The sequence below is a fragment of the Bidens hawaiensis genome, unplaced genomic scaffold, assembly GCF_021521415.1.
Source record: "Bidens hawaiensis isolate Kalapana, Puna unplaced genomic scaffold, B.hawaiensis_p1.1 tig00046822_1, whole genome shotgun sequence".
Lineage (NCBI taxonomy): Eukaryota > Viridiplantae > Streptophyta > Magnoliopsida > Asterales > Asteraceae > Bidens > Bidens hawaiensis.
Window position 1 is genome coordinate 67,387 of NW_027498361.1, and position 58,182 is coordinate 125,568.

The 58,182-nt window shown below is 36.8% G+C and overlaps 3 pseudogenes; 2 read left to right on the forward strand and 1 right to left on the reverse strand.

Annotated features, from left to right (window-relative positions):
- Positions 1–768: 768 nt before the first annotated feature.
- LOC143596644 (protein TIFY 6B-like) lies at positions 769–24,833 on the reverse strand (annotated as a pseudogene).
- Positions 24,834–25,866: 1,033 nt separating this feature from the next.
- Positions 25,867–29,931, forward strand: LOC143596647 (beta-caryophyllene synthase-like; annotated as a pseudogene).
- A 9,750-nt stretch (positions 29,932–39,681) lies between these two features.
- Positions 39,682–40,200, forward strand: LOC143596648 (auxin-responsive protein SAUR76 pseudogene; annotated as a pseudogene).
- The last annotated feature ends 17,982 nt before the right edge of the window (positions 40,201–58,182 follow it).

Sequence of the window (58,182 nt, forward strand, 5' to 3'; positions counted from 1 at the left end):
TAGGGAAAAACGTTACAGCACACTGCAAATCATTCGCTAAACGACTGACAGATAAAATATTGCTAGTAAATGATGGAACATGTAAAACATTCTTAATTCGTATTCCGCTGGGTAGAATGCATGACCCTCTTCCTTCCACTGGAATGGATGAACCATTGGGTATAGTAACGGGCAACTCACATGTGTTTTTCAGATCATTATTGAACCAATCAAGCCTATGAATTATATGATCAGTAGCACCCGAATCCAGAACCCATTTGCTACTAGTGTCGAATTTACCTTGTATCTTGGCGATGGGTGGGACTTCAGTTTTAACTGAAGCTTCTTTAGTAGCAAATATTCCAAGAAATTGTTGATATTGTTTGTTATTCAAACCAGGAATAGGACTATTCTTGGCTTCATTGTGATACATATTGCCACAGTAGTTTTGTTTTTTTTTTCTTTTTTTTTTCAACAAAGTAGAATAAACAATTTATTTTTTTCTACTTTGATTTCTGGCACAACCAACAAACATCAGTCTTCAATAATTGTGATTCGTATTCTCCCCCAAAGAATTCAACTTTAGTAGGCTTTTAAAAGAAAAAACTTCACTTCACAATCGACAATTATTTTGCTTGTCAATTCCCGTTTGCATGTCCGGGCCAAATCAGATCTGGGTTTTCTTGGAAAAGAACAGCGTCGGTGGTATAGCAAGGCGGCTGGTATATTTTGAATAGGGTTTTCCGACAACAAAACGGTGGTTGTATATCTCGGTAACAAAAAGAGAGCTTATCTATGCGCAGCTGCAAATCTTGAAGCAACCGGTTGTACGACGCCCGGAGCTCTGGCGGCGGAGGCGAGTTTAGGGTTTAGATCGGTTTGAGCAATGGAATACCTGCTCTGATGCCATAAATAATTTGTAATCTTATTTCATGATTATCTCAAATGTAATCACCAAAGGTATATATGTGAATGCAAAACAATAAATAAGGAAAATATATTAAATTATTAGGATTCGTCTTTGTTCTTGTACTTTTCTTTTATTTCTTTTGTAAAAGTATTGTAATTTATAGCTTTCTTTTATTATTGTATTGTATTTAGAGTTTATACAAGTGTGCTAGTTTTTTATTTTTTGACGAACAGTTCCTTCATGCTGCATGCATGCCTTCTTGTTCTACAATAAGAACCGAGAACAACGATTTTATAATTAAATAAAGTTGTCCTCTCAAAAAGCGTTCTTCTTCTCTTTTAAAAACCGTAACGAACGTAATCGATGTCGACCAAATTCGCATTGACTCGCCGTCACAACGATCGGGTTTTACCGACCGTATAAATGCCGTTCTAATTTTTTTTTCTTTTTTTTTATCATAAACTATGAGTGTACTGAAAGTTATACAAGTTTATTTTTTAGGTTTAGTGCCAATACAGTAATGAAACAAACCGAGTAACCGATACCGTTAACTCTGTGTCACTTTGATCATAAGTTCTTTGTGTGCCGATATTGCTTTGGGCGCTAATAGATTTATATTTTGGATTTAGTGTTGTTGCCGTTATGAACTTAACTGACACTGAGAAATCACGGAATTGTGTCGTCGGAAGGATTAACTGACACTGAGAAATCACGGAATTGTGTCGTCGGAAGGCGCGCGGTTATATTTTTAATTTTTTTTTTAGAGTTTTTGCATATATGTATAGTGTCCATACTGTCGATTTGTTTTAAATTTTTATTATCTTATTTTTTTCATGCCGTTTTGCCCCATAAGGCACATGTTTCTTTTTTTCGTTTATGTTTATTGAGGGTTTAACTTGTTTTTTTCTCTCTTTCTTTTTTTCAAATAATATGTTAGTATTGGTTCTTTTTACTATGTTAATTTATTGTATTTGGACGTTGATGAATTTGTTTTTTCGGTTTATTCCTGGTGCCGTAACCCAATAGCCACCAAGTTCACATTGACTTACAATCATACCGTGTAGGTTTTACCAATCAACTACGCATCGTTTTAAATATGTTTTTTTATAATAATTACGCTATACTTATATGAGTACCAAACGCTTACTATTTTGGGTTCATTGTCTTTTAAAATATTAGATCATACGGAGATTTGGAGATCCTGCATCGGCAAACTACGTCTCCGGCCAACCACACGTGTCTTTATAATATTTTACATCATCACCACGTTGTTGCCACGCTTTCCATCACTCACCAATTTCCTGCGACAAGTGTAAAAACCTACAAACACTATAACAGCAGACTTAGACGCTGTTTGTCTCACCATCTCATTTCTCTTTCGGCTGCCTAGCTACTATATATCACCCAATACAAACCCTTAGTATGACCAAAATCCGTTTTTCCGGCGAACTCTTGAACAAGATGAAGTATCAAGTAAGTGAGGCGTCTTTCATAATTTCATTATTTTTGTTTCTAAAGTAGTCAATATGCTGTCAAGTATTATTAATCAGAAAAATAATAATCTTTCTTTTTTTTTAATTGTTTTCACATATTAATACTTCAAATTTATACTTATATAAAACGGTTATGTACGTTTTAATTATAAAATTTATTGCAATTTACATTTTTTTTTAAATTTTAGAATTAGAATAAAATACCCAATCAATATAACTTATTACAAAAAAAAAAAACACTTAAAAAATGGGGCATTTACATATATTCCCTTCCTAAGTTTTTTTATTACATAATTCAACCCTTAAAAATTAATTACATATTTTCCCTTTCCTAAACCACATATATTGCATATATCCCCTACCTAAGTTTCTTTATTACATATATCACATTCTTAAAAACATCAATAGCACATCTCCTCAATTTCAACCAAAACCGAGTTGGTGTTACAAATATATCAAACGCTAATAAATCCAACTAGTTTTGCACGGCGTTGTAGTGATGTGTGTGCATTCGGTTGGTATTAGTTGCAACGACATGCGTTGGTATCGGTTAGGTTTGTTGAGATATCAACACTAAATTCAAAAAAATATTCTGCTAGTGGCAATACCCACGCCACATTGGCCGTTGCGGCGTGGTTCAGACCCCTAAACTCTCACAAAACTATGCATTGAGTATGTAAGGAAAATATGCAGAATCTAAAATTAGAGAAAAGCTTTTGTATTCGTGAAACAAAGGGTACTAACAAGAACAATATAGTACTAGCCCTATTTATACATAAAATTAAACCCATATGCTAAATAAACTAAGTATATGTACTCGTGGTTTCAAGCAACAAACTCTTAACGATTACTTGTTCCCAAGTCCACACGTTTGCATCCCATAACTCGGTCAAACTAGTCCTGTTCTGCTTTCCCATGTGACTCGTGACCAAATAACGTGTTGACCCGTAAACGAATACCGTAACCGACTCGAATCGTCTAGACTTTTTTTGGACAGCCGACCTTCACCTCGGTCATGTCCAATTTCCATAGTCTTCTTGGTTCAACCCGAATCAAGTTCACCACAGTTGTAGCATCTCACATTGTATCCTGCTAGTACCGTTCATTAACATCTTGACTCTTCACAGTTGTAGCATCTCACATTGTATCCCGCTAGTACCGTTCATTAACATCTTGACTCTTCACAGATCGACAACCTCTTCACTTCACCATCCACATCCAAAGCCACTCCAACGCCATAATGTTTTGACCTGCAACTAAATACAAACTTCCATACCCTAATGTGAACGAGGTATCTGTAAAATAATAAAGAACATTGATTATTTTCATCCCATCAATCAAGCATAGTGCAGCAGCCTACATGGATCTTTGGAAGTTTTGGCCGATGGTTGGTTTTTTACTCGTTGGCTATTTTGGGATTGTAAATAGAAGAAGGGTAGAAAGGTAATTTGTTATTGAAAGGGAAATATGTAATTAATTTTTTGGGTTGAGGAAATATGTAATTTGGTGGTGTCAAGAAGAGGAAATATGTAAGAATCCATTAAAAAATAGAATTAATGACAAACTTAAATGGGTCAACCCCCAAGGTGGACCGAGCACGACCCATTTAGCTAAACGGTTCATATGTGCAACTCAAACCTGCTAATTCCAAATCCAAACCCACAATTTTCATTTTAGGTTCTTGTTATGCTAATTCCAAATCCAAACCCCCAATTTTCACTTTAGGTTCTTGTTATGTTTTCATGTCGTGTTGGAAAATCACACCCTGATTGTGGCTTAAATAACTTCATAGTTTTCTTGAATCCGGCATCCTAATATGAAAGTCTTTGGGTGTGAAAGTACAGTATGCTAAAAAAATCTAAGTTTTAGTTCTTAATATTTTTATGCATTTATATATTTATAATTTATAATTGTAACTAAATGCCAAAATGATATTTAAAGGAGTAACTTCACTTTAATTGAATTGATATTTATCAATTAAATGTAAAAAACTAATACTTAGTTGAAAAATAAAAGTTCTAATAACGATTTTTAAAGCTATCACGTTCATTTTTTTTCAATAAATATATTGACGATTGTATTTGACAAATCATATTATATTTTATTTAAATGGTGTAAAAGATCGGTTTATTTTCAAATACATAGTCTTTTATTGGTTAGATCATCACTACATTAAATATGACATTATTTTTGGTTAACTAACCATGCTTCATAACACTTTACTTTAAAGAGAAAGTACGTTGTAGGGCTTGTTTTAATAGCAATTAATGAAATTGTGAATAAATAAATAAAATTTGCACTTGCTACCAATTAGTAGGTTAACTTTTAAAGGTGATAAGTTTAATAATTTAATAACAACAATAATAAAGTTCAAATTTTTGTTTATCATATTCTAACTAGTACTTTTTCTAACAATAATAAACTTCACTTTAATTGAATTGATATTTATCAATTAAATGTAAAAAACTAATACTTAGTTGAAAAATAAAAGTTCTAATAACGATTTTTAAAGCTATCACGTCAAAGTTCATTTTTTTTCAATAAATATATTGACGATTGTATTTGACAAATCATATTATATTTTATTTAAATGGTGTAAAAGATCGGTTTATTTTCAAATACATAGTCTTTTATTGGTCAGATCATCACTACATTAAATATGACATTATTTTTGGTTAACTAACCATGCTTCATAACACTTTACTTTAAAGAGAAAGTACGTTGTAGGGCTTGTTTTAATAGCAATTAATGAAATTGTGAATAAATAAATAAAATTTGCACTTACTACCAATTAGTAGGTTAACTTTTAAAGGTGATAAGTTTAATAATTTAATAACAACAATAATAAAGTTCAAATTTTTGTTTATCATATTCTAACTAGTACTTTTTCTGTCCGGCAGACGCGAATATCAATGTGCGAATGAAACGGTTATATTAATTCAGTAACATGAATGATTATTATACTTACTAAAATCCCATAAAGACGTCTTGGCAAAAAAATAACTATATATCATACAATCGAAAGTGGTTCGGTACACTACAAAGAAAGTAGATTACAAGTTTTTATGAGAACAAAACATTTTAAAAAAATAATAACCTGCTAACCGTGTGTCACCGGTTGATTGGATCTTCATGTACATCAACCAAAACCTGCAAGAAAGTAGATTAACATTTTATTTAAAATAATAAAAACTTGCAGCACCAAGTCAACCAAGTATTTTATATGGATATTAAAGAACTTTTATATTTTAATAGACATACAGTGATCATGATCATGATGTAAACTGGTCTAACCCAACCCCTTTTTAGATTTCCAATTCCTCTCTTTTTTTTTGTTTATACTTAAAGCCAAAAGTAGCACCTTGGTTTGCCAATTTGGGTGGGGGAGGGGGGGGGGGATTGTTGGGTTTCGGCCATGTTCTTCATTAACAATATTGACTTAAACGTTATATATTTTGTGTTGGTTTAGCTCACATTGCTTCATAGAAAAGCACATCGAGCCTCGAGAGTGTTGAAGAAACACTAAGTGACCCGGTACAGATTATAGATAATCTGGGGGTTAAGTAATGTTTCCCATGGATGAGGTCTAGCTGAGAAGGCTGTTCTTCAGGAGACCTGCAAAACAAACACCGTAAGCTCGTCACTGAGAAGGGGGGGTTCCTCCTTGTGACCACCCTCCGGCGTGAGAATCAGACTAGGTTGCTCTGAATATAAGTGTATATTAAGAGATTGCTAGATAACTGGATAGCAGATGATCTTACCATTCCAAGATGTTGGAGTATTTATAGCCGAAGGTAGGTTTCCAAGCAGGTACAGCCGGCTGAATAGTATTCCTGTTCTACCAACAGTGGACTATGCACAGGCCATACTGGTTGGTGGGTAGGTTACGGCCAACAGTGACAAAGTCGGCTGCACTATTCCACCAACTGTAGATTATGCACGTCCCACCTACTGTGGATTGTACGCAGGCCATACTGGTTGGTGAAAAGGTTACGGCCAATAGTAACACTATTCCACCAACTGTAGGCTGTGCATGTCCCACAGTAAGGGTTGGTGAGTAGGCAGCGGCTAATAGTGACAAACAGTACTAGAGGGTGCTCCTCCTCGCACTGTTGTCGGTGAGCTGTCACCCTGTGATTGGCTCATGGGTTGTTCTGGTCAGATCGTCTGTCCTATCCATACCTTGGTAGGTATAGTACAAGAGATCTTTCAGAATCATAGACTGGCTCATTTAGGCGGGATTGTTCCCGCCTTGCTCATTCCTTCATGTGACTACTGAAGTATCTATTGTCTTGTGCGTGTAGCCCTGCTGTCTGCGGGTAGCCTTCCCTGATGGCTTGTATCCGCAACTGCGGGAACAGGCGGGGTACTTCACCATTGGGAGGCTTTCCCTGCGTGTACAGCTTGCGTACTGCGCGTAAGGTTCTATGAGCATGGTGGGTCCTGCGGGAGCAGATGGTCTTTGCGCAGACGTCCCTGTTCTAGGTGAGTCTTGCGGGACCAACTGGGCTCTGCTGGGACCTACCTCTTCAAGTCCCCCCAGTCCAATGTTCTTCTCATGAATGTTCAATAAAGTGAGGTGAACTTTTGGACTTTAAGCAAGGGGTTTTGAAAAGGTTTTTAGTTTTAAGGTTCTCCGTAGGGATTCTTCCCGCGGATTTCCTAATGTCACTTGCAAAAATTCCCGATTTTTTTGCTTGATCTTTGGGTATGATGCGGGTAGGTATGTAACCTTCTCGCAAGTCAGGAGCGTTGAGTCTCACTTGTGTGGATTCTCCTTGAGGTTTTAGTGGTTTTGAACATAGTGATCAATTATGTTTAAACCACCAATTCCATCCTGGAGCCTCAAGACATTGTATTTCTCGACGTTCCCGCTATGCGGGGATGTTATTTCCGTTTCCACAAGCATTGCCCAAAAGATCCTTCTTGGTTTCAATTCCCTGCGGAGCGCTAGGTATGTGAAGGGTTTTGCCTTAACACTGTACCCGCGCTCGTCTTACAGTTACTTTACTTTCAAGGTACCCCTGGCGTCAATTCCCTGCGGGTGCTAGGTATGTGAAGGGTTTTGCCCTAACACTGTACCCGCATCTGCCTTATAGTTACTTTGTTGCCAGGGTTTTCTTGGCTTCAATTCCCTGCGGGTGCTAGGTATGTGAAGGGTTTTGCCCGAACACTGTACCCGCATCCGTCTTATGGTTACTTGGTTGCCAAGGTAAGGGGTATTTTCCCGCTTACTTTTGAATCTTTTTGAATTTTGAATTTTGAAATTCGAAAGGTTGGTAAGGATAAGAACAGTCCAGACATCTGAAACGTCGTGAGACGGTTTCTTCTGACTGTGTCAGGACGTGCAGGAAGTTATGGTGACGTGACAGAACATGGTCATTCCAGTCGCTTTTTCAGGCGCGTGGGCACGATTTTTCGGGCGCGTGGCCGCGAAATTACTGGCACGCGTCCTGTCAACAGCTGTTGCCAGCTTGCTTTTTGCCACGTGTCATAGTTTCATTGCACCTTCGATTTCTCTCTCCTCCGCATTAAATTCACCGCATTAATTGCGATTACTATATAAAGGGGGAGAGGGTTATTTGCAATTCACACTTTTCACTCTTCTCTTCATCTTTAAGGCGATTTCCGGCGAATACTCCTTTATTTAATCGAGCATTCTCTCGAAATCGTTCTCTTCTTCTTTCTGCAAGATGTCTTCACGTGATGCTGAAGCTGTGGCCGACGACAGGAGTACTGCTGGCGAGTGCCAGTGTGCTCTGCCCGGCGATCAGTACCGGTATGTTGTCAGGAAGTTCATGCTCGATCCCCTCGAGCCTGAGTTTCCTGAATCCCACCAGACCGTGTACGATGCCCCCAGAGGCAAGATCGGGGTTTATGCTGCATTTTTTGTCTATGGGAATCTTAGATTCCCATTGACAAAATTTGTTTACCGTGCCCTTGAGAGGCACGGTGTTCATTTGACCGAGCTGCACCCTATGGCTGTCGCCAAGATTCGCCATTTTGAGTGGGTGTGCCGGATTTTGGGCATCGAGCCCCATGTGGACCGCCTGATGACCTTCTATACCTGGAGGTGCATCCAGGGGTGGTACACCCTGACAACCCGTATCAAGGGTTTAAAGATTTGTGCGACCGAGCGCAGTCTCCGATCGTGGAAGCGGGAGTTCTTCTACATATCCGCCCGCGCCGTCCCCCTTGCCATGAAGTTTAAAAATGGCCAAGCAATTCCGAGCCTTCACGCCCCCAATTACCAGGAGGCGGAATGGTTCTCGAAGATATCCCTGGTCCAATCTCCGGTTTACCGGTTTGCGGAGTCCGGGATGGTGATGCTGGGGATGAGCCGGGTGTGGAAGGAGGCGTCTCAGGTTCCCATCCTTCTCGAATACGGTTTGAACTCTACTCCTTATGGTATGTCTTGTCTTTCTTGCTGATATGAGTTTGTCTTCTAACTGTTTCTTTTCTCTTAGAGGGGAACAATTTGGAGTCGCTCCTGTACCCGCGGGAAGCTGACGATCCTGTGCGGATGGGTACTCGTGCTCTTGATGAGAACGAGTTGCCCATCCTGGAGCAAACAGCGGATCGGTTTGTGGAGGTTTATCCGCTGGGCCACGAGATCCTGAGCCACCGGCGGCCAGGTAAGGCGTTATTCTCCCCTCCACCCCTCAGTGCTGTACCCGCTGCTGGAATTCCTTACACCCTGTCTTCTTCTGAGGAATCCGCAGATGGTCCTTCGCTAGTGCGGAAGAAGCGGGCTGCCGGCGGGAAAGGGAAGGAGAAGGCGGCCTCCACAGCCGATCCAGTGCTCCTATCTGACACTGAGTCAGATAGTGAAGAGGCGGGGGGGAAGCCCGGTGGTGAGAAGACCACTGTTCCGGAGGCTACAACTGTTACCTCTGGAGAACCAATGACAACCACGGTGACCGGCATCAAGAGACCGGCTCCATCGGGTTCGTCCCCGCCCGTCCGTACGTTCAAGCGGAAGAAACCCTGTAAGTACAACTCTCTTAGCTTTTATCTTCATAGTTTAATCTTCAAGTCTTTTTAACACTTTCCTTCTTTACGCATGTGTGGATGTTGGCGCATTCCAGGGTGAGGGGCCGAGTACAACCTCTCCGCCAATGACGGTAGGCTTGGTCAGCCTACCTGAGGCGTCGACCCAGGCGCCTGCGCCTGCTTCCGCTGGTTCAGTTGCTCATTCTGAGCCGACTGTTCCAGCCGAGATGATGTCACCGCCGGCGGTGAGTGCAATTTTTACAGCATCGTTCACCGAGCCGGCGGTTACTGTTGCTGCTGACTCTTCGGCGGCGTCCGCGACGGACACCATGCCTCCGCCATCGACTGCGGCGGAAACCATGCCGCCTCCGCCATCGGCCTCGACGGCTGGACCTTCAGGTACGCGCGGGGCTTCTCGCCGATCTTTGTCACCTTCCCATCTGCCTGACCTTTTGGATGGATTTCCCTTAGGTTCAGGTGATGGGTTCGGTGGCTATCGGCCTGTGATCGACCCTACAGGTGCGTAGGGTTCCTTTGTTCTTTATGTAATTTTTATCATCTTTTCCTAACTGCTTTGTTTCTTTTGCAGTGTCGGATTCCAATGAAGTGTATGTTCCAAGATGGAACATACGCCGAGAAACAACCCTTCGTACCCCTGTGGAGTGCGTGGATAGGGAAGCCACGCTGCTCCTCATGGTGCGTTGGGGGAAGCCATGGCTAGCTACCAGGAGGGTAGGCTAACCAATGAGCTTCGGGTTCTCCAGGCCCGGATGCAGCCACGCGTCGAGCTGCTTTGTCGTGAAAACGACAAGTTGAAAGCAGCTCGTGTTAAAGAAATATCTCAGGCGCGTGCTCTCCGGGAGGAGAACCAAAAACTGACCGCAGTATCTGCGGAGAAGGAGAAGGCCTTCAAGGCCCTCGAGGCTGAGGTTCAAGCGCGACTCGAGGCCCGCTCCAAGGCTGCCCAAGCTGTTAACGAACAGCTTCGGCTAGCTAAGGAGACTGCGAGGAACGCGACCGAGAGGGCCACCAAGGCTGAAGCTGTTGTTGAGCCTCTCCGCCTGGAGAATGAAGAACTTAAAGCTAAGTTAGAGGCTCTTCAACAGGCTCATGATGCCTTGGCTATGGAGGATGCGAAGAAGCTTCAAGAGATCCTGGACCAGAGGGGTGTGCTTGCGCAGACCGAGCGGAAGCTTAAGGGCGTTGAAGAGGCCGCTGCAAAGGATGTGCTTCTCGCCAATCTTAATAAGAACGAAGCTGAACGCGCCTGCACCCAAGCTCTGGTTGCCAAGGAATGGCTTCTTCGAGAAGCGTTGCCTCAGGTATTTTAGCTTTATGTCGTCACGCTTTCCTTTGTAGAATAGAAGTTTATACTTGTACATTTTTTGTAGGTTGTGCATCGGGTCTTTTCAGAGACATCTTACGACGATGCTATGAGCGCAGCCCTCAACGCTTCTCATGAGGATGGGGAACGGACCGGCTTCCTGCTTGGTCTAGGGTTTGCTGAGAAAGGCGTTCCGCCTTCCAACTTCCCTCTGTATAATGCGGATACCGAAACTATTTATGACCAAGCAGTGAACCATTATGCTGCCTTCCCGCATCCGGTGGTGGAGAAGGTAAATGAAATTGCTGCTGCTGATGATGGGCTTGCTGTCCTTAGAGCTTTCCTTGAACCGTCACACTCTGCTGATGGTGCGGGTCCAAGTGGGAGTGGTCCTGAAGCATGATCCAAAAGATCCCTTTCCACCACTAGCGTAGATATTTGCTCTTACTTCTTTTGTATGCGGGTATATACCCAGCAATGTTTGTAATATTCAAGTTGAAATAAAGAATGTGTTTGTCCTTTTCTTTATTTAACGCATGTTTACACTTGGCAATTTCTTTAGTACTTAGATAAGTTAACTTTTTGACATGGTAAATTATAAGTTTATTTTTTCTTCCTCTTTCATGATTGTGCGGGTAAGACCGTCACTTGCACTTAGTAGGATGGCTAAACTTACATTTATCCTGCGTGGAAGTTTTCCTTATCTTTTCCTTGAAATTTTCTAAGTGTTCAGAATAAGTTAACCCTTGAACGTGGTAGATGATAGGTTGAAGTTTTGCTTCCTTGTTTGTGATTGTGCGGGTTAGGCCGTCACTTGCACTTACAAAGATGACTAAACTTGACTTACATCTGACCTGCGTGTAGGTTTTCCTTATTATTTTTTAGTATAAGTTAACCTTTGAACGTGGTAGATGATAGGTTGAAGTTTTGCTTCCTTGTTCGTGATTGTGCGGGTAAGACCGTCACTTGCACTTACAAGGATGGCTAAACTTAACTTACATCTGACCTGCGTGTAGGTTTTCCTTAGAACTTTTTAACATTTTTAGCGTTGTGTTTATGCGGGTTTTGCCGCCTTCCACACGCAACTACTTACTTCTTCACGCATTGGTGCGGTGAATACCGGCACATGGGAAGTTCATAAGTTAAAGGCAAGGCTATCAACACATTGTGTAAGGAGAATCATTTCCATTAGAAGTGGCTCCAGGCCTTTTCTTTACAAGTTTGGAATTGATCTACATATAACATTTGCGTAATTGAGCTCCATTCCATGTTCTTGGGATAGGAGTGCCATCGAGCCTTTCAAGCCGGTATGCGCCTTTTCCCAGGACTTCTTTGATAATGTATGGCCCTTCCCAGATCGGGGCCAGCTTTCCTGAGCGCTCTTGGTTTGAAGCCTCGTTGTTACGCAGTATGTAGTCTCCTTCCTTGAAGTTGCAGAGTTTTACCCGCGTGTTGTAGTACTTTTGCATTTGTCGTTTGTAGTTCTCTTCACGCACTGCGGCTAAGTCTCTGCGTTCCTCGGTTAGCATAAGATCCAACCGTCTTTCCGCATCATTGTCTTCTGGCTGACTCAAGACCCTTGGTGAGGGTAGACCAATTTCGACCGGGACCATGGCTTCAGTGCCATAAGTGAGGCTGAACGGGGTTTCTCCCGTACTGGCCTTCTTCAGCGTTCTGTTTGCCCAGAGGACGTGCGGAAGCTCGTCCACCCAGCCGGATCTGTGCTCCGAGAGTCTTTTCTTTATGCCATCAACGATGCTTTTGTTTGCTCTTTCCACCTCACCATTACCTTGCGGGTGTGCCACTGAGGTAAAGGTGTGGGTGATTTGAAGTTCTTTTAGCCACTGTTGTAGCTTCTTGTCAGCAAAGTTGGTGCCGTTATCGCTCACCAAATTCTGTGGAAGTCCAAAACGACAAATTATAAATTCCCAAATAAATTTTTTGATATGCTTTGCGGTTGTTTGGGCTAAAGGTTTTGCTTCTATCCACTTGGTGAAGTAGTCGATGGCTACCACTAGGAACTGAACATTTCCTGCTGCTGTAGGAAATGGGCCTGTCACATCGATGGCCCACTTCTGAAATGGCCACGAAGAAGTGACTGGAACCAGTTCGTTTTTCGGGCGATGCGTGTTAGGTGCGTAAAGCTGGCAAGACCTGCATTTTCTGATGTATGCCAATGCATCCGTATGCATCCCCGGCCAAAAGTATCCCGCGTTGTTTAGCTTGGCTACAACAGCGCGGGGACCTGCGTGTACCCCACAGATGCCTTTGTGTACTTCCCTTAGGAGGTAGTCGGCATCTTGGTTGTCCACGCATCTCAAGAGTGGGCCAAGAAAGTTACGTCTGTAAAGGATGTCATTGACGAGTTGATAATTCAGTGCTTTACAGCGTAGTTTTCTTGCCTGTGTTTTTGACTCTGGTAGTATTCCTGCTGCAAGGTAATTTATTATTGGTGTCATCCACGTTTCTGTACTGGTTTGGATGACACAAATTTCCTTGTGCGGGACTGATGGTGCTTCGAGGAGTTCAATGCGGATGTCCTTTCCCAAATGGGTGAAGGCTAGTGATGCAAGCTTGCTTAACGCATCCGCAGATTTGTTTTCGCTGCGCTTGACGTGTATGACTTTACAATCACTAAAATCACGCATAAGGGTTTTTGCTTGGGCGAGGTACAGGGCCATGGTGTCGTTCACAGCCGTGTACGTCCCATTTATTTGGTTGGCCACTAGCATGGAATCCACGTGGGCTTCCAAGTTTTTCACTCCCATCTTACGCGCAATTCTCAAACCGGCCAAGAATGCTTCATATTCGGCTTCATTATTCGTACTTGGAAAATCCAACCGAATAGCGTAAGTATATTCTTGGCCTGCTGGGTTGGTTAATTTTAACCCTGCGCCTGAACCCTCGTTACTGGCTGCTCCATCAGTGTAGAGTCGCCTGACATCATTGACGTCCTGTGCTGGGGAGGGTTGAGCCTCCTCCTGGCACTCTTTCTCCCGCGAAGCGGGGACTTCTGCAATAAAATCGGCCAGGACCTGGCCTTTTATGGCTGGTCTTGGCTTGTACTTAATTGCATATTCTCCCAATTCAATTGCCCATTTGGCTAGACGTCCCGATAATTCGGGTTTGCCTAGAACGTTTGAGAGTTTGAAGTTGGTGAGAATGGTGATTGGGTGGCCCTGGAAATATCGTCTTAACCTGCGTGAAGCGTGTATAAGTGCTAAGACTAATTTTTCGAGGGTAGAGTACCGGGTTTCTACGTCTGTTAGTACACGGCTAACATAATAGATTGGCATCTGGATGCCCTTTCGTTCTACTAGCAGGACTGCCCCGGTTGCTCTATCTGTTGCGGAAAGGTATAGGATTAACTCCTCTCCCGCTTGTGGTGCTGTAAGTGTTGGGAGTTCGATCAGGCGTGACCGAATCTCCTGAAAAGCTGCTTCCGCTTCTGGTGTCCAGCGGAAGTGCGTTTTCTTCAAGCAGTTTCTCAATGTTGACACGAAAGGAAACGACTTATCCGCATGGTTTGCCAAGAAGCGATTAAGAGCGACTAGTCGTCCATTCAGTGTCTGAGCCTGTTTGATGGTGGTAGGTGATTCCATTTTAACAATGGCTTCGACCTTTTCAGGGTTCGCTCTAAAGCCATCTTTAGTAACAATGACTCCCAAGAACTTCCCTTCTTCCATCCCAAATGAACACTTGCTCGGGTTGAGCTTCATGTTTATCTTTCGGAGCGTGTTGAAAGTTTCTTCAATGTCTTTCAACATCGCCTCTGGCTCGAGGCTTTTGATGACCAAATCATCCATATAGACTTCCAAGTTTCTCCCGATTTGGGCATGAAACTCTTTGTCCATCAGTCGTTGGTACGTGGACCCTGCATTCTTAAGTCCGAATGGCATCATTTTATAACAAAATGTACCATCGGGCGTCCGAAATGCGGTTTTGTCCTGGTCATCAATGGCCATGTGGATTTGGTGGTACCCCTTATACGCATCCAAGAAGCATTTAAGGCGAAATGGTGCCAACGAATCCACTTTGAGATCAATTTCTGGTAACGGATAACAATCTTTGGGGCATGCTTTGTTCAAATCTTTGAAATCTATGCACATGCGCCATTGTTTGTCATTCTTCGGTACCATTACGGGATTTGCAACCCATGTTTGATATCTACTAACGCGTACGATGCCTGCGTCAAGGAGTTCCTTGACTTGGGTTCTACACGCGTTAGTTTGTTCAGGCCCCATTACTCTGCGCTTTTGTACGACTGGCGTAACAGCCGGATCGCACTTGAGCTTATGCTCCGCCTTACTTCGGGGTACACCAGTCATGTCAGCTGGTGCCCACGCAAAGATGTCAGCGTTTTTCTCCCGTAAGCGTTTGAGTAAGGTGCGGGTGGGATCAACGATTGTTGGTCCAATGGTAACGGCCTGGTCGGGGTATTTGCCGTTGAAGGCCCATTTTTCTGGTTCAGTGATGGTTGGTTTAGCCTTCTTCGGTTTGGGTTTAGATGAAACAGATGCAATGCGTACCTGGGGAATGCCAGAGATCATCGCTACACCCTCAGCTGTTGGCCATCCCATCATGCCGTGGACTGAAGATACCACGGCGTTGAATCTTGCCATCCCGTCTCTTCCGAATAGGATGTCGTACGTATGATGTGGCTTTTTCATCACGACAAAATCCACGTCTTCTGTGCGTGAATGATTCCCATCAGTAAGAGTAACGGGGAAAGATAGGATACCCAGGGGTGTTTCTGTACTTCCGTCAAACCCTTCCATTGAAGCGTAGACCGTTTCCAAGCGTTCTTTGTCTTCATCATCCAGCTTATCAAAGAACTGCCTGTACATCACTGTCGACGAAGCGCCGTTGTCAGCAAGAGTGCGTGAAGTGATGTAGTGCCCCAGCTGGCTTCTGATGACGATGGGGCCTTCTTTGCTGGGGCCTCCTGGCACTCGCGGGAAGCGCACCTCAGCTTCCTTCCACGCGCATGGTTCTGCCACCCGTCTTTTTCTTCCTCTGACCTTGCCATGAACCATGTTGATGCTGATATCGACGGGCTTTTGTCCGTTACCTCTGTACCGGTTGTCATTCCTTCCTCCCTTCCTGATCGATGCCACAAGATGTGCAAGCCTTCCATCCTTGACAAATGTCTCAATAATATCCTTCAAGGATGTGCACTCTTCAGTACCATGACCCTTTGTCCCGTGGAAATCACAGGATTTGCTTTGATCCGCATTAGGTTTCTGCCGGATCAATGGGGCTTTAGGCCATGGCAATTTTTCCGTGGCAAATATCTCCGTGACGCTCTTCGTGAGTGGCGTCCACCGGTGTTTTCGGTTTGAAGGGTGTGTGTTGTCCCTTCCGCCAACAAGAGGGCGAGAGCTGGATGAGGTGTCAAAGTTTACCCTTGACTGCCAAATACCTAGCCTCCTCTTTTTGTTCTGCCGGGCGATCCGGACATTGTTCTCTCTGGTCCTCTGCGTGTAGAGGTGTGTACTCTGGGGAAGATCCCTTCCCAGTTGCTTTTCCGTCTCGGCAAAGCGCTTTGCCGCCGTCATGATGGCATCCCAAGTTGATGGCATGCCATCCTTACCCGTCAATGTGCGGATAAGTTCTGGGTATTCGGCGCCTTGGATGAAGGCGGCGCGAACAAGGTCCTCACTTATGTTGCCGAGACTAAGCTTTTTGGAGTTGAAGCGAGTGATGAAGTCTAGTAAAGATTCATCCTCCTCTCTCACGCAGTTGAGGATCGTCCACTGCTCTTCAGTGTACTTCCTCTGTTGGCTGAAATGCTGGCTGAACTTGTTCTGAAAGTCCGCCCAGTCATATATGTGGTGGATCGGTAAACGATCGAACCATGCCCTGGCCGCTCCGACCAGAGTCATCTGGAACATGTAGCACCACGTGGGTTCCGTCCAGTTGCTGACGGTAGCCCCCGCAATGAACCTGTTCAAATGGTCGTCTGGGTCGGATAGACCATCATAAGTGCCAATGTTGGACATTTGTTTGGCACTTCTCGGGGCGATTGCTTCCGCAATGTCCCTTGCGAACTTTGACTTCCCTGCATTTGTAGCAGTTGGTCTAAAGGTTTTGGAAAAGTCACGCGGGTTTCTCTCCGCGATTGGTTTAAAGGCTTCCCCAAAATTCCTTTTTGGTTGGACGTCCGTTTCCTTACGCTTCCCTTTCGCTTTATGGCGAGGGTTCGCGTCGGTGTCGGACTCCAACTCGTCGTCTGAGTACTCGCAGTCACTGCTCATATTGAGGTGTTGGCGAGTACTGGCGAATTCGTCAGCCTGTTGAACTGAACGCAAGCGTTCGTCCAATTCGGCTTGGAATTCTCTTTGCCGTGCTTCGGCCCACGCCTTCACTTGATCTAGTGTTGGGCGAGGGACCTTCGTTCGTTTTTCCAGTTGGGTGTCGGAGAACCCCAATGGAATATTTACTCCACTTGCCCCGGCTTGGGTAGTCGGGGTAGTGTTCGTAAGGATTGTATAACCGCCGGTGTTCCCCCCAGTTGCTGGGGTTGTTACCAGGGTTTCTTGGTCGGTTACTGGCCTTTGAACCGGAGTAACGTTAACCATTTCTTCAGAAATTGTGAAAAAACTAAAATAGTTATAGCTTTTATGCACGGATGGCGCCAATGAAGAAACACTAAGTGACCCGGTACAGATTATAGATAATCTGGGGGTTAAGTAATGTTTCCCACGGATGAGGTCTAGCTGAGAAGGCTGTTCTTCAGGAGACCTGCAAAACAAACACCGTAAGCTCGTCACTGAGAAGGGGGGGTTCCTCCTTGTGACCACCCTCCGGCGTGAGAATCAGACTAGGTTGCTCTGAATATAAGTGTATATTAAGAGATTGCTAGATAACTGGATAGCAGATGATCTTACCATTCCAAGATGTTGGAGTATTTATAGCCGAATGTAGGTTTCCAAGCAGGTACAGCCGGCTGAATAGTATTCCTGTTCTACCAACAGTGGACTATGCACAGGCCATACTGGTTGGTGGGTAGGTTACGGCCAACAGTGACAAAGTCGGCTGCACTATTCCACCAACTGTAGATTATGCACGTCCCACCTACTGTGGATTGTACGCAGGCCATACTGGTTGGTGAAAAGGTTACGGCCAATAGTAACACTATTCCACCAACTGTAGGCTGTGCATGTCCCACAGTAAGGGTTGGTGAGTAGGCAGCGGCTAATAGTGACAAACAGTACTAGAGGGTGCTCCTCCTCGCACTGTTGTCGGTGAGCTGTCACCCTGTGATTGGCTCATGGGTTGTTCTGGTCAGATCGCCTGTCCTATCCATACCTTGGTAGGTATAGTACAAGAGATCTTTCAGAATCATAGACTGGCTCATTTAGGCGGGATTGTTCCCGCCTTGCTCATTCCTTCATGTGACTACTGAAGTATCTATTGTCTTGTGCGTGTAGCCCTGCTGTCTGCGGGTAGCCTTCCCTGATGGCTTGTATCCGCAACTGCGGGAACAGGCGGGGTACTTCACCATTGGGAGGCTTTCCCTGCGTGTACAGCTTGCGTACTGCGCGTAAGGTTCTATGAGCATGGTGGGTCCTGCGGGAGCAGATGGTCTTTGCGCAGACGTCCCTGTTCAAGGTGAGTCTTGCGGGACCAACTGGGCTCTGCTGGGACCTACCTCTTCAAGTGTGTAGTGGCCAGTCACCCACCCTTTCTGTCAAGTTTAGGCTCTCTTTCTTTAGTTTAGTTTAATTTTATTTAGGTAGTTTTTTATTTTGTTTAGTATTATTCCTTTCATTTATTTTCTTGACTAATTATTTCGTTTTTATTTGCTTTTTTCATACCGAGCCTATTTTGATCAAACCCATTTAATTTGACCTATATTTTTTACCCTCCCCTACCGAAAATTTCTAGATTCACAAGTGGTCTATTCTGGCAGCCATTAAGACTAACTACAACCAAAAAAATCTATGTTCTGATAGTTTCAAATTACATAAAATCAACAAACACTAAAAAATAATTGCTAGATTTTCAATAGCAAATTGTAAAAAAAAAATGGGGGCCTTAGCACATAATTTCTAACCTTATGAAATAAGCCAACATGTTGTACACTTGCATAAGATTTGAACTTTGAAGTCTTCATACCCATTCACTGAAAATAGTTAATTTTGACTCGTTCATGAAAATCGACAAGTTTGACATGTTTCATGTCATGAGAAGTTTGACCCATTAATTAAAAACAATAATTTTATCTCATTTATGAAAAATGGTAATTTTGACACGTTCACTTAAAATGACAGTCTTGACCCGTTGCTAATTAAAACTAATATGTTGGCTCCATTACTATAATTGAAAATTTTGACCCGTTTACTAAAATTATAATTTTTATTCGTTCACTAAAAATGGTAAACTTTACCTACCCGGTTAACATCTACACAAATTTCCTTATACGCTTCACACGCAATAAAACGAAACATATATCGAAGTTCCTAAATGAACATAAAACATCCAACTAGTTAAAAATACCACATCAGCCGCAGCTACAACATTCATGTTGCTTGGCCACCGTTGACAATTGAAACCTTGGTTACATTGTAAGGAAACGAAGATATTACTCTGTATAATCAAAATTACTATAAAAATGTTAATTTTTAATGGTAAAAGCTACAAACCCAATTAAAGAAATACATTTTCAAAATGGCACGTTTTGACTCGCCCTTATTTTGCTCAAAGCTTGTTTTGACCCGTAAGTCACCCAACCAAATCCCCCTGTTTTGCCACGCTTACATTTATCTGGTGGGTTAAATGTCTAAGGTTTAGTAATACATTTTTGTTTTTGCTTTTTTTGGTTTATTTATTTTATTAGTAAAAACAGTGGGGCCCATGAGATTGTTAATAACTCTTTTTCTTTTTTAAACTTAGGGGTATTTTGGTTATTTCAGGTGCACTTTGCATAAAAAGTAACCTCAATTTATTTTAGGGACCAATGGTGATATGTTTGTGCAATGGATCTTATATTCGAACACCACCCCCTTGATGTATGAACAACTCTATGCGGCTCGTATAGGGGCTATACGACGTATAATATAGCCCACCTTTTATTGACATACGTACGGAGGGGACATGATGGTAGCTTTTTTCAGTCTATACGAGCCATATAGATCCTATACGAGCCGTATAGGTTTCCTGGCTCGTATAGCCACCTACCACATGTGACCTATACGAGTCGTATAGGGGCTATATAACTCGTATAGACAGCATGTCAGTATGCACTCTGACAGGAGATTTATAATTATTTTCTGGTCTATATAAACCGTATGGATGGTATACGACCAGTACAGACCAGGTATCCAGATCTTCTTGCTCCAACAATGTAAGGTTTTTGTGCTGTTTTGTATGATTATACCAAGAGTTGAGTTAATACGAGTCAAAACATATACATCAATAAATGGAATTATTTTTCTAACACTATATTTTAAAAGCTTAGATAACTCATATAGGTGTCAACCAGCACAGATGGCATGACATCTAAATTCTAAAAAGTCGTTACCCCCGAAACGCTCATGTTGTTCGTAGGTGTTGGATTAATATGGAGCAAAATATTTACTTTTAAATTACATGTTTATGTTTTATAACCAACTCGATTGTTATTTTTAATATTTTTTAAATTTTAAAGTAATTCAAAAAAAACAAAAAAAACTATACGAGTCAAATAGCCGCTATACGAGTCATATAGCCCTCTACTGCTCGTATAGGGGCTATACGATAAGGGAACAAGATGTGACACTAGCCGACAAAAAATGACATAACTCCACACCTATACGACTCGTATAGCCCCTATACGAATTGTATAGGTTCTCTTGGTGCTTGAATAACCTTCCAAGTGTGTGTATAACCCAAGCCTTGTGAAAACATTTGGCCTAAAGTTATAATTTTGATCCTGTTTTGACCCGTTTTTGCCAAGCATATATTTGACTACTGGGTTAAAAGTCTAAATTACTCTTGAAGATTTATACCTTTCTTTGTGCTTCTCAAGAAACTGAGCCAAAGATGCCTTGCGCGCTTGGGAAACAGCTGAATACCACAAATTAATTGCCAACTTTCGTATATAACTTGAAACACGTTGAAGGAAAAATCTTTAAAGTAATAAAATATTACCTGATTTCATAACTTCTTCAAATGGACTAATAATTCTTGAGCTATCCACTTTGCTAACATGTAAACATGAGCCGCTGAACGTTGTAGCACCTTCATCTTTGTAAGTGGGGCCAAGAGGGTGTGAGGACACCGATATTGGGCTTGAGATGCCTAAGCAGGGCTGCAGGTAAATCGGTTGAGTCACATAACCATGTTTCCTATAGGTGTTCCTGAAACCGGCACCTAGGCTTGAACCCTAGCCTGAGGTGTGCTTGCGGTTGCGGATACACCATTTCCCACCAAGAACACAATAGGTTGAGCCTAAATAAAATAGTTAAGAAGATATAAAGACTCTAAGTCTTTTCATCAAGATTTCGTTTTTGACAATAAATATTTGATTTATATACCTTCTCAGGGGAGATATCATCATACACATTTACTATCCTACCATAAAAGATGGTTAGTTGAGCGGGAGTACAAGAAACCTTGGAATTATTATACCTTCAATAAATAATAATTAAAAAACCATCATCTCAAAATGAATAAAAGTATAAAACAACACAAAATTCATGCCAATGTTCGATGGTTCCAGCAAGAAAGAAGCCAATAGACGGAACCGCAACTTCATTTCTTCATGTCATTTTCACATGGGTGGGGTAGTTGATAAATTTGGTTGAGGTCCACCTGGACTATTAAAATTAAAAGCAGTAGTCACCTAATTGCAATACAAAATATAGCAATGCCAAATCTGAAATGAAGAACACCAACGTCTCTCAGACGGATTTTCCTTAGAAAATTTGGGTTTGTAAAGATTTAGACACGCTGAAATGTACCTTCATCAATTCTACATCATGCCATGGCCTCTTATCTGATCTAAGACATCCACCTTTATTCGGGCATGAACCCGAATTGCCAGAAAATCTGGCAAATACACAAGAAAAACTGAAACAAAGATGCAGATGGTCAACTTAATATCACACATACACAAAAACAATCAATCTGTTAACTTTTAAAAATTTATCATATCACAAAAATTATCAAAACAATCAATCTGTCAACTTTTAAAAATCTATCATATCACAAAAATTATCAGATTATTTGTTTACTTTAAAACTTTCTTTAAAACTTTCTGTTTCATGAATCAACCGAATTGGGTCAATTAGGACAAAGAAAAATATACCTTGAGCAGTGTAGCTAGAGGTGGCAAATGGGTTGGTTTGGGTCAAACGAGTCATGGGTTGAAATGGGTTTGAGTCGAAACGGGTTAGGGTCAGAATGGGTCAACTAAAAAAAGGGTTATTTTGGTTTGGGTCGGAACTAGTCAAAACGGGTTTTAGGTATTTTTTTCGTTAACGAGAATAGCGGCGGAAACATTTTAGTATTTTTAGATTTTTTATTTTTTATTTATATTTTGATTTATGATTTTTTTATTATTTATTTTGATTTTTTTTCTAAGGAGTTTCCTATTAAGAACAAAAACCCCTCAAAAAAATATTCAAAAATAATAATAAAAAAAACTATAACTCAAAATATAAATCAAAAACAAAAAAATAAAAAAAAAACTAAAATGTTTTCCTTCGTTGTCCTCGTTCCATAAAAAAAACCACCGTAAAATCAAACCGAAACCGAAAAGTCGACGGAAATGAAACAAAAAGCCAAAATTGTAACATCCTAAAATTTATAATGTTAAATAAAGAAAGTTACGTTTAGTGATTTCGCGTTATTAATTAATTAATATCGAGTAAAGAACGGATCATGGATTTAGATTAATTGAGATGGGTTAAATGAGAATGGGCCTTAGGTCCATGGGCTTTAAGGGATATAAATATCCCCTAAACCAACCTAAAACCCTAAACCCTCATTTCATTTCCATCATAATCTCTACACACTCCAAACACACACACACCATAAACGAGCAAGATCCGAGAGAGAGTAAACGTTAGTTGGTATTAGATCTTATTACACGAGATCTAGAGCGCATAAACAAGCTAACCAAGATCGAACGAGCGCTAAAGGTATGTTCTTGACCTTTAAAGTTTACGTTTTATTGAACTTTTAGCCTTTTGAATGTCCTTAAGCTTAAAGATCCAAGCTTTATAGTATATACGGGATATATATACGACCGAAAATGGTTAGGGAACGTAGTGGGTGATGTCGAACCATAACAAGGGTATTAAAATCGCCAAAATGCTTGATAAAAACCAAACCCGTAGCTGAACTGGGCAACTTCGCCTGCGAACTGGGCAACTTCGCCTGCAAACTGATAACTTCGCCTGCAAAAGCTTAACTTCGCCTTCAAAGCTTAACTTCGCCTTCAAAGTTTAACTTCGCCTACGGCCAAGTTCACCTAACTGGTAACTTCGCCTAAGGCCAAGTTCGCCTAATTGATAACTTCGCCTAAGACCAAGTTCGCCTAATTGATAACTTCGCCTACGGCCAAGTTCGCCTAACTGATAACTTCGCCTAAAGCTAAGTTCGCTTAAGGTTTAACTTCGCCTAAAGTTAAGTTCGCTTAGAAAATAAATTAAAAACCTAATGAAAAATGTGTTAAGACAGTTAATGGAAATTTTTCCAAGCTGACCTGGCAGCTCGACCCCAGCCAGGGGCTCTGCCCCTTGGACCCTGCTAGGGGCTGCCGCCCCTAGACCCCGCTGCCAGGGGCACTGTCCCCGGACCCCCGTTCGTTGTGGGTCATATAAAGATAGAAATACAACATGAGTAGTAGTAGTTAATTGATACGTATACTTGTTATACAGTCAGCCGTGCACAACTGAAGAAAGGGATAACTATTAACGGAGAGCGTAACAGGATTCGGGTGAGTTTCTAGCCCCAATTATGTGTTATGTTTTCGGGGCTGTGTACATACTCGATATGTTTGTTAATACGCTTATCCTAAGAGATAAGTGTATGCCTTATGTGAATGATGTGATATGTATGAATGATGGCTTGACGGTACGTGAACGATCTTCGGATATTGCACGTACTGTCAGGTTGTAACGCTAAGTATAAGGTAAGTATGATATGTATGCTTATGTGTATGAATGTGATAAAGTTAATAAAAGAAGGAAATGATGGTTGTATGGTTACGAAGAGGGTACCGAGCCCTAATAATACTCGAGGTATGATGTATGGTTGTATGGTAACGAAGAGGGAATCGAACCCTACTAATATTCGAGAACTAGGGAACCGAACCTTACTAATATTCGAGGAAAGAGGGTACCGAGCCCTAATAATACTCGAGGAAAGAGGGTACCGAGCCCTAATAATACTCGAGGAAGGAGGGTACCGAGCCCTAATAATACTCGAGGAAGGAGGGTACCGAGCCCTAATAATACTCGAGGAAGGAGGGTACCGAGCCCTAATAATACTCGAGGAATGTAGGGCGTAATGCTCTTTATAACGTAAGATATGAAAGTAAGTTAATACAAAAGAAAGTATGAAAGTATGAAAGTATGAATGAAAGAATATAAGTTTATGTGTATTGTATAATGTATGATTAACTAGAACTCACTCAGCGTAGCTGACTTTTAGTATGCACGCAGGTGAGTAGGATAAGGCAGCTCGCTTGAGGAGACACGTGGCACTGAATAAGAGGCTGGCATCGGAAGACTCAAGACGTTTAAGTTTAATGTTTCGTTTATTTTGAAAGACAAAATGATGTTTTAAGACAAGACGTGTTTTGTTATGAAATGTTTTATGAAAGCTTTTATATTCCGCGAAAGTTTTAATTAACTCTGATATTTAGAACTGTGTTTATGAGTAAATCCAACACGAAAGTAGGGCTACCGGTAACGGGGCCTTACAAAAATCGAACCAAATAAATCGAAATCAAAAAATCAATCAAAACGAAACTAAAAAAACTGAAACCGAACAAAAACGAAACAGAAAACCAAAAACGAGTTCGGAACCGACCAAAAAGAAACAAAAACCCAATCCGACCTGTGTGAAAACTCGTGTTGGCTTGAAACTTGAACGGAACCCGTTCAATCTCAAACTCGTTTCGTGCCAAAACCTGTCTCATGCGGAAACCCGTTCCGATCCGAAACCTGCCATATTTCCTTAGGACACTAACCCACAACGATCCATTTCTTTGAATATGGCGACCCAATTTGACCCAAAAATTACAAGATGAAATTTTAAATGACCCATTTTGACCCACTTAGTTAAAATTTCTGACCCAGACCAACCCATTTTATTTTTAAAACAACCCAAATTGACTCATTTAAAATGGTTTGGGTCAAGATTGCCACCCCTAAGTGTAGAAAATTAGAACCATGATTGTTTCAACTGATTGACTGACTGAGATTCCTTCCTTTACAAAATTAAGATGCAAGCAGATTTGAACACATCATAATTTTGAACACCCAAAGTAATGATACTTGAATGTGTGAGAACTGAGAACATATTTAAATTAGAATTAGTACTTCAATTTCATTTCATGTTCCTCCTCTTTGGCATCATCAATCAAAATAATTAGAAAAACCTTTAGACCATTCCATCAAGTGTAGAGGACCAAAAGTCACAAAATTAATCCAACATTGATGCCAAAATTAAATATCAGAATCATCAAACAAACACCCAGCCCTAAATCAAATGGTTGCTGTCGATTGACGGCGGTTAAAGCGATCACCTTCCGGTTAGCTATGGAATTGAACTGAATTTGGAAGATGAATGAATGTGATTGTACGTCGATAGGATTCTGAGATATGAATGTGTGTTGCAACCATGTATGCCGGAGCAAAATAGGAGTGGGGATGAGGGAAAACCGCTTGTAAGATTGAGCAAACACGTGATGAAAAATGGAAAGAAGTTTTTATTATTATCAGACGGATGAAATTTAATCTAGGTTGAATTATTCGGACGGCTCAGATCAAATTCCACTCTTCTGTGACACACACACACACACACACATATATATATAATGCGGAATTTTTGTTAAATAATTTCAAATTTCAGAAATTTATGAAGAGGTGATAAATGGATGTGACATTGACAATCCCAACTCAATAAATAGTGTTTTAACTCTCCTCTATGCTAAGTGAAAACATTTCATCATGTCTATCGAACAAGAAGTAATTCGCCCCAATGCTAATTGAAGAGGTATGCACCCGCCTTAACATTGAGCGGGGCGGGTCAACCCACAAGATATAGACAAGAGGCTTGAAATCAGGATGTCATGAGGACGCAAAGCCAAAACCTATGCGTGTGGCGCATATCACATATGCTCACGCATCACATATGCTCACGCATATCATATATGCTCACGCATCACATATGCTCACGCATATCGCATATGCTCACGCATCACATATGCTCACGCATCGCATATACTCACGCATCATATACGCTCACGCATATCACATCTGCGCGTGGCGCATATCACATATGCTCACGCATATTACATATGCTTGCGCATATCACATGCTCGCGCATATCACATTTGCGCATGAAACATCTGCGCGTGAGAATAAAGAGAAGACCTCGCGCATCCCCAGGATAGGCGCATATCACACATGCACACAATCAACCACGTCCTTATCCAAATCAGGATAAGGACAACCATGATTGTGCTCATCAGACAACCTTCCAGAAGGTATCCTTTAAGGAATAAAGAATATGCTGATGTTGACAGCTGCCAATGAAGGGTGGACAACTCAGCAAAGCCCATGTGCTACCACGTGATTACACATGGGTCAGGTGAAATACCTTGGTCAGAGAATAATCAATGAAAAAGCACCAGGTGTCCTAAGGACACGTGGCGCGAAGCAGTAGGAGGAGGCCAAAAAGGCCCTAATTGGGTCTGAGCCCAATCATTGGAAACCCTAATACTATAAATACCACACCACCTCCACAGTGGGAGGTAAGCAAGAAAATACATTCTAAGTCCTTACTCACTTTCAGATTATTATTATCTTCTCCTACAATATCTTATTCTCACACCGGAGGGTTACCCCAAAGAGGACCCCTCTGTCCCTTTCTGAGGGGTAAGTTCACGGTGCTGCTCGTTTTGTAGGTGGAAGAATTCATATTCTGGAAAACCATCAGTGATATAGCACACTCATACCCGAGGAAAGTTGATCGTATACTAGTAAGTCGATCCACGTTTCTTCACTAATTATCATCCTAATGTTTGGGGGGATCAGTTTCTCATCTATGACAAGGTACAAAGTTCTTACTAGAGCTTAATAAAAACAGTAGAGTATGCTTATTTAACAATAAAATAATTTGTAAATAATATTTGAATGTAGCCAATAGCAGAGCAAGTTAAACTAGAACAAAGAGTGAAAAACTAGACCAACTATGTGAGAAAAGATATCAAGTCATTTTTAGATATTCAAACGGAACACACCAATTTGTTAGAACTCATTGATGTGATCCAACGTCTTGGTATAGCCTATCTTTTTGAAGAAGATATTGATAAGGCCTTGCAACATATTTATGACGAATATGGTGACAACTGGAACAATGGAAGCCACATATTTATGACGAATATGGTGACAACTGGAACAATGGAAGCCCTTTTCTTTGGTTTCGAATACTACGACAGCAAGGCTTCTATGTATCGTGTGGTTAGTAATTAAACATTCATTCGATTAATAATAATGTTGAATAAAAAGAAGCTTCTTTGATTTGAACTGAAACAGACATTTTTAATGAATACAAAGACGAAAGTGGGTGCTTTAAGGACTCATTAACCAATGACGTCCAAGGCTTGATTGAGTTATATGAAGCAGCATATTTGGGAGTGCACGGTGAAGTAGTATTAGAAGATGCTCTTGTCTTTACAAGAAATCGTCTTAACCAAATAGCAAAGGATATTACTGAGACCAACTCTAAGTTGTCTACTCATATACAAGAGGCACTAAAGCAACCTATACGAAAAAGGTTGCCAAGACTAGAAGCTGTGCGTTACATTCCTTTCTACGAGCAACAAGATTTTCTTAACAAGTCTTTACTTGAACTAGCCAAGTTAGCGTTCAACTTGCTTCAATCATTGCATAGGGAGGAGCTTAGCCAACTTTCCAGGTATAAACGTAGACTCGCGTAACCCATCCTATCGATTATACTACTTTCATTCGTGTACATGCATCACCATGTGAGCTAGTTTATTGTAGATGGTGGAAACATCTTGATGTCCCAAACAATATACCTTATGCAAGAGATAGATTAGTTGAATGTTTCACTTGGTCTATACATTGAGCCAAAATACTCGCATGCTAGAATTTTCTTAGCAAAAGTTACCTCAATGGCGACAATTCTTGACGACACTTATGATATTTATGGTACTTACGAAGAACTTAAGATTTTTACTGAAGCAATTCAAAGGTATTCATGTGCGCTGTATATGTACAAGATGTATTAAAGCATTTAGCTCAACTACCGAAACTAATCAAGGAAGTCACTTACCAGGTGGTCAATAAAATGCATAGATATGCTTCCGGAATACATGAAACATATATACCAAGGACTTCTTGATGTTTACAAAGAAATGGAAAATATCATGGGTGGAGACGCATATCGTCTTAACTACGCCAAAGAATCGGTTAGTTTTGTTAACTTTCATTTTTGAATTATTAATTCGTACCCAATGAATTGAAACGAAGAACAAAACGACATAGGTAATAATAATTTATGTGTACTAAATAACTAAAAACATCTCTGTATATAGAGATTACATGAAAATGACTACGATAAAGCAAAAAAGAAATGAAAAATGAAACAAAGAACAAAACAATAAAGCTAATAATATTTCATGTACATTGAAATCGAAAACAAATCTTTAATGTATATAGAGAGATTACAATGAAAATGATAATGATAATCTTAGCCAACTAATGATATATAATGATAAATTATCAATATTAGTTATCCTAATATTCTTAGTTATCCTAATATTCGAAGTAGAGATAGAATAATGACTAACAAACAAATATAAAAATAAATGATAGATAGACTACTAATAATTATAATTTACAATAGACAACAAACTCGGCTAACACTACTATTTTAATTTTAGCTAGAACGAAAAAATTTTGGTGCATGTGACTAACTATATAGATCATAGATGAAAGAGTTTGTTAGAAGCATTATGATGGAAGCAAAATGGGCTCATGAGGGGTATGTACCAACAATAGAGGAGCACATGTCGGTTTCAATAGTGACAAGCGGATGCTACATGCTTATAGCAACATGTTTTGTGGGCATGGGTGATATGGTGACAGATGAGACGTTTAAATGGGTTCTTACACATCCTTGTCTTATCAAAGTTACAGGTGTAATTGGCAGACTCATGGATGATCTTTGCGCCCGAAAGGTAGATTTGTTATTCGTATGCATTATACATTTTTTTGGTTGTTTAATTAATGTTGTTTTTTACAACAAAAATACTAGTTGGTTATTATGACTTCTTGCTCGTTTGAAACAGTGGTGGATCCATATATCTATCTTGCTCGATTTATAGATATCTTTTTGGTGTTCACACATCTATCTTGCTCATTTGAAATGCTAGCTAGCAAGGGTGTCACCAATAGGGGGCGGGTGGTTGACGGTCCTAGGGCCGATAACCCAGATAGGCCCGAAAATTGTAAACAACACCAAGCCATTTTTAAGAAAAGAAATCATAGTTACTATTGTATTATTTACTTTTTTTTGTATATAAGTTATCGAATTTATATTTTACTTAAGACCCAAATTTTACCCGTTTTTGACCAAAATTTTTTATCAATTCTCAAAGACGTCCTTGCTAGCTAGCTAGCTATTTATGGCTTTACTAGAAGTGCAGGAAGAAAAAGAAAGAATGAATGTTGCATCTACTATAGATTGCTACATGAAGCAATATGATGTCATGGAGGAGTACACCCGCAACATATTTAAAAATCAAATTGAAGATGCATGGAAAGATTTCACCCAAGAAACCTTCGCGTGTAATAATGTTCCAATGCCTCTAAAAAAATGTGTCATCAACTTAGGACGGATCGGCGATGCTTTATATAAAAGTAAAGATATTTTCTCGCTTGTGGATGACGAACTTATAGGTCATATCGAATCTTTGCTTATCCATGTTATGAGCATATGACTTCAAGCAGTCTGTTTATCTTCTTGATCGATACTGGTTTAGTGTTGCCAATCTCAATAATAAATAACATTATATCAAGTTGTTTGCTCCTTGATTATTGTGAAACTTTTATTAATTATTGCTAATTTGTTGAGTAACTAAGTTAGCTGATGTGTATTATCCAAAACGGCAACATTCATGTGTTGTCACTTTTGAACTTGTACGACAAAAAATTAAAACAGGCTTCTTTCATGTTTTATATTAAAACATCCACCTTGTGGTATTAATGCATATATTTTGGTTTTGACCCAAAAAATAATAAAAAAAGTAATAAAGTAATATATGTGAAACCTCGATCAAAAGTCATAAAAAGAAGTTAGAAAATTACGCCTTTAATCAAATAGTTTGCACAAATGAAACCTCGATCATTGGTCGTTACCCCTAATAATAAAAAAAAGTAAAGAAACTGAATATTAAAAAGATGAGACATACTTAATTAATATTAATATATGTGAGTTGGGGACTTGGGGGTGGGGGGCTACATTTCCAACACCGTCGCACACATCATCCACCATTCACAACCATCACTACCAATTAGGGGTGAGCTTCGGATAGTATCGGTATCGATTCCGAAAATTTGAAATATTTGATACTGGTACCAAAATCTTTGGTTCGGTACTAGTACCTATATTTCATGTAAAATTCAGGAAATATCGGTACTGGTACCGAAAACGCTCATCCCTACTATCAGCTCCTACCTCAATCACTCAATTTGAAACCAGACACCACCGCCATTATTTGAAATCAACCACCACCATCAGTTGAAATATTGGGATCTTCGACATCTACTCGCCACCACCACCACCAGAAAATTAGGAAGAGGTTTCGAAGATCCACATCTACTCGCCACCACCATAATCGTTAAGGAGGGTTTATGTGTGGTTGATGACCTTGTTCCAAACTGTCTCCACAATTGACGATGACCTGTTTCAGAAACGGTAGATGCTTTGTTGGTTGTCCATTCTGGGATGTGTTCTGTTGGAGAATGAGAAGGTCATCACTGTGAAGTTAAAATGAGAAGAGGTGGTGGCCAACGGGGGCAACGTCGATGATGTGTTCTTGTCCAAACCACACACATGCATCGCACGTACACGTACACACATCAGTTTAGTCATTTTACTCATTACTTAAAAAATGTTAGGATCTAATTAACACATATTCATGTTGCTTTTAATATATTTACTTTGAGGGTCACACGCCAAACAATTATCCAACATACGTTTAATGTGTTAATGGGGAAACCACATGAAGACCACTTATACGTATACTTATTATAGATTCCTAGGTTGATGGTTGTTTCGGGTATACCTATTTTAGTTTCTTTGAGGTTTATTATGATGTTTAGTTTGTCTTGTTTGTTTCGTTGGTTTTGCCTTGAGTTTTTTTGTTAATTTCTCCTCTAGCCTCTTTATAAAATTGCCGTTAAAAACAATATTATATTTGGTGGAATAATAATAAATTGAATGATGATATGATCTAATAATAGTTATTATTATTTTTATTTATGATGGGTTAATAAATTAATTTATTACCTTTTGCAAGTTATGTTGGAATTAATCATTGGTGCATTAATATAGTTAGTTAAGTAGTAAACTAACTTGCCGTTCAAAAGAAAATTAGTAAGCAACTTATATAAATTATCATTTATTCTGTATTAAGATTCCAACTACTTAGGCTCAATGTAGTTGCCATTTAACCAATTATGTTGAAATCTAACTTGGTTGATGATCCATTACATAATGTACAAGACTACCAACTTTAGCTATTTGAGAAAAGGTGAAAGGCTCCTTTCCACAATCTCAAAAGCGCCCACTATGGTCTTGATGTGGCAGGTTATGGAACGTTGTGAGTTTTAACATCGAATCTTTGATATTTAATGCTCAAGTTGTAGTTCATTTGATAAGTGAAAAAGAAAAGCACTAGTTCAAATGCAACTTATGAAGGATTTAGGATGCACTTTACTTATTACTAGTAACTAGTAAATTATCCGTGCGTTGCGCGACCAAATTTGTTGATAAAATCCGGGTGTAATAGCGGAAGTCAAACGTGAATTTGGTGGATATTGGCTACGTTCGTTACGTTATGGAAACTAAACATAAAAAAATTCATTAAATTAACATGTTTAAAATAAAAACAAAACAAAAAAAAAAGCAGTGGCATTCGTATAACATATTATTAAAAAAATAACATAATTATTCGGTCTACAAAGCCCGGCTATTGGTGCCTGGGCTTGGTAAAACCCGAGCTTTACGACGGTGAGTCGACGCGAATTCAGTTAGTGTCGGCTATGGTCGTTACGGTATAAGCAACGTTGGTAAAACCCCTAGCGTTATCAGTTTCGGTCATTGAGGTGGAAAGTCTACGGAAATTTGATCGATTTACTTCATGTTCGTTTACGGTACCGGAAATAATAAAAATTCGTTCGGTTACATTCGTTACGATACCGAAACTAAAGCAAAAAATTATATAAAAGTTGAGGTGGACTAATGGGGTAACGTCGGCCAGTAAAACCCAGGTGTTGGTCAAACCCGAGCATTGAAGGTTACGTGCGTTGAGGCGGTGAATCTACGCGATTTCATAGATTAAAACAAAAAAATTACCATAAAAAATTAACGTATAGTTTGTTACCTTCTTTACGGTACCAAAATAAGAAAAAAAAATGGACAATGCTGGACCATCACTTGACCCAAATAAGGGCTAGACGGCACCAAACTTCAACTTTACTTGTAGTAGATAACAAATGAAAGTGGGCTCAAGAAAATGATGGATTAACCATTTGTATATATGGCCTAGACTTAAACGAGTAGTGCAGCCCACCTGAATTGTACTAAGTCCCACGTAGAGGTGGGTAAGCCAGGTTTTCAGAAACCGGAACTGGATCCGGGGCTGGTCAACAGAAGTCAATAACCGGGTCATGCAGAATCTGGTTTCGAATATTGTCGGGTTTTTGATCGGTTTTTATCAGGTTTTGGCCAAGTAGAGTTGAGATCAGTTCCGGGTCGGTTCGAGGTCTGGGTATGATTCTTGGGAGAAACTAAAACCTGTTTCGTACCTGCAGGTCTGCTATAACCAGCCCTAGTCCAGTTACAGGTGAACCGGGTTTTATGCCCACCTTTAGTCCCACAATTGGAAATTGGAAACATGCCAAAACTATGCGAGGGCAGCCTTTTGGCCCAAAATTGTACGTCTTTATAAAATATAGCTTGAGATCTGTATGCTGAACTAGTAATTGATGAAAAATAATATTTAATATTAAGCAAAATACAAGCATTAAACTTACAAAGCTGTTGTACTGTAGTGTTCAAAACAAATTAAATATTTAGTTAGTTATTTTCATCATTCGAATTAGTTTTTAATATATAGTTATCAATTAACAAATAAATGATAGTGAATGATTTTAGAGATTTAGTTTGTTTTAATTTATCAGGATTAATATGAAGGTGATAAGTGACAAAACAGTGTAGGTTTTATTAAAAACTAGTTTTTATCCCCTGTATTACGGGGATTGTTTAAAAATTTTCGTTTCTAATATTGTGAATGCATTTTTTTGGATTTTAGTTTATTTATTGTAAGAAGTTAATAATATACTTATACCTATTTTGATTAATTTATGTTGGGTTATGTCATTTTTTAATGAAACGTTAAATGAATTATCTACTTAATTTTTATATTTATTTGTTTATGTTCATTTGTTATAATTTGGACACTATTTTGTGAAAATTTTCATTTAAGTTAAACTTAAAAGGAAAAAGAATCGCTAATATAACTAAATCCATATTAAGTCATTAAATTAGGGTTTGATTACGGGTTTGTGAATCTCGTTACTAACAAATCAGATGTAATAAGATCTTCCACTAATTTCTGCAAAACAGGCATCGTAAGTCTCCTTACGAGAAGGATAAGAGGGGCGGTCTTCCCGTCACCACCCTTTGGCGTGAGAATAAGTATTGTTTTTTGTAAGGAGAGACAGTACAAAGTAATTGATGTAATCTGTAAAAAGTGAATCAATACATCATGATGGTGTGTAAGGCCCCGATCCCGGAAATCTTACCATGCCGTTGGATTTACTCATAAATACAGTTCTAAAATCAGAGTTAATTAAAACTTTCGCGGGATAGTTAAAAAACTTCATACATTACATTACAAAACATCGAATCTTGTCATAACATACAAAATATCCTTTCATAGACATAACATAAGACAGTCATGACACTTCTTCATAGATACCAGTCTCTTTAGCTCATGCCATGTGTCCCTCCTCAAGCCAGCTGCCTCAACCTATTTGCCTGCGTGCATACTAAAAGTCAGCTACGCTGAGTGAGTTCTAGTTAAGCAGGTAACATACATTTCATTCTCATTCTTTACATTCTTACTTCCATACATTCCTATTTTTACTTACCTTCATTATTTTATACATACATAACCTTTCTACGTTTTTAAAGAGCCTTTCGTCCTATAACCTTCGCATATATTATTAGGGTATGCAACCCTTCATTCTTCGCCTATATTATTAGGGTAGGCAACCCTTTATTCTCCGCCTATATTATTAGGGTAGGCAACCCTTAATTCTTCAACTCTACATATCATACATACCATTCATACACTACACATATCGTACATACCTTTCTTTCATTAGCTATATCTGTTCTCATATACCTCTTCACACATACTTTTAACTCTTTCTACACTAATTAGGTATATTTATAAACATTCATACGGCATACACTTACCACTTAAGGTAAGTGTATTAACTAAACAGCCCCAAAACATAATACAGAAATGGGGCTAGAAACTCACCTGGGTCCTGTTTCTCTCGGAGTTAAGTGTGATGCCCTTCCTTATCTGTGCACGGCTAACTGTGTAACAAGGCACGGGTATCAATTATCCATTTCAATTACTTCTTACATCTAGGTGAATGAAACCCTCAACTAACGGGGGTCCAGGGCAGCGCCCCTGGTAGCGGGGTCTAGGGGCGGCAGCCCTTAGCAGGGTCCAAGGGGCAGAGCCCCTGGCTGGGATTGAGCTCAGAAAAATTTTATTTTCACTAACAGTCCTTTAACAAAAATGCATCAGAAAGTGGATCGGGCCACGTTTTTCGTCAATTTAAAAAAAACAATTTCGCATGAAAATTTCGCTTCGCATGCTTTTTCGCTTCGCAAAGAACTTTTTCACTTCGCATGGAACTGTTTCGCTTTGCATGACTGTGCGATGCGAAATTACCTTTTTCGCTTCGCATGGTCATGCGATGCGAAATAACCTTTTTCGCTTCGCATGGCTTATGCGATGCGAAAATTTTCTTTTTCTTCGTTTTTTACCATTTTATGGCCATTTCACTCCACGACTCTCCCTTAGGACCCAATTTAACCCTTTCCAAGGGTTTTGGGTTGTATCAACTTTGTATACTTGCGTTTTATAAGGCCCGAACATCGCATTTTTACCATATAACACTCTCGTGGGATTATAACTTATCAAGTTCATGTTTTTCTTCCATCTTATACCCCGATCTATCCTTCTATCGGTTTGCATGTAAAGACTAACCATAAAAAAAACACAACCTTTTAAACCAAAACCCACCTTTTTGCTTGGGGTTTGGTTCGGATCGTAGATCTGGAAGTGTTCTTGCTATTCGAAGGCACTTGAACACCAAAATATTCCTTACTTTTGCTTGGATCCGAATCCGAAATGCTAGAGAGAAAGTTTGTGTTTTCTAGTGTGTGTGTGTGTGTTGTGTAAAAAAATGGTGAAAGGATGGGGGATGGCCTTATATAGGGAGCCATGGGCCCCACTATCCACCTCTATTCCAATCTTATCTAAATACAAACACGCACACAACCAAACTAACGACATACCGATAATAATAAAACTTTCCGTTATTTATTAATTCTCAAAATACGGATGTTACATGGTGATGAAGGTATTTATAGCCGGGGATGGGGGAAGGTGATTGATTGAGTTGTCAGCGTCTAGAATATTCTTTTCTACCTGAATGGACGCGTGTCGTGCCTTGACAAGGTGTGACAGCCTGACCATGTGCATGGTTATTACCAGGTGTCCAGCTGCCCCTCTTCATTGGCTAATGTCCTTGTCAGGGAATGTTATATCGATCTTCTAAAACTTATATTGCTACAACTGCTTTCTCTCGTCACGTAAGAACTCTTTATTGTTCTTCTTGAGGGGCTTTTTGTGTGATCCTCGGACCTCTCCTGCGGGTATCTGTTGATGACCCGCGAATAGCTTTCTTGGGCTTGCGGGTTGTTTTACTATCCCACCTCTATACAACATGTAACAATGAAATGTTTATTATTAAACATGAAATGCTTACTATTAAATATGTAAATTCTAACACTTTAAATTATTCGTAATATAAGTCTAAGTCTTACATATATAAATATATTTTTGTTCTTTTGATCATTTTCATTTGATTTAGCGTCAAATGCTATTTAAATCGAAGTCCCGTTACATATGAAATAAACAAGATAACTGGTCAATTAAAATTGATTAAGTATATAAAAAAAATAAAGAATAATAATTCTGCTTCTAATTTATTAATATTATCTTCTATGAGAGTCTGTAGTCTTCCTATTAGAATACACAATACTCCCATTTCATGACTTGTAATTTGGGAAAAAAGTCAAAAGCGATTGACAAAATTTATGGCTTATTATAGTGTCTTGTTTGGAAGGCCATCAGAAAGAGATCATAAGAATGTTTTAAGAGACAGCCAAGAATGGCCCTAAACACCTGTTTGTCCAAACACCGCTATTATGTACACGCATTATAAATATATGTGGTAGTTAAGTGGTATTTGCGTATTGTATGAATAATTTTTTTTTTTTGAAGTTAAAAGGATATTTTGGTCACTTACCTAAAGTTAATAGAAAACCAGACAAAAGTTAGACTTAGACCATAAATTTGTTACAATATTGAAACCACAAACTTGCTACTTTTAACTTTTATTACCTAATGGTTTTACTTTGTCCAGCCACTGAGACCGTGTTTGTAATTAACTTTTTTTTTTCCTTTTCTATTTAACTTAAGGATTGAAGAATTTTAAAATATCATTCATTGTCCCTTCTCATTAACAATATCCCTTTATATAAGGTGAAGATACATATCTCCTATACTATTATAATTATACCTAAACTAGATTTTCTATCCGGCGCGTTGCGTCGGGGCAGTTGGCAAAACCCCATCATTGAAACCCGGGCGTTGGTAAAACCCAAGCATTACAACGATGAGTTGACACGAATTCAGTCAATACCAACTTAAGGTATCGGAATTAAAACAAAAGGGTCGGTAAAACTCGGGCGTTACGGTGGTGAGTTGGTAAACCTGCGCGTTGTTGGTCTCGGGATATTTGGTGGTAAATCGACACAAATTTAATTTGTTTCGATTATGCTCGTTACGATACCAGAACTACGAAACAAAATAAAAATACAAAAAAAAAAAAAAACTTTGCCCAATATCGGACCGCCACTTGTACCAATAAGATGCTAGCGTCGCCAAACTTTCAAATTATATATATTAGATAATAATGATAACACAATACATTTTAAATATACATTTATTTTAAAATGTCTATTAAGGATAATTTGGTCATTTTAAAAAAAATGACAAAATATCAATAGAAAGGATCGATGCGAATTGCGAAGGTTTCAGTTAAGCCTGGCGGCTTATTATTTTGGTCATTTCTTTATATAATTTCTTTTTCTTTTTCATTGCAGTGGTCCCGATATTATATATTTAATTTTTCTTATTTCAAATGTAAATAAAAGGACATTTGGTCATTTCACAAAAGCTAGGTGAGTGTTAACGTCTTTTAGTGTTAAGGATCACTAGAGTTACGTTTAAGCGAACAATAAGGACCACCAATGTAGTAAAGTTGTAATACGAGTAATTAACTATCTATCTACCTATATATTAAAGTAACACAACTTTTCACATGTCATTTAATTAGACATACAACTTTTTACATGTCATCTAATTAGACACTCAACATATGATGCCAAGTGTACATGTTTTCATTTTTATAATTTTCCATTTATTAATAATAAAATGAAAAATATGTTATTGGTGGGAATCAAACTCACTATCTTGCTTTTAAAATGTTTATGGCTTACCAACTCAACTAGAATAAATTGATGTTAGCCTTCTCTTTATCTTAATTGGTATAGTTTCTCAACATTCTATTTTGTTTTATCACCCGTGTATCACACGAGCTCTATCTTAGTAATCAAATAAAGTGAATAAAATTATTGTGTTCATATATTATATGAGTTTGATTTTTTTATTTATTCTTTATTTTTTGAACAAAATTCCACCTTTACCTTGCATTTACAAGGATTTAAACTTGCAATCGATAAAACACCATATCACTAAACCACTAATACTAATCTAAATAGAAGTTATCTAAAACTAGAAGCTAGATTTAAAATAAAAGGCAAAATATGTCCTGTTTCCCCTTTTTTTGTCCCTAGTATTCTAATTACACCATCTTTTACGTATTCAACCATATTTAACTTTCTAATTACAATGAAAAATAATTCCGACACCTAGGGCATGTTCGTTTCAAGGATTTGGAAGGAATTCTAAGGAATGAGATTTTAAATTCCATGAATTGATATGTTCGTTCCATTAAATGAAAGAATGGAAATGGAAACTAAATCCCATCAAATCCCAGATTTCATGGGATTTTAATTCCCATATAATTTGAAAGGATTGTTATGGAAAATAAAGGATTTTCTTATTAACAATAAAACCCCTCAAAAAAAATTCAAAAAATTAGTAAAAAAGTCATAACTCAAAACATAAATAAAAAACGAAAAATGTAAAAAAATTAAAACTTTTCCGCCTTTACCCTCGTTCTAAAAATAAAAAAATAAAAAATACATAAAAAAACGAGAAATGAACCGAAACCAAAGTCGACGAAAACGAAACACATACCAAAACTGAACCGAATTGATGGAAACCGAAAAGATCGATCGAAGCGAAACAAAAAAACTGAAACCGAACAGAAATGAAATTGAAAAAACCGACCACAACGAAACAAAAGGCCGAAATGAATCCGTAACCGACCAAAAACAAACAAAGAAACCAAAACCCAACCCGCCCAGAGCTCCGAAACCGACCAAAAAGAAACAAGGAAACCGAAACCCAACCCGTCCAGTATGAAAACTCATGTCAGCTCGAAACCAATTCCAATTCCAATTCCAATTCCAATACATATTAACCAACCAAACACATGATAGGGATTGAATTTCAATTCTGACAACCAAACACACCAAAATGGAATTAAGATTCCAATTCCAACAATACGAGCACGCCATGCCATGGGATTTTAATTCCAATTCCTTTGAATTCCCATGAATTCTGTGAAACGAGCGCGCCCTAAACTGAATCGGTATCTAATCAAAGGAGTCAAAGTCGGTTCTTAATCTAATAGTGCGGAGGGGGGGGGGTCTAAATTCATGTTCTAAAACCCCCAAACCGATCCCGAATTTACGGTTTCAACTGGTTTCAAACTAGTTCCTACACAACAGTTCCAATCCAGTTCGGTTGCTTTTTTTTCCATCTCTAAATACACCTTTCTTTTAAAGAAAATCTATTATATTTTCTTCAATATATTTATACATATCCCATCACTTTCCGGCCTCAAGACTGTTTTATATAAGAAGCCAGCTTCCATTCCATCCTCCATTTCCCTCATTATCTCCAAACCCGAAATCTCTAAATCATTTTGCACGCAACCAAACCAATGGCAAAAGGCGGAAGGCTAACAAAGATCAAGTCAGTGCTTAAGAAATGGCATTCGTTTAGCAATGGCAAGCCGGCTGACCGTGCAAGCGCACCCACTTCTGATGAAGACGACTACAACAACAACAACAACGTTAGCCATTCTCAAGCTGTTTATGTTGGCAAGTCAAGGCGTCGCTATCTTATTAGCTCGAATGTTGCCCAACACCCGTTGTTCCAGGAGCTTGTGGAACGGTCTGGTGTTGGCGATTCGATTGAGTGCGAGGTTGTGTTGTTTGAGCATTTGTTGTGGATGATTGAAAATGCGGATGATCCTCAACCTGATGCGTTACATGAGCTTGTGGATTTTTACGCTTGCTGATGTTTTTTTTTCTTCTATATTAATTCTTGTATTTTGTTCTTGAATTCGTGCTCTATCGGCCATTGATTTTCTTACTTGGATAACAAGCAATCCAAATAACCTGTATTTTTATCTTTTTGATTTGATAGAGTGATCAATATCTTCAATCTAGATTAATATTTGTGGTTCTACTTCTCACGTCTCTGGCTTCATTCCATAAAAAGAGGAAAAAAAAAACAAGTGCAAATGGTTTTAGTGACAGATTCAGAATATATAAATTAAAGACCTCAAGTGATTTTTAATGCTCCTCAAGTCTTTCATGTTCTCAGATTATTTTTATCAATACAAGAGTATATAGATGAGATTGAAGGTGTTCTCGTCCGTCCCGACGCTCTTCACAAATTTCATCCCGTTTGTTACCATTTTGTCGATCCCAAGAACATTTGTGAGAGGGGATTGGGATGAACGGGAACACCGTCCCGCTCCATTGCTAGCGGTAAAACTTAGATCCTGTCCTGACTCAATATTGTGTAGCCTAAATGACCTCAACAAACGATATTTTAATTAAATCATAGTATTCTTTTACTAAGGTTATAAGGTATATTACAACAATAAATAGGTGTTGACTAAACGTATTCAATTGAACTTTCCTTCAAAACATTTAATCAAGGATTTTTTTATTAATCATGATTATTTATATCAACCTCTACCTATATCTACATCTACATCTATCTACGTATTCTAATAAAGAAAAATAATTATGGACACTTGTCATGTTTTAGTTAATTCTCACAAATTTTTCCCTCCAAAACTAAGAAATCCTAATATATGTAATAGATCAATAATTATTCACTTTCCTTTTACACTATATTTATATTATATCTATATATTTTTGTAAATATAAATATTTTAACATATTATTTACTATATATTTCAAAATACTTGGTAAATTCCAAAAATTAACAACAAATCATATTTCTTGAAGATTGAAAAGAATATAATTTCAAATGTTATCATTCACATATTGTACTATAGATATTGTAGAAGATTGTAAAGAAAACCAAAACTCGAATATTCTTTCATTTTACAAAGTAATTTTTTAATCATTAAATTATAAATATATGCTTAAAAGTCGATCAGTTTTTTTTTTAAAAATCAATCCATTTATCTGTTATTATTATTATTGTTAATATTATTATTATTGTAAATTATCATATAACTTATATATGCATGCTTTAAATCTATTCATTTATTTTTTCGGTTAATTTAGTAACTATATATATGTTAAAATGTAAGGATAGTATATATACGAATCATTTTCAGACATAACAAAGTTTATCATACTTTCAGGTTTTTTGTGAAACTTAAATTTGTTTTTATGGGTCAAAAGTTGGTAAATAAACTGTTTGGTACAAGTTAACTACATTTAGGTCAAAATTGTTACAGGTGAAAAATGAAAAATTTGAGTATTTTTAAAAGTTTGATAATGCAAATAGATTTATCGTCAAATTTGTTATGGGTTTAAAGTGTTGGCCTGATAATGTCAAAAGTATGTAAGTTAGAATTTAAACATGATTTGGGTTTCAAATTTATTTTTAAAGGCATTTTTTTCAAATAATGAAAAGGTTCGGGATTGACAAATTGACTATTTTTCTCTCGACTATTAAAATTTAAGAAAATACTGCGAACACTTTCGACATGCCACCCCAATGCCTATCAATGCTTCAAACGTTTATCAAATTTGAAATATTTATGTCAACATTAATTTTTCTTTCAATGGTGATCAGAACGTTGTATGAGAAGCATGTCATGCAAAACTATGCTCAAATGAAACAAAATATTCACAAAATTTAATGGCTTAACATGTTATTTTCTATGTTGTCATTATCACAAAGTCAATAAGCCTTATGAAACTTATCAAAATCTATTTCATGGTGTAGCTCAGAAAAACATAGTCTTGAAGAACATCCATCGTTACAATTTAATTTTCTCATTTCCTTTGATGGGTGGTAAATTGATAAAAATATCAATAAAGGCAACGCTCCTTTTGTATTTAGGCTGAATGCTTAGAACTACTATCGTATGAGAAGTCTTATTTTTGAAATTGGTTCATAACCAAAATTATTTCAATTATACATATTGAGAATGAAATTTTCAATAGAAAGAAGCATTCTCGGGGACGTTTTTGCATGAAGATTTTTTTATTAAGTTCATTTAAAAATATCATTTTGTGATATAAATAAAATCAATTTATGTTAATATATTATATAAACAAGCATAGATGTAATACACTTTTCATATACGCTATGCAATTATTTCCTTTACTTGTAATTTTATAATTTAAATTATCCCGTGTGTGACACGGGCTCTAAAACTAGTATACTAATAAAAGAAAATAATGAAGATGGTGTGGCAGTCCCATATTAATTTTTGGCTAATTTTTCCCGCTCAAATTCTTAATATCCCTTTATAGGGATTTTAGAATCTTTTCATATAAATAAAGATTATAAATTCTAAAATTGAACAATTCCTAATAAAACAAATAATGTTTCTTGCAATTTAGATGAGAAAATATAAAACTAAAAATGGAATTGAAATATTTAATCAATTTCAATTTTAATTTATTATATATAATAATTTCATGTATAATAATAATAAATGTACCAATAATAATAATAATATACGATTTCTTAGATTACGTTTTCATTTTAAAAATTAAATCACTTTCCTTAATGTCATTAATTTTTCTAAATGGATCTTTATTTTGTAACATAACAACAAAAATACACATACATATATATTATCTAATTAAAAAAAACTTTTTATATATAAAAACCATATTTAAATCACAAAAAATATATATATGAATTTAATGGGTTTGTGACATTAATAGCTGATCAACCCAACATTTATTTAATATAACAAAATTTGAATTGTTTTTATGAACTCTTCTCTAATCCGTCTTATATATAAAAATATATAATTTTAAATGAGAATATTAGTTTTGCAATTGATCAATGTGTTCTGAATTATATCAAACGTATTATACCTTCGTTATTTTAAGTTTCCATATTCAAGTCTTTTCTTTTAATTTATTATGCAATTGCATATCAACATTCCAACGAAAATAAATGTTTTAGTGACTCATAATCAACTTCTTTTGTTTTCAAACTTTTACAAACTTTAACTTCATAGTTGCATTGGTTACGGGTGAGCTCTTTTATTTGTAACTTTTTTACTAAATTGATAAAATGCATGTTTAACAATAAGCCCAATGGCAGAGAAAATGCATTTTGTGTTTGTATCATTGGTCTTTTAGGTGGCTTTTAACGAAAGGTTTACTTTTGAGAGACTAACTGTATCTACAAAAAATACACTTTACATTCATGTTTATGACAATTTCTTGCAAGTAATCCTTTTTACCTTTCTCACTTTTGTAAATTCTAAACGTCTCAGTACTTGTAGTATATATATTTGAATATATTTGCAGTACACTTTTTACATGATTATGTTCTTATGTTTAATATTTAACGACTTTTTATTTATTTCAAATAATTAATTGTATTAATTTGCTCATTGACAAAACTCGTGTATTACACGGGTTCTAAAGCTAGTTTATTTATATATCAATGTTATAATGTATATTACAATAATAAAAATAATAAAAAGGGGTTGACTAAACGTATCTCTTTTGGACTCCCTAAATTTACATCGTGTCCGTCTTTAAAAACAGCAAAGGTATTCTTTTTTTCATGCTAATTTAGAGCATGTTTGGGATTGAGTTTGAAAAATGGTTATTGGCTTATTGGTTTTTTCGAAAAGCCATTTTGAAAAGCCAGGATTTGAGGCTTTTGGAAAACTGCTTTTTAACTCTTTTAAGAAAACTAAAATAAGAAAGATTTTTGTGATTGCCAAACACATTTTAATTTATTGGCTTTTTGAAAACACCAATAAGCCAATAAGCATTTTTCAAACTCAATCCCAAACATGCTCTTAGTGTGAAAAAAAAAACAGTCAAACTACTACTCTTGTGACAAGTTAAAAGAAGAGTATAATAAGGGGCTGGACGATTTGAGAACTCCTTGAGTTCTCAAACATGTTTTTAGTAGAAATTATAGGTGTGTTATATGTGTGAGTTCTCTTTGAGAACTCCTTGAGTTCTAAAACTCGAGAGAACTCGATTTAATTTTTCATATGTATTATATGTGTGTTATATTTTCTAAAAACCTTTTTTACACGAATTGAATAATGAAACAAATGTGACGACTTGTTACATTACACTGAATCAATTATCTTTATAGTTCCATAAGGTTAATGGCTCACGACTCCTCATGTTTTGACTTGAAACAGTCATGGCTTTTAAATAAGATGAACCAAGACGCCTGGTATGTGGTCATAAGCATGTGGTTGGTTCACAAATGGACAACTCTAGTCAATGGAAAGTTTCGACAACGGCAACTATCAACCTATCTTACAATGTTCAAATATAATTTTGCTATTTTATGTCATCTCGTTCATATTTTGATAAGAAAACTTAATATCCTAGACATGGTTTCTAATTTGACATTTTTTAACACGAAAAAAGGTTACGGCATTTTATAAAAAAACAAATGATGGCTAGCTAGGAAATTATTTAGAGATGTATTAATTAATTTCTACTTAAAACGTGTTTGTAAGTATCGTTTATCGAAAGATATCTAGTATGTGTTGGGAGTCATTATCACAAACCGTTCGATTGAATACGACAACAGTGACCAAAAGTCGAGTTGGTAATGGGTAGGGATGAAAAGAAGTTTGGATAAATAATTAAATTGTGAAGGTGGGCAAATGATTGGATTGGTTGGATGCTTTTTGTTTAATTAATCAACGTCTATGTACCAAACAGCAGAAGCAGGCCCCTTCTTTTATATTTTTTTTAACTTTAATTAATCTATTTATTTATTTATTTAAACAAATATGAGACCCAGCATGGAAGAAATCAAAATTACAATAATATAATCATGAAGAGACACGTTTTCGTCTGTGATTTCTTTTATTAAATGTGGTTTTGTTTCTAAATCTTTTTTCTCTAACGTCCAACGAATAAACCCGGTTATCTGGGGTAACCTAATGACAAAAGGCGATCATATACAATTGTGATTGCAGAAAGTGCTGGGCAGTCCAAGCTCGTCATCTTTTGTGCTGGAAAACCGCCACTCCGAAGTCCACTACGATAAAACCTGGTTGGGATCGAATTCGAATTTGAGACCTTATAGTCTTTAGCTTAATTCTTTACTTCTCCTCCAACACCAATTAAGCTAAAACATATTAGTTGTTTCTAAAATTGGTTGACAATTAAAGCTAGGTGGACAATGAAATATGTCAACCACTTATTGTAGAGGTTTGAATTGTTTTAACTATCACTAACGACAACTTACTTCTCTCAGCAACTACCGACGGATTAACGACAATACCCATTAAAAATGGAAAACTTAAAGATGGATCACCGACGAATATGCTAACCCACGAAATTGAGATCACTTACAAATTATCGATGATTGCTGGTGCTGGTAAACCCAAATATTGGTCGTTGAGGGAGAAACGCAGTTATCTGTAGGGAAAGTTTAAGAAAAGATTTTGGTCATTTTTTCTTGGATTCCCGAGGCTTTTCAGTCGTTTGTCGGTGGGAAGGTTTACTTACGGGATAATTCATCTGTGAAAGCTAAAGTTGAGATTTCTGACCAGACTTTTCACCTTGTCGTTTCTCGATGGGGTCTATTTGCAACGGGTGTTTCCATCGGTAATAACAGGGCCGGCCATAAGGGGGGGGGGGGGTGTTGACCACCATCAGCCCGATACCCCGCTAGGCCCGAATTTTTATTTAAATTATATATTTTTATGTAAACGAATATGTAATTTTAATCTTTAAACTCAATTACACAACCACAAGCTTGGTGTAGTGGCAAAGGTGTATCATTTCCAACCAAAATGTTTTGGGTTTTAGTTGCACTTGATACATAAATATTTTTTGAACAGCCAAAATCATAACCAATTAAGCTCATTTAAAATTTAAAATGTTTTTAAAAAAAAAATCTTTTTACTAAAGGCTCAAAATTTTATTTAGCCTTCAAATCAAAAATTTTTAACACATCTAAGAGACGGCCCTGGATAATAAGATCTATATATAGTCACGAAAATCTACCAAAAGTGGCACTCAAATTCAATAATATCAAGTCAATTATCGTTGGTAATAATTTTGTTGTTATAAATCAATATTACTGACGGAAAATCCGTATAGAAGATCGATAATCATTTGGTACAAGTCTGTTAGAAAAAAATCCAACGGTAATATGTCAAAAAACAAGTCCGTCAATAATCTGTCAAAAAAAACGTCTCGCTTGTGACATCGAAGAAATCTTTTCGGTTTAAACCAACAAATAAATAGAAGCTCGCATCATATTCATACAAGATCCAGTTTGTTATAAACCATAAATTGACTTGTAAAATGTGTCGTAATAAAATTTGATTTAATGAATATCAGGTCATGAAAAAATTCATTTGGTGTAGTGATAAATACTTCCAACAAAATTAGAAAGTGAAAAAGAAACCTACCTAATTGGATAACCAAATTTAAAGAGGCATGCAGAAACCAAACGTGAAATGGATGTGCGATTGATACAGTTAGGTAGGGCCGCACACCAACCGAATCGAATGAAGTCTTGTTTATGTTCATTCATTTAGCATCAAACATTTTTACGAATGGTTCATGAAAGCTAACCGAAAATAAAATCTTGTTCGTGTTCGGGTGCTAAGGAATTGAACTTATTCAATTTAAGAAAAAAAGGGGGAGGGGGGGGGGGGGGGGGCAACATTCTTAATCAAAAAGCATTGAACATAATAAACTTAATTAAATATAAAGTTAAACACTTGATATAATAATAATCATAAACATAATCATCTCCCAGTCAGCGGTTTTAAAATAGATAATGTCAACGAAACATAAGTTAGATTTTGTTGTTAGTTAAAGCAAGAGTTTATAATACAAACCATTATGAAGCGAAAAGGACATAATCAATAAAATTATAAATTTAAATGCTATGTTGGTTATTACAAATAAAATATTATAAAAATATCAAACAAACCTTTAACTAACGGACATAAACAAACGAACGTAAACAAACATAAATGAACAAATTACCACACGTTCACAAACACAACCTTTGTTCATGTTCATTCTTAAACGAACTTCCCACCGAACAGTTCATGAACCGTTCGCTGAATATTCAATTCGTTTACAACTCTACAATTAGATAATTAAGCTAACAATCTAGGTTATTTAATATTAACTATATATTAATTAGCAAGTTTTGTATGTATGGTTTACTATTCAATTTTTATTCAATTTTTTACAAGTGTTGAAGCTCATATACATACAAGTTATACATGTTTTTTAAAGTTACTTATCATACCAATAAAAAATTTTACAATATGACCATTACAATTTCACTAAACTTATTATTTTTACCTAACACTTTCTCACACATATATATTTTTCTATTCATTTTCTTGCCAACCACACATTGACATGTGGACAAACACAATCTTTTTTATAAGGCCTCGATCTCAGTGCCCTACATTAGACGTTGAATTTACTCATAAACACAGTTCTAAATATTATAGTGAATTAAAACTTTTCGACGAATATAAAAACATCAACCATTCATTACAAAACTTTCCAAATATTGTCTTAACATTACTCATATTTGTCTTGCAAAATAAAACACAACACAACATAACATCATAACATTCTTCTCAAGATGCCAGCCTCTTTAGTCCAATGTCATGTGTCTCCCTCAAACCAGCTGCTTTAACCTATTTGTCTGCGTGCATATTAAAAGTCAGCTACGCTGAGTGAGTTCTAATTAATCAGGCAACATATATTACATTCACATACTTACTTAAGCGTATCCGGAGATACATATTACATACTTAACCTACTCATCTTTCATTCATACATACTTACATACATACATTCATTCGTTAATACTTTCATGTTTTAACTCATTTAATTCACGCATACAATCTCTACGGGGCAGAGCCTCTGGCTAGGGTTAAGCTGCTAGGTCGGCTCGGAAAAATTTTATTTTCGTTAATAAGTCTTTATTAAAAATTCATCAGAAAATAGACTTTTTAAACGAATCGAATCCCCAAACAAATCGAATCGAGTTCTCAAACGAATCGAGTCCTCAAACGAATTGAATCGAATTTTGGCAAACAATGTGAATCGAATTTAAACATATCAAATCAAATTTTAGCAATCCAATCGAATCGAATTTTCATAAATTCGATTCAAATCGGGCTTTCTTACTTTTCGTTATAAACGTTTTCTTTCAACCCTTTATGACTTGTTTTACTGATATAACAAGCTCTGGATCTTAACAATCTTACCCACTTGTTCCATACATGGTCCGAACGCCACCGTTCATCCCAAACAGCTCGTTTAACACCAGTTTATGTCTTTCATACACGATAAGTTCCAATTCACTATCCTACCGAGCTTCATAATGATCCGACCTCAAATACTCTAACCTTAATATCAAGAATATACCTTTCTTGGATCCGGTTTGGTTCGGATTTGAATCAACACGTGATCGTGTTAGGTTCCTTGTTGTTGATGATGTGTGGACACGAAATCTACTCCCTTCTAGCTCGGATCTGGATCCGGGTTTGAAGGAGTGTTTGTGTGTGTTTTTGAGTGTGTATGGAGGCAAGGATGATGGAAATGATGGTTTTAGGGTTTTAAGTGTAACATCCCGGATTTTTCGAAATCATATTCGTTTACGTTTAACCCGACTCGGGAATAATTTGGACCTTTATTATTAATCAAAATAAATATTTAGTTTCCTAATGCTCACTTTAGGCCCTTGTACTTCAATCAATGTTCAAAACCAAATTATACCAAAAACTAGTTCAAGTAACGTTTATTTAACAAAGTACAGGAACTAAACTTGTAAAATTTAAACATACACCCAAAGAGGGCCGGGGCGCTGCGCGACCACCATGGGTGGTGGCCGCCGCGTGGCGCTATGGCATAACTGGTCAGATCGTTTAAGCCTTAGTTCGTTTCCTATGTTCGTTTAAGCTATAAATCATTTATATTAAGCATTATTGAGTGAATTAAGGTCCAAGTAATCATAATATAATTAAAATACAAGTTCTAATTCGTTTTCCCTTGTCCAAGATCAGATCTTTATGAATATTTTCATGATTATTTCCTTTAAATCGCGTATACTTGCTTAAACGGGCCAAAAGCCCATATTTAGTTCGTTCTTGCTATTTCTATATAAACAACTCATAATCTCTGCCACAAACCTTCACCCCAAACCCTAGAGGAGCCTTCTCAGTCGTCATTAGCCTCTGATCATCCTCAAATCCGTCGGTCTTTGATTACTTGTTGAAGATACAAGACTCGAAGTTTGACTTTGCTTATGTACCAGCCTTTGACTTTCGTTTCTCATCAATCCTTTCACTTTCCGGGTAAGTTGTAAACTGTAAAATCGTTCATACATATTCCCTAGTCAATAACCTTCAATCAATTTCGGTGGTTGAAGGGTGTTGACTGGTCAATTGCTTTAAAACCCGTTAAAGGGCAAAACAGTCAACAAGTTTGACTTTACGTTTTCTCACACTTCTAGTCGGATTCAACGTTCGGTCCAGAAGACTTTTATTATCGTAACATAATTTTAAGGCTACTTCCCAAAACCAAACTTCCGACTCGCTGTTTGGATTCTGGTCAGTATCAGCTCGCTTAAACGTTTTATACAACATAACTAGAGTTCTACCCATCCTTTTGGATTGATTCTAACGGAATTAAGTTCGTTTTTATTTATAGTTTCATATCACAAAGTTTCAGGTTCTGATTCGTTATCTCGTTTGACGCGTTATTGGACGACTCGATTAAACCTTACTCGTTTATCGTATTTATTAATCACTTGTCTTTAATCTAAGGTGAGTTTGATCATTCCCCTTTTTATACACTATTTTCTAACGTTTTGGGGACATATGCGTACTTACTCATATTTTCTATTCTATATATATACTCAAAATCGCAAACATAATTATTGTGTGAATATCAGTTGAATGTTATTTGCTAATTGCTACAGGTTTAATTGTTTACTTGATAACGTTTCGGAGAGGTCCAACATATCCTCTTGTATAGGGTTCTCATTAGTATGATCATACGACCGTCTTAGTAACCGGAGCCCGATTCACTTGGCAAAGGTAAACCGACAATCTAGTCATTGTAATCAATGCCCGATTCGCTTGGCAACGATTCATTGGCACACGAGTACAACTTGGTTTTGGTTTGTTAAGGTTTGATTGATTATTACTACATAGTTTGGTTTGCGCATTTAACACTTATTATTTATTATTTATTTATTATACAATTATTTTTTTGTGTCAAAATTGGTGATTATCTCACTCAACATATTTGTTGACAAAACTCCATTTTCTACGCATATGCAGGTTGCCTGAGTTGAAGAGCGGACACTTAGAAAGACCATAGGGTTATATTGAAGGCAAACTTAAATTTAATTGATTGTATTTATTTATTTATTTGAATTGTTGTTGTATTTGAATATTGTGTGTTATTTGAATTAAATAATTAATTAGATATTGTTACATTTTATATATGATAGTATCTTCGAGCTGTGAGCAATCAGATCACGCCCCGGCATTTCCGCCTTTGGTTCGGGTGTGACATTAAGGAGGTTTAAGGGTGTTTTAATACCACTAAACCCATGGACATTTAGGCCCATCACCATCATTTATTCCATCTTTTTATTTTCCAAGCTCACACTCAACTTATTATTAAATACTAACTCACAATTAATTTATTAAATAACAATATTTTATTATTTATTTATAAAAGTAGGATGCTACAATTCTCCTTTCAGTTTTGGTTTTTATAGGTTTCAAAAAGTAAGTATATATATATATATATATATATATATATGGGAGAGATATTTTGAGAACTATGTTGAGTTTTAAGAACTTAAGAATTCAATTCTTGGCCACACATTTAATTAAATGGATTGGAATATGTGGTTGAGATTAAATCCGACAAAAAAGTCAAAGTAGGAGAGAGAATAAATATATAAGTGATTACACAAACTTTTACGTCCGTTACACATGTGTAAAAAGTTGACTCGGTGTGTAAAAAATTATGTAATTTTTTTACGTATATGTAACATACATATATTACGTATGGGTAAAAAAATTTCGAAAAAAAAAATTGTTACGTTGAGTTCTTTCGAGTTCTTAAAACTCAAAGGGGTTCTCATTTGAAATCTCCCATATATATATATATAAATTTTTTTTTAAATTATGAATATATAGCATACGACACAGATTTTTATCTATGTTCTAATATAAGTTTTGTTACAAAACGAGTTATGTGCGATATTGTACACGTTAGCAAAGCACGAATGTACAAGTTGGTAAAAGAAATGTTTGAAATGCAATTTTTTCCGTTCCTTTTACACCTACACTTCTACTTTTTATGAGCGTGTTTTTTTATAATTGTCGATAATAGACCAAACGTTGTGGCGAGGTTGTTACAAGTAATGTGTGGTTTACATATATGTTTTTTTTATAAGTTTCAAGAACATTATTTTACATAGTTTTGCATGTCGCAATGAATGATGATATAATGGTAATTGTAATTGTTGACGCCTTTAGACTATGCGTAATGGGCTACAAATTGGGGCGATTTCAAGTGAGAACACTCCCCCTAGGCGATAATTGGGATGATAGGGGGGGGGGGGGGTGGGGGCATGAACTTGTTCCCTTGGTGTGTTTTTTGGTTTAATAATAATAATATTATTATTATTATTATATTAGTATGTGTGTGTAATATATATATATATATATATGATGTCATGGGATTACAAAACTATTACACCATAAAATAAAAATTACCTATTTGCTGACATGGCACCACATGTCAAAAATCACCCCTAATTTGTAGCCCCTCACTACACATAATCTTAATGATTTAAGTAGGATATAGCTCGTGTAATACACAGGTGGTTAAAAAATACAACAAAAAAGTTAAATTTAATAATATTAGTAATAGCATAACTTATGGATTTATAATATATAAATAATAATAAATAAAATTTTATAATTCATAAATATCTATAATCCTCATTTAATACATCACTTAAAGTTGCATTTGTAACTTTGTTAGTAATTCTATAAATGAATAATAGTATTAGTTGACATCCTAGTTGGCTATTATAGTTAAATGACATGTGAAAAATTGTTTTATTTTAATAGTAAAATATAGATATAGATGTAGATGCTTGTTTCTTAAAGAATGTTAAGCCTACGATACAATTCTTTAATGCATCTATTACAACTTTTAAAACATTGTCGCAACGCGAAGATAAGACTACTAGTCAATTTTTTAAAAACCGGTATTTTAGCCATACCGGATTGGTTAAAAATGGTATAACCGGTTGAACCGGAATGCACCGGGAGGTTCAACCGGGTTAAACAATTTACCTTGTAATTCCATATAAATACACTTTCAACTCAAAAAATTACCCAAAAGTATATTAATTAACATCACACTTTAACCAAATATCACACATGAACAATGGTCGAGTCAAAAACAAAGTTTATATACTTTGTATACGAAATTAGTCGATTACAAAAGATGTAAATAAACCAACATTGATTTGTATGATACAAAATTGGTTGATTAACTAATCGTCTTTTATCGTGTTTACTCGTTTCAACTTTATCCGCTATGTTAAAGGTCATCTTTAAAAATATGGGCCGCAAAAAATATCAAAAATCTTTTGGATTTAAAACCGGTTTGTCGGTTTTAAACAGGTATTTAAAAAAAAACCGACGGTACGATGTTCTAGCAAACCGTCCAAAAATACCGGACTTTAAATACCGGTGACCTTACGAAAATCTAGTTTAACCGGTTCAACCGGCCGGTACATACCGGTTTTTAAAACACCGCTACTAGGTAGGCTTAAAACAAAATCAAATAACAAACTAAAAGACAAAAAAATGATTGCATCCGGTTTGACTAAAATGTACTTTGATTCAGCTTTCAAGATAGACTTGTTCAACAATATGCCAGCCATTCCTTTATTCAATCACACAAATTAAATTATCTATAAAGGTTTTCAATAGGGTCCTGTTAGGGACATCCAGAAACCTTCTATACGCTAGGATTATACGGGATTCTATACGTCTCGTATATGACTATACCGAGAACGGCGGGGAGGGGGGTGTTATGAGTGTCCCTAAAATTCCCTTTTCAATATTAATATATAAAATAAAAAAGTGTATGATTGTAAGACGATTATAAATCTATAATGCATAACCACTTTTAAGTAGAAATCAATAAGAATTACACAAACATATATATCAATTTTATTACATGAGACGATTATATAATCACATAATTATCTCTGCTTTCTCTCTTGCATGTATTATATTTACAAAAGATCGCATACAAGTGTTTATGTGGTTATGAGATATCTATATTTAAAAATGATTATATGTTGAGCATGCCTCCTACTTTTTACTTAAAAATCAATAGGTACAAGTATTTACACAGTTTTGAAGTTCTCTGGTGAAAATTGACCGTCTTACATGTACATACCCCCAGCGGCTATAATACGTAGGAGCCCTTGGGTTCACATGCACCCAATGGTTTTTGAAATTTTCATAGAAACGATATAGAAAATTTTTAGTATTAGAAAATTTTTAGTTTGTGTTGTGGTAAAATGTTACTCTTTAAAACTTCATACGTCTCTCTCTAGTTATATGTAACCCGGGTTCCAAACTTGCTTCCTTTTTATCACATTCTTTTCTTTCTTTTTAGTTAGTTATGGTCTTAAAAAAATCACCCTTTACTCATTGACTAGATATATCAGACTTCACCAAAACCAAACCATCCTAAAAGACTAAAGCCTTTTGTTTATTTTGTATTCTTTTATACTTGAATAGTTGATTCTTAGATTAGAATCTTGTGTTCTATAAATATTAATCTAGAACTTGTGATTTAGTTTTGTTTAAACTTTATAACTTAGGCTAATGAGAGGACTACGTAAAACAACATTATCAACATGTGAATCCTCATCTTCATCAAAGAGCGCTCCTTAGATGGCTGAATTGGAAGACCTTCCATCGATCCCTCCGAGCGGAAACCAATTTCATTTTATTGCCCTAATCAAAGAGATGATATTAGAAGCCTATTTGAATAGAGGTCCATGTCAACCACAATATCATGATTTTCCACAATGATTATTTGGTAATAAATTAAGGCGTTTTGCTCCCGAATGGTTTCATTGAATTTCATGATTGGTTCCTTATACTGTAAAAAACGGATGAAGCATATTGCTTGGTTTGTTACTTATTTAAGGAAAGCGGTCAACAAAATGCATTTGTGACCGAAGGATATCAAGGTTGAGACAAAAAAAAGTAGAATTGTTGGTCATGTATGTTTTCTTGTTATATTTCTTATGATATGGTATCACTTTATGTACTGCATCCCGACTCGACCAGCCTAGAAATTTTAACAGTCGATTGTGAGAAATTTGAAAACCGAAAAAAGGTGAGCCCGTTGGAAAATTTTTCTGGATCCGTCAGTGCATACCCCTCCTCTTTCACACACCATACACACACACACACACTCTTGAAGCATGTCAAATAGGAAGTAAAATTTTGTGTGAAGTGTGCGAAGTAAATCTATTAAAGCAAATCAGTGACGAAGATAAAGGTGGTTATAATTCGTAATTAACTGAGAAATAAAAAGAAAAAAAGGTACAATTTTGACTCAACCATTTGTTTAAACATCGTTAACCGTTTGTATTTTTGTTCAGAATTTCTAAACTGAACGTTAAAATTCGACTAAAAAGTCGAGCACTTTATTTTATTTTATTTGAGTGAATATATTAAAAATGACCTCCTTTTAAAGTTTGTTACTTTGTAATGTATTATGTTATTCTCATAGTTCCCAACATAATACCGGTCACAATGAATGCCCCACTATATATAGATATAACTATACTTTGTGATGTTGATTACGAAAATAGCTATACTTGGTGATGTTGATTACGAAAATAACTATACTCGGTGATGTTGATTATGAATAAACTATATATGGTGGTATTGATTATGAAAGTAACTAAACTTGGTGATGTTATACTACGGTCTAACTTGGTGATGTTAATTATGAAAATAACTATACTTGACATGATATACTTACTATGAAAAACAATGTTTAATGAGGTATATATGCATCTAATGAATAATGATGTTATTAAACCGAGCGTATAGTAAAGTAGCGGTGGCGTTTTGAGTCCAAAACGTCGGGGAACCTCCCCACCCCCACCCCCGCATTTTGGGTTAAGTTGTAGTGGTGAACATGGTGTAGACAACATTGGAGGAAGGAGGATTTAGTCAATCAATGTTTTTTATATATTAAAGAATTAAAAAAAGGTATAATTGTGCAGAGTTTTGATTACGCTATATTTTTGTAAAACTTTACAAGGCTAATTAGACGTCATGTGAAGTGTGAGAGCTTTGACTACGCATGGTCTTAAACAAAATAAAAAATTAAAAAAATTGGGATGTGTTTAATTAGAGGTGATGATCAATAGCAAATGCAAATTTGGATTACGTAGCAATCAATGCTTAAAGATACTAATTATTATAATTAGTATGATAAATTCCAAAAGCAAAAAAACAAACAAACAAACATTTACATGCATGCATGTGATATTGTGATGTAATGTAAGCCCCGCCCCATTCTAGTGTGGGCTCTATGTGTCTGCCAACACAAATCACCATACAAGAAGAATGTTTCAAAGGGGAATGAATGCGGCGGACGGCTCATGTTCTTCCATATTGCTATTGTCCTTATTAGTGTCATTATGTAAAATTGCATCAAATAAAGCTACATTTCATTTGAAAATGGGTTGAATGTATTTAACTCTAAGGTGTCTGACTTGTAAATGTATTCTAGTGAAAAACCAATTTTATTGTTTTCTGTAGTGAGTCAATAGCCATTATATTGAAGATATTAATTATTTATGATCAGATTAAACCAGCCCGTTTTGACCATTTTTATATTTACTATTATGACTTATAGGGCCGACCCAGTATTGATATTGCGTAAAACTGACTTAGGAGATGCTTGGTAGCATTTTAATGATTCTATTAAGAAGTTTCATCTGAATTGATAAGAGGTAAAGTGTGTTTAGTTGTCACACCCCACCTACGGCGGAATATGCCGGGGCGCGACATAATTGTATCATAGCTCAAAAGAAACTAAAATAAATACACGTGTCAATATCTAAATTATTAAATTCATATTATTCAAGTACGCAAAAACACAAACATTGTCTCATGGAAATAAACGTTACAATTAAATAAAAAGAAATAAATAAGTCTTTAATTCATCATGCAACCTAAGGTCAACTATTCCTTAGCTTGTTTCTTCATCCCAAAAAGCTACCTGCGCTATGCGGGAAAATACATAGTTTGTTAACATAAAGTTGAGCAAGTAATCACGGTTTTTGAATACATATAATATAAATATGATAATTCCTTGCGATAATATGAAATACTACAACTAGCATAACAATAATATAACAATAAAATAAAAGTTGTCTTTTCACTCGAATCCTATGGATAATGAGCTACTCCGACGGCGTATGATCATACTAATAAGGATGAGGATGAGGATGAGGATGAGGATGAGATACCAACCATCAAAACATAAAGTAAACAAATAGTCACATTTTCATGTATAACTAATTGAGCATTATCACATAACGCAAATAGTGGAATTGTAGTGAAAAATGATTAACGCATAACGCCCCCAAAATGTAAAACGGTAAAAAAAGGGGGGATGTGAATTACTTACCTATAGGTGGATTAATGAGGATGAGATAATAATAAAAAGTGAGAAAGGACACGTTCAAGCCTTCGAGATACGTCAACGAGAATGTCCTAATTGTTTAACAATAGTATTAAATGAGGAAAAATAATTAATAACAATTTGAGGTTTCATGAGATATCATTAGTTTCAACGTCATTATTGTATTTTAATCGGTTTGAAATATTTGAGAGACGTTTAGGGTTTAGATGCATTATTTGTTGTTATTATAATTAACTAATTTTAGTATTAACATTATATTTATTATTATTATTATAACTATTAGTGTTAATATTATTATTTGGTAATTAATATAAGTGATATATTTTATTCATGCTCATAGTTTTTCAAGCAAATAAATTTTAAATAAATAATAACCGATATTAAGTATTAATAAGCATTATATATATGTTTAAATGAAACATTATTTTGAAAACTAATTCATATATATATATATATATATATATATATATATATATATATATATACACGTATATATATAAACACGGGAGAATTTATTCGGACCCTTGAACTAGATCGGTTTAGTACTATAACTAATGAATAAATAAATAAATATGGGTAAATAAATAAATTAAATAATATTTGTTTGTATGTTTATGTGTATATGTGTATACACTTATGACGCGAAGCCATGACCAAAATAACACTTTCGAGGTTCGGTTTCGTTAAAACAAGGTTTATTTAACCTTCAATTATTATCAAGACAAAAATAAAACAAAGGATTAGATTAAATAAAATAAATAACAAAAACCGAGTCCAGGGGGTTCAAACCCACGCCCTGGGCCGGTTCAGTGACTTTATGTGAAACGCACCAGCCAACAGGCTGGTGCTTCTGTTTGTGTTCCATATCGTTTCGAAACTATATAAACACAGACAACCCAGATCTAATTTCAAATATAAACCCTAAACTTCGAAATCAGATCAATCGTTCAATGTTAGTCAAAAATGATTTAGGGTTTTTGATTGTTAGTTAAAAACGAGTAGTATGCATATAATTATTACCGTTTATAGTTGCAGATTGAGGGTTAACGAGCAATAGGTGGGTCGCGACGGAGCTTGAGTTCGTTAATGGTATTGACGGCCCTGTAACGTGAAATTAAGTTAGGGTTTAGTTTCGTGACGATGTGAGGAAGATGTGTGCATGTTTAATTGAATTATAATTGTGTATTTATAGTGTTTTAGGATTGATT